General features: G+C 36.2%; 1 protein-coding gene across 1 annotated transcript; it reads left to right on the top strand.

Moving 5' to 3' along the window:
- Nucleotides 1-65141: 65141 nt before the first annotated feature.
- LOC129941352 (uncharacterized) lies at nucleotides 65142-66845 on the top strand. The gene has a single exon (XM_056049962.1). The coding sequence runs from the start codon at nucleotides 65142-65144 to the stop codon at nucleotides 66843-66845; it is 1704 nt and encodes a 567-aa protein (XP_055905937.1).
- Nucleotides 66846-72089: the final 5244 nt, after the last annotated feature.

Genomic DNA, 72089 nt, shown 5'->3' with positions numbered 1-72089 from the left:
TGAAATCATATTTTAGTCGTAAAATTTTGGAGGTGATACATTTTTTTTTCAGTTTTATTGACTTATACAAAAAAAAACCGTTATATTGATTTTTTTTTCAAAAACTATACCTGTTTGGTATCACGTAACAATATATTATATAAAATTTAATTCCAGTCTCTAGTGTTTTTGGTTCGTAAGATATTTAGGGTTAACCAAAATGTTCACCTTTTTTTCAAACTGCTATGGTAAAAAAACCACCTACGCAATTGTCTTGAGAGCCCTTTCTGCATCTTTCTGTCTTATTATCTGAATAACAAAATTTATTTGAAGTCGATATCTCTTCTGGTTCTTGAGGACGAAAAAAACGTCGCGAACGTACGGACGTAGAAACGTGCGTACACACGCACGCACAGACATCTTTCTAAAAATCTTTTATTTCGACTCTAGGGACCTTGAAACGTCGAGAAATGTCAAAATTTTCAATTTGACTAATCGGACCCATAATGAACAATGTTATCGAAGCCATAATTCTAAATGGCAAATGCCGAGGTGAAAATATATTATTACCGCAAATACCTATTATACCCACAGATGTGATTCCAAAGTGTCAATTTCCAATTAGATTGGCATTTGCAATGACTATCAATAAGTCTCAAGGCCAAACGATGTCTTCCTGCGGCTTAGATTTAAGCATATTATGTTTTTCACGCGGACAATTATACGTGGCATTCTATCGTCATATTTAGCAATCAATATATATAAAAATCAACGATTTGGCTAATAATGCTCTTGAATTATTCGTGGAAGTCCCCCCTGCGAGATAATTTGTTTGCTTTGTGTAGGAATTCTCTTCAATTCAAAACTAATAGTATTGCGTTACTGGATTCATTCTATTTTAAATTAGTTATTTTTTCTATATCAAAACAACATTTGTATTTTACTTCCTTAAACTTTGTTAATAAAAGTACTACTCTTAACTAAGGAAACTGAAGACTGTACCAAGATCCAAAAACGCAGCAAAAATTCATCAACTTTTGACCAACTGACGATCCAGGGGGGGTCATATGAGCCATAAAGCTTATACCAGTTAACTTGTATAAGTAAAGATTATAAGTAATAGTAATGGTTTGCTGTCAAAAACAACTAAAATTTTTGTTTTCACTTAATTTAGAATTTGAAAGAACTTTACTAATTCTTTAAATTATTTTCATAAAAATTGTTTCTAAGAAAAAGAGCAAATATTCAGGTTCTTAAGAATAAACCTTGAATCAGAGATCATCAATTTTATATTAAGTTGAACATGAACATTGAAGTGATTTTTACTTGCGACATATAGGAACTTTATGGTATGTTTTGCATTAGTAAATAATTTCGAACTGGAGCTTATAATCAAATATGACATTATGACGGTAGAGAAGTCGAAAAATGTGGGTACCCCGATTCCGTCCGTGTGTCTGTCTTTCCTGGCTCCTACAGTCCAAACAATTGTGTTGAAAGTAAGGTTTTCACCCGATTAGCATAGGACGTTTTTTTTTCATTTTATTAATACGAAAAATAACAGCAGTCCCCATATAACTTTTTTAGTTAAAAAATGTGATTTTTCATAAAAATTTCTCTAAATTTTGTGTTCTTTATTTGGCTTCTTTCTACAAAAAAAACATATTCTGGTATTGCTCCGGAATGGTACCCCTCATAAAACCTTTATTTCGTTTTTAAGTTTTCCGAGAAGTAATGGACCGATTTCATTTATCTTCTCTTTCTTGGTGATGATTTTGGATGATCAAAAACGTAATTTTTTTATGTTAAAACAAAATATTTATTTTGTTTACAAAACTCGATGGTCAACATTTTTTGAGGAAAATTAAAGCAAAATGTATATTTATAAGCACTTTATTTAGTGCTTACCAAAAATATTTTAAGACAAAAGTTAATCTAGATTTTTTGAAAAATAAATTTAAATTTTTGAAAAAAAACTTCTTTTGCAGGTACATTTTTAAATCTTAAAATATATGAAATATTTTTAAACAGACTTTTTGGAAGAAATTAGCAAGTTCTAGCGACTCAGTCGTCCATTTTATTTATTTATAAATTGGTTTTCTGTTGTATACAAAAGATCTTAAAAGATTTAAAAAAAAATAAATAAATCTTATTTTGAAGTGATTTTGCTTTGGATGCTCTAGAACTAATATTTAAACACGAATTTCAATAACATAAATATCCCAAAAACAGCAAAGGTGACACTTTTGTTAAACTAATGGCTGATTGAAAAATATAATAAACAGGTCATATTTTTTTATATAGAAGCTTTGAATCTCCTGAGATTTAAAGTAAAAAGAGATTCTGAAACAACAAACAAGTTAGCAGTGTGATAGTGATAGTAATAATAGACTCCTGAACATTGAGTTCGAAAAAACTTCGTCAAAAAAGCCGCACATTTCTTCATATCAGATTCTCTCTCATTTTATGGATTTTTTAATTTTTTAGCGTTCTTAACAGAAATAGAAATGGATACATAAACCGTATATTTTATTTTTGGAAAAAAGATACGTTTCAAAACAATTTCTTACATTTACTAAACATTAAAGAACATTTTTAAGCGGAGAGTAAAAACTCATCTAATGGTGTGATGTGTGGTGTTTTGATATTGCTGTCAGTCATTCCTCGACCAAGTCCTGCTGATCAAATAAACACCTGTTTGAAGTCATCAGTTCGTTAGAGATATGTACGAAAATTGACACTGACCATTTATATGCGTATTCACCCACATAATGATGCAACTGCCCATGAGTTTCCAAAACAATTGTTAGAAATTGGTGATGGCAAAATATCAGTTGAGAGAACCAACGGATTGATCACTTTACCGATCAATTTTTGTACAATTGCGCAATCTATAGTTGAGTTGATTTTATGTGAAAATTATTCTTTAGTACTTTGATTATATAATTGCGAAATATTAATCCACCAAAACTTTTTAATGGCACCAGATTGGCAGTGCAAAAGTTATTGCGAAATTTGATTGAAGCTACAATCTTAACTGGTAAATCAAAAGTGTTTGATACCGCGTATATCTATGATTCCAACTGATATGCCATTTGGATTCGAAAGATTACAATATCCTGTGCGTTTATCATTTGCGATGTCCATAAATAAGGTAAATAAGGCCCAAGGGCAAACACTTTACGTTTGTGGTGTCAATTTGGAGGAATCATGTTTTTCACATGGCTAACATTATGTTTCCTGTTCCAGAGTCGGTACCTTCAAATGTTTATTTATTCATGCTCAAAATGAAAAATATTGTTTATCCAAAAGTTTTGTACTAACCCATAGTAAGAGTACCCAATTCATTTTTATTGTTTAGTTTTTACTCTTTGCTGATAAATATAATATAAACAATATATCATTTGGGTCATTTGGACTTTTAAATAGCTAGCAATTTAAAACATTTGTTCATTTGAATAAATGAACTTAATAATCATTTTTTTCATTACTATGCCTTACACGTAGCATATAATTTTACAGTGCTCTATACCACTCTCACTTATATACCACCTCCTTATACACTTACATTAAGTTAGTTATTTATTTCTTGCAAAATATTCTCAAGAAATAATTTATATGACAGCACCACGCTTGTCGGGTCAGCTAATTTATTGTAAATTAGAAATTTAAAAAATTTAAAATTTTTTGAAAATTTGAAAATGAAAAATTATTTACTGAACTTCAACCTACAAAAAATTTAATTCTATGAAAAAACTACTACAATTAGGTTGTTATTTTGAGGATTGAAACCAATTAAATTTCAACCAATATGTTAAATTCCGTAGACTTAAAAATAAGATGCATAGTTTCAAAGTTCAAAATGTTCATCTAGCTGCATAGTTTGGTTTTGAAAAACTTCTAAGCCCAAAGAAATGTTTTAAGAGTTATAACTTTTCAAAACAATAATTTTATTTATATGTATGTACATGCATCACAAACTTTTCATTTGAAACATAACATAATTAACAACAAAAGAAAAAGTGTTGTATTCGTATATAAAAGACGAAAACCGACATTAGTTCGCGGATCTTTCAATAAAAGCAATGTGTGAACATATACAGAAAAACCATACTAATTAACCTCTGGGAATACCATACCGCCAATTAATTAAAAGAAGATATACACGTTTATAACATATGAACATGTATGTATTTGTATATGTATGATGGAAACAACGAACAAAACTTCATTGAAACTTTGAGGCTTTAATCATTCCCATCACAACCGCAATACATCGCGTCAGCTAGATATGGTCTCTATCTTCCTCACTTCTTCTTACACAAAACATTATAAAAGTAGTTACAAGCAGCTTTTTGGTCTGCTATATCTACATTTGCGATTTTATAAAGTGTATAGCTCTTCATAACGAACTTCCTCACTTTGGTATAGCTATAGTGTTAAGAGATGAGTTTCTTTATAAGTTCCTCGTGGTTCGAAAATAATGTCCCTTTTAACTTCGCGAATTGCTTAAAATTTCCAAAAATGTCCTATTAACTTTCCATAGAAATTTATTGTAATGGGTCCCATTTGCCAAATTGAAAATTTTGACATTTCTCGACGTTTTAAGGTCCCTGGAGTCGAAATAAAAGATTTAAAACAAAAAAATCTGTGCGTCATTCGTACGTCTATACGTTCGCTGCGTTTTTCTTCGTCCATAGCTCAAGAACCAGTAGAGATATCAACTTCAAATGAAGATAAAAGATACAGAAAGGGCTCTAAAGAAAAGTGCGTGGGCGGTTTTTTTTAACAGAGCAGTTTAAAAAAATGTCAAAATTTTGGTAAACCCTAAATATCTTACGAACCAAAAACGCTAGAGGCTTGATTTAAATTTTATATAATATATTGTAACGTAATTCCAAACAAGTTTATTTAAAAAAAACAAATCCAATTAAAGGTTTTTTTTATAAATTAAAAACACTGAAAAAAAAATTGCCACCTTTGAAATTTTATGAATACAAAATAATTTTATCTACAAAACAATTTTTTGCCACAAAAATAAAATTTTTAACATTTGGTAAAATTTTAAAAAAATCGAATTTACAGTTTTTTATACAAAAAATAAAAACTTAAAAGAAAATTTGATAAAAGTTCGTTAAAAATTGATTTTCGATTTAAATATCTTTTCGAACATTTGCGATTATGGCTTCCTACTAATTTCAACTTATAAGAAATATTGTTGTTAACATTCTATAAAGTTTGTTTACAAAATTCAAAAAAAGTTGAGATATTGGCTTAAAAATAATTTTATCTTTTACAAAATATTTTTGTCAACATTCAATAAAATTTTGAGAAAAATTTGAAGGGACATTTTTTTTTACAAAAAATAAAAATCTAACAAAAAAACAATACTAAAACTTGGTAATATTTTACTTCTGACTCAAATACCTTTTCAAAAATTAAAAATATTATTTTCAAACTTTTTTTTATTTCTTAGAAAATATTCTTTTCGATATTTAGTAGTTTTTTTTTATAAAATTCCAACAGTCCGTTAAAATCTACAAAAAATAGTACTCAAATTTGGTAAAAATTTATGTTCGGTTCTTGACATCTGTCAAATTAATTTAATTCATCTATTCATTATTAAAAATTTGTTTTCGAATACGAATCTATTTAACAAAACTAGACTTTCAAGCCAAACTATTTCTTTATATAAAAAATATTGTTGGTAATTGTAAAATTTTTAAGAATAACTCAACTAACAAGTTTTTTAACCCAACATGAAAACCTACAACCTTTTTTTGCAAGACAAATCGACAGACGGGATGGGAAGTTATCAGTGTGTGCTGCATTCCAGCCTCTTTTTTCTTTTGGCGTCAGTTTGTGCGAAAAATATTAAGAAGAGTGTTTTCTTCTTTATCAAGATCGTATGTGAACATGATTTCCTTATTTTTATATTATTTTATTATTGTTTATTATATTATATTATTATTGTTGAAAGTCTGCTTTCAGTGAAGTCAAGTGCTGTCGGTCTGGACAATATTAACCCCAAATTTTTAAAATAATCTTGCCAATTTTGCTGCCTTACATTACATACGCATTTAATACTATTTTGATATCTGGAGTTTTTCCGGACATTTGGAAGTCAGCAAAAATCATACCATTTTCTAAAAATGCTATGGAATCTGAATATAGACCTATCTCAATTCTACCCTGTTTGTCTAAAGCCTTTGAGAGAATTTTACAGCGACAAATCAACGCTTACCTTACAGCAAACTCATTGCTCACTCAAAAACAATCTGGTTTTCGGAAGCAGCACAGTTGTACAACAGCACTACTTTGCGTGACCGAAGAAATAAGACAAGCACTGGATAAGGGTGATGTAACTTTCTTAGTCTTTCTCGACTTTTCTAAGGCTTTTGACACTGTCAACCACGTAATTCTGTGTAAAAAACTTATGCAGCAGTTTAATTCTTCGGCAAGCTCTGCTAAGCTCGTTTATTCTTACTTGTCTAACAGAAAACAAGCAGTTCAAATTGGTGACTGTCTGTCTAGTTTTTTACCTATTTCTTCCGGTGTTCCTCAAGGGTCGATTTTGGGTCCTCTACTATTCTGTATCTATGTAAATGAACTTCCAGGTCTAATCAAAAACTGTTCCTGTCATCTGTACGCCGACGACTTTCAACTTTATTTCAGTTGTCCCCTGGGACTTATTGAGCATGCCGCCACTAATATCATTGAGGATCTTGATACAATTTCAAACTAAAAAATAAATAAATTGGGTGGCGCGACAGTCCGTTGAGAACCAAGGCCTAGTGACTTACAACTCTCAACCATTCCTGTGTGCGAGTAATGTTGTCAGGAATGGAGGGGACCTACAGTTTATATGCCGACTCCGAACGGCTAATTTTGAGAAAGCACTTTTTCATGACAATAGTTACTCTTGGAGAATTTGTCAATTCCTCGCAAGAGGCAGTACCCGCGAAAAGACTTTAGATGGCATATGCAGGGATCGAACCCAAGACCTCTAGCATGACAGTCCAACGCACTAACCATCATGCCACGGGTACCACACACAATTTCAAACTGGTCTCACTTAAATGGTCTTTTTTTGAGCCCTAAGAAATCTAAATGCATAGTAATCTCCAAAAAGATTCTTGTTCTCTCTTACTTTCCTTCGATTTTGTTAAGTAATGCCCCCATTGAATATGTTGAAACTGCCAAAAATCTTGGTGTTAATTTTAATCGCTCTTTAACTTGGGACAACCATATAAATGGAAATATAGGCAAGGTTTATGGTGCCCTACGTACTTTATGGGTAACCCAGGATTTTACACCAGTCAACACACGCATGCTGCTTGCCAAGACCTTGTTATTACCAATTTTAATTTATGGTTGTGAACTATATTGCTATTGTTGTTATAAAAGTAAACGTAAACTTAATGTCACTTTTTATAAATATTGTTCGCTATGTCTTTGGCTTACGAAGATATGATCGTGTATTTTGCTAACCTGCTGCTTGATATGACCTTTGATAACTACCTTAAACTTCGTAGTTCATTGCTATTCGCTGATGTACTGCTTACACACCAACCACAATACTGTTTTGACAAGATAAATTTCCCTACCTCTAGTAAATCTCGTCAATTGATTTATCCTCGCTTCATATGTTTAACATCCGAACGTCAATTCTTTATAAACTCAGTCCGACTCTGGAACTCTCTTCCTCGCGCTATTACGGAAATCCAAAACGCAACAAAAATTAAAAGGCTCTTAAAGATCATTTTTCACATAGCATTTAAATACTTGAATTATTTTTTGCAAATGTATATGTCTGATACTCTAACTTGTTCTTTTTTCTTTTTTCGCAATACTTAGCTTCAATCGTGTATTATAATATTGGATACTGAATTATTAGCTTGCTCTATCAATTTGTATTTGCTCCTTCATTTTTTCTTATTCTTGCTGGACTCGTAGCCAAGAAGTATTTTGTCAGGTAATTTCCAAATGAGCCGAATCTTCTACTTCCTCAAGTTATTATTAAGCGTTTGAATTGTTGTCCCTTCTTTATAGGGCCATGGAAAGGCTGATTCTTTTCAGCTTAGGAAATATTTTCAAAAACAAAAGCTCTTGAATAGTCGGAAGTACAGCTTTAGTATCAGTAGGTCCACTGGTGATCGCATAGTTCATCTCTACAAAGTGGAAAAAATCTTTACATTCTTTTGGAGAAAGAAAGATTATTGCAATTGATATTTCAAAAGCTGTACAACAGCACTACTTTGCGTAACCGAAAAAATAAGACAAGCGCTGGATAAGGGTGATGTAAATTTCTTAGTCTTGCTCGACTTTTCTAAGGCTTTTGATACTGCCAACCACGTAATTCTGTGTAAAAAACTTATGCAGCAGTTTAATTTTTCGGCAAGCTCTGCTAAGCTCGTTTATTCTTACTTGTCTAACAGAAAACAAGCAGTTCTAATTGGTGACTGACTGTCTAGTTTTTTACCTATTTCGTCCGGTGTTCCTCAAGGGTCGATTTTGAGTTCTCTACTATTCTGTATCTATGTAAATGAACTTCCAGTTCTAATCAAAAACTGTTCCTGTCATCTGTACTCCGACGACTTTCAACTTTATTTCAGTTGTCCCCTGGGACTTATTGAGCATGGCGCCACTTATATCAATGAGGAATTTGATACTATTTCAAACTGGTCTCACTTAAATGGTCTTTTTTTGAATTTTGCTACCCTGCTGCTTGATAACTACCTTAAACTTCGTAGTTTGTTGCTATTAGCTGATGTACTGTTTTGACAAGATAAATTTCCCTACCTCTAGTAGATCTCGTCAATTGATTTATCCTCGCTTCACATGTTTAACATCCGAACGTCAATTCTTTATAAACTCAGTCCGACTCTGGAACTCTCTTCCTCGCGCTATTACGGAAATCCAAAACGCAACAAAAATTAAAAAGGCTCTTAAAGATCATTTTTCACATAGCATTTAAATACTTGAATTATTTTTTGCAAATGTATATGTCTAATACTCTAACTTGTTCTTTTTTCTTTTTTCGCAATACTTAGCTTCAATCGTGTATTATAATATTAGATACTGAATTATTAGCTTGCTCTATCAATTTGTATTATTAGCTTGTATGTAACTATTTTATAACATATTGTATCTAACAGTTATTAAATATTCACGAATAAATTAAATGAAATGAATGAAATTTTTTGAAGCCCCTAACCATCTAACAACACTGTTTCTAGCTTACAGTTTATAGTTTTCCAAGCATCCACTCCTCGTTTTCGTACTTGATGATGTTCAGTTCAGTTTTGTTATGAGAAGAAACGAGTTATACTTACTTTGAAGAGCGCTAAGCAAATTCATCCTTGGAGAATTGCAATTTCCAACTTTTACCTTCAAATAAAACGAGTGCCAAGCCAAGTCCCTATGTGTACCTTGCTTCCTTTATGTTGGGCAGGTGTGGGATACTTAGTTCCGTGTAGGTTTCCACTTCTTGTAAACTTGCATTTTCCTGGTGCGCTCACTGATTCGCATAAAAACTATTATCAAACTTCTATGAGTTATTTTATTTTGCATATGAAATTTGTTTAGCTTGCGAGTTAGTGTTGTTCTGTTTGGAAGACACAAAAAAAAAACAGTAACTCAAGGCTGTTACTCTGCATGAACTTCCAAATGCATAACCTTCCCTTTTACAAACTATACAATGGAGAGAACTGCAACATCTTCTTATTTTTCTACTTATTAATGTTTTTTTTTGTTGAAGCTTTTTTCATATTTTGGGGCAAGGAGATTTATTGTCGGACACATTTCACCTGCGTAATTCCTATTTACTGCACCACCATTCCTACTATCGCAACAGAAACCCCCATGAACAAGGATACATTTTGTGCATTGCATCGCATCCTTGTTTTACTATTATTTCGCTAATAAACTCTCAAAATTAAGTGGAATGGAAAATACCAAATGCGATATATTGGTTTACCATTTTTGTGCAGGAGGAACTGTAAGTAATTTTGAACTAATCCTAGCTTCTTTATGCTATAAATTTATTGATGAAAAGGAGCAGGTGCATCAAATTTAGCATTGCAGAGTATGAGAGCAGAATACAGGAAAAAAGCGTCGATATTGCATTCAATTTAAGTATTTATTGTGATTAAGTATTTAATTTGTAATCGATAAATAATCCTGCTCTTAAGTTGGGAGTGGTTTAAGAATTATTTATTAATCTCATTACTCCATCGGGTTGTTGAATCCTAGATTTACAATCATCTCGGTGAAGATGATATGCCCAATATTATTTATCGAGAGGTTCTGTGTCTTTACACGAGCTACTGCTCCTTCATTTTTTCTTATTCTTGCTGGACTCGTAGCCAAGAAGTATTTTGTCAGGTAATTTTCAAATGAGCCGAATCTTCTACTTCCTCAAGTTATTATTAAGCGTTTGAATTGTTGTCCCTTCTTTATAGGGCCATGGAAAGGCTGATTCTTTTCAGCTTAGGAAATATTTTCAAAAACAAAAGCTCTTGAATAGTCGGAAGTACAGCTTTAGTAGCAGTAGGTCCACTGGTGATCGCAAAGTCCATCTCTACAAAGTGGAACAGATCTTTACATTCTTTTGGAGAAAGAAAGATTATTGCAATTGATATTTCAAAAGGATTCGATCCAGTCTGGAATGTTGCTTCCTTATAGAAAACGTGTACTTTTGGTTTCGATGAATGGAAATTAAGATGTGCCTTATATGGTTCTGTTTTGTACAAGCCATTTTATCATTTGTATAAATGATCTCTTATGAGCAGCTTCTACTTAAATTATTTTTTTTTGCTGAAGATATCACACTCACAACTTTTTATATTCCATCACCTCGCTCCTTTTGGGATGTGATATCCCGATAGTGAGCCAAACCATCCAGTCTAGTTAGTTGTCTATCGTTTCGTTCGACCGTTGGTAGTTGTCCTCTCCCACATTCGCGGAAGCCTGAACCGTGGTCTCTTCTAAGACCATGCAGATTGGAGCGTTGATATTCAATCGCTCTACATGACCCAGCCATCTAAGTCGTTACTCTCCTATTCCTCTTGCGGACGGGACCAAAAATCACCTGGACAATTTTTCTCTCGAAGCATTCTAAGATGTTCTTACTTTTTATAACAAGGTCAAAGCCTCAGCGCCATAAATGAGAACCGTGATGATGAGTGTCTTCAGTTGCTCAAGAGAGGACTTTATTTCTCAATAGAATTCTTACTCTAAAAAAGCAGTGATTTGCAAGAGTTTTTTTTTTCTTTTAAAGGCTGGTGTCGTTGTCTGAATTTAAAGCCGTGCCTAGCTTGGCAAAGTCCTTAACTACTTCAATTATTTCCAGAACGCTGTTAAAGAAGTCGTGTGGAATGTGCACCACCTTGTCTAAAACCTTTTTTGGCATCAAAAGCATCGGTGAGATCTTTTCCAATGCTTGATAGAGTAGCGTGCATTCTCTATCGTCACTCTGCACAAATGGAAAGGTTTTGACATAACTAGAATGTTCAAATCATAGACATGTGCAATGAAGAGGACATAAGCATCCACAGGGTTATCGTGGTGAACATCGGGTGCCCATTACCTCAACTGGAAATTGGGTTCCAGTGAAAAGTTGTTCGGGGTATGAAACGAGAGGGGGCGGGGGGGGGGTGTTTCCACTAAGACAACTCTCCTTTCGTCCAGACGCCAGCGGAAGAATTCTCAAGATGGACGGTGGCGTCTACAGTTTCAGTTAGGTTAAACTACACAGTGAACGCCTTATAGGGCTACTACGACATATTCCAAGTCCAGACCTGTAAGGAGCGGTTATGCCGGCTCTCGGACTTGGAGTTAAATCGAGGACCTGGTCCTTTAGGTTTAAAGTCGTGCGATATAGGGCAACTTCCTGACCACATAAAGAAAACCCATTTGCAAAGCACCAACAAGTCTCTGATACGAACTACTCATCGATTTTGCTTCGGGGCGAAACGTCATGGTAGACAGTTCGTGTTTTCCACACCTCAACATCCACAAAGGAACTTGGAGTTCTCCAGATCAATCTGTACCGTCAACCGGATTGACCATATTGCGATCGACGCTAGACACGCTTTTAGCCTCATAGATATCCGAACTTTCCGAGGAGCTTACATTGAAGCGGACCTCGTTGTAGCCAAGGTAGCACTTCGGGTTTCCAGACTAAAGGCAAAACAGGGAGATGCTAGGAGAAGATAAAATGTCAAACGGCTACAATCGCAACCGATCGTCAAATCCATCTCTGATCGAGTCACAAGTAACCTCTTTTGAATTTCTCTGCCGCTTATGCAATGTATCGAAAACCAGTGGTAACATTGCCCAGATGCAATGAAAGAAGCCGAATATGACGTGTTGGGTTTCAAGCAGCCTCTAACAAGAAACAAGAAACTGATTTGATGAGGAATGTTGGCAGGTAAATGCAATTAAACAATAGGCACACAAAGCTGGAGCTACACAGATGGACCAGAGCTGGTCACGAGCTCTATGACAGCATGAGAGCAGAAAGGAACACCGACTTGTCAAAAATACAAAGGGAACGAAAGTGAAAACATCATAGTGGAACCACAATCAAAGCTGGGGATATGGAAGAACTACTTCTGCAGGCTGTATAACGCCGATATAGAACCAAGTTCAACTGTCAGGCAGGATGATGTTTTTAGTATAGACAATGAAAGCCAGCAATCACGTCTTTCCGACTAAGACCAAGTATAGATTGCCTTCTCTAAGTTAAAGTCTAACAAAACCGCCCGATACTGAAAAAAGAACACCCTATAAACTGGTCCAACTATAGAGGACGTGGACTACTAAACATCGCTTACAAATTTTGTCTGCTGTAATATGTGACCTTCTAAAGCACTATACTGTAAAAGTCTGTCCAGTTACTCGTACATGTTGATAACATCGAATAAATTAGGTGGCGCAACAGTCCATGAAGAATTAGGGCCTAGTGACTTACAACTCTCAACCATTCCTGTGTGCTAGTAATGTTTTCAGAGATGGAAGCGACCTACAGGTTATATGCCGAATCCGAACGGCTAATTTGAGAAAGCACTTTTCATGACAAGAATTACTCTTGGAGGATTTGTCAATTAATCGCAAGAGGCAGTACCCGTGAAAAAAGTTAGGTGGCACAGGCAGGGATTGAACCCAAGACCCCTTGCATGGCAGTCCAACGCACTAACCATCACGCTACGGGTACATAACATTGACATAATCGAAAGAACTCAGCGTGATGTCAATGAAAGTATTAAAGCAGAGGCTGCGAAAATGGGTTTATTGGTTTATGAGGGCAAAACAAAGTACATCCTATAATCGAGAAAGGACCTACCATACCGACGACGTCTCGGTAAAAATGTCAGCAGTGACAGACGTAACTTTGAGATAGTTAAAGACTGCTTTAACCAGCGCTGAGATCAAAGGAATAATTACTCTTGCCTTTCGCTGTTTCTTTGGGCTAAGAAAGCAATAGAGTAGTAAGACCCTCTCCCAGAATTAAAGTGACTTATTTTAAAGATCCTGAAGAGAATTACACAAATTTAAGTATTTCAATTTTCCTTTAAAAAAATATAACACATCGTGGAATTGCTGAATGTCAATACAAATATAAACACAGAGTTATGTCTGGAGGTTAGCACACTGAAATCGTCAATAAAAAATGTCAATCTGTTGATTAAGGAGAACTAGAGGTTATCAATTAACAAGTACTGGGACCGCCAGATCAGGTCAGTTAATTCGAGTGACCCTAGTTTGTTCCCCAAAATTAACAAGATATTCAGGAAGAAAAACGATAATGACCTTCCGTGTCTTAAACTCCAAAGAACTGAAGAGAATAGAGACGTACTCATGACTGCGCAAATAGATCCAGAGGAAGCCATCTTTGACGATGACTTTTACATAATTGAAGATCCGAAGGAAAAAGTGGAGGTGGTGGGAGCTGCCTTCCAGCAAGTGTACAAGGTGAATGTTAGCATTCGCCCCAACGACCTGGAAAACAGAGCCCTACTTAATCACTTTTCCTTCGAAATGATATGACACAATGGCGATCTGAGAACCGCGGTTTCATGCGGTTCAATGACGATTCCTTGGCAAATGCCATAATCGCCGAGCAAACGGGACCAAGTCCCTTGTTAGTGACGAAGGTTGAGCTTCAGCTCATCTTCAATTCAATAAAAAATAAAAAGTCAGCAGGTGTCGATGGTATATCCAATGTTGTACTAAGACATTTACCGACGGAAGCAATTTACATTTACACCACACTCTTCAACAATGCACTGAATAATGCATATTATCCAGTGCATTGGAAGACTGCTGTGGTTTATCCTCTCCCGAAAAAGGGAAAGGACAACTCCAACCCGTCAAATCTTCGGTCGATAAGTCTTCTTCCGAGCATCAGCAAAGTTTTCGAAAAGATCATTAATAGGGCTCTGACTAAGTGGGCTGCGGACAACAAAATAATTCCGGATAATCAGTTCGGGTTCAAGGCGGGTCATGACACAATTCATGCTGCTTCTAAACTCGTTTCTGATATTCAATGGAATAAATCAAATTGGTTGATTTGGAAAAGGCCTTTGACACCGTATGGTTAGAGGGTCTTTACCTAAAATTGAGCAGGCTTGCCATTAGCAAGCCATTGTTGTATATACTTTATGATATGCTTAACGGTAGAAAGTTTGTTGTCAAAAGTGGCAATGTAACTTCTACCACAACATTCTCAATTAAAAATGGTCTTCAACAGGGAGCGGTGAATTCGTCGATTCTCTTCAGCATTTACACCAGCGATCTGATAGGTAGTCTTACAAAGGCAATTGTGTACGACGACGATCTAATTGCGTACAGAACGGCCCGAAAGGTTGAGGTTATTAGAATTCTCTTGCAGCGTGATTTCGACAAGATTCAGCGATATTGCGACGACTGGAAATGGAAACTGAAAATAAATGTCCAGAAGTCGGAGACAATTCTGTCTCGGACTCCGTTGGCTAGGCTACGAGGAATACGTGCAAGAATTGGTGCAAGATGATCATCGTTGATCTTCACGGGCAGCCATTAACGAGCAAAAGTGTAGTGAAGTACCTCGGTATCTGGTTAGATCAGTATTTATATTTCGACAGACATATAAATGCTGCTCTGACCAGGGCCAGAGGAGCCTTCGCTCTGACGAAACGGCTGTTTTTTAGCAGTCGGCTTGACCCCAGAGTGAAGGTAATTTGCTACATGGCCCTCATACGGCCAATGATCGTGTATGGTTGTCCTGTGTGGTTCAACGTTGCCCCTTCCCAGATGGAGAAGTTTCGGGTGTTCGAGCGGCAGTGTTTACGACGCTGTACCGGCTTATAGCGAACAGCCGAATCATCTTATGTGCATTACTATTCTAACGAGGTCCTATACAACCGGGCTCGAATCAACAGATTTGACAATTTCGTGATAAAACTCGTTCGAGGTCACATTGCAAGAGCTATGTCTTCGACCAACAATTTAATTTTAGGGGCGTTCTATCCGAACGACGAGTATTTTGAGAGTGCACGCTTGAGCGGCTTCATTCCACCAGAGGCATTCCTCTTTTTAGACAAATGCGGTCTGATACAGGATAGATTAGCAGTTCCGTTAATCTACCACGTCAGACGAAGAACCGTGGATAGGCGACTCCCGTACAGTCGGGACATCATGGCACAAGGCGGAGCAGAGCTCCTTCGGTTCAGTAGGGCTGTGTCCGAACGGGACCGAACTGATAGGGTGAAGCAGGAGAACCAGTTTTGGTGGCTTCAATCGGCACTTGATAGTGGGTAGTCGGGATGGGGTTTAAGCCTTGGCCGCCTTACATACTTGTTTTATAGTTTTAGGGTTTAGTTTTAAGTAGAATAGGCATGGTGGCACAAAAAAAATACAAAAAAAAAATAAAAAAATAAAAAAAAAACAAAAAAAAAAATTTAAAAAAAAAACAAAACAAAAAAAAAACATTTAATTTAAAAAACAAACAAAATTAAAAAAAAAAAAAAAAAAAACATACAAAAAAGACAGTAAAATATAAAAACAAAAAAAGTTAGATTTGCTGCTGTGGTTGTTATAGTTTTAAGTAGTTTATAGGTAGAATAGGTAGTTTAAGTTAGTTTTAAGTTTTATATTAGGGACCTTATTTAAGTAGTTTTTAAGCAAAAATAAAAAGGATATATATTTTTTTTTTTTTTTAAATTTTCTAATTAATACAAAAATAAATAAAATTGAATTGAAGTTAAAATAGATCTTAGGGCCGAAAGGCATTAGTAGTAAGTGTTATAGTTTAACTTCCGTATGGGACCATTAAGTTAGTTGTAAGTTATGGATAATTAGGCTAGTTTTATGAATTTTTGTCTAGCTTTAAGATAGGTTTAAGAATGAATTAATAAAAATGAATTTAAAAAAAAAAAAAAAAACAGAGTTATATCTTAAATTATGAAAATAAAAATTATTGCATATTATAGACTACAGATTTAAATTAAAAGATATGATTTATGTATAAGTTTATAGTCGCCCTTGTTGTCTCGAAATTTTAGGCGTTTGCTTGTGAACTACTCATTTCTGCTTTTTTTAAACTTTGTTTTAATATTTTGTTTCCATTCAAGTGAAAAAAAAATAATCGTTAAAATGTAAAAATTAAAATTGAAATAAAAGTTCGATATAGTCATAAATAAAAACATACAAAATAACAATGAAGTAAAACAACAAATAAAGAATAAATAAATCCATGCGAGTATGTGAAGCGACGTCAGGGCACTGCACCGCCCGCCGGGAATCGACGAAAAGAAAGACTTACAAAAGAGGGACATCCTCGTACCTGCCAAGCCAACCAATACGTAAAATTGAAATTCATGAATAATATTTTCTTTTAAGCAGTTTCTGTCTGTCCAATCCATATCCCCAAACCAAAAGCCTATAGATCCCACAGAATTGCACCAGGAAAACTACACACATACATTATATACATATATACATATACATTATATATTTCACAGATATTGTATATACAAAAACAACTTTTTGAAAAGTAAAAACAAATGATAAAATAAGCAGATACTTACAACAAAACACAAAATGTGAACTCAATAAAATAATCAACAGCGTTGCAAGAGCTTGCTGAATTTGTAACTTCTTTCAATATAGTTTTTTCTCAAAAAGAAAACATTTCCGATTTTGTAAGCCTAACATTCGAAAAGTCAATAATATAACTTTTTTTGTAAATATACGTATTTATTCCTGCCAAATAAAATATTAGCCTAATTTGCATGACGAAATTCCATAGAATTTAAAAGAATGTAATTTTAAGTGAATGTAATCTTCAGAGAAATGATTGAATTCAATCAAAAGATTGGTTTCGTTGACTACTGTTTTGAATCATTTAAAAGATTTTAATAATTTGTGTAATTAATGATTTTAAGATGTCCAAATGGTAGATATGTGCAATAGTGCATTCAAGAGGACACAAGCGTCCTCAGGTTTTCTCAAAAACCCACCTCTGGCTATCAACTTCTTCTCTCACCTCCCCGTGGTGAACTTCGGGTGCCTGAACTGGAGATTGTGTTCTAACCCAAATGGAAAGTTGTTGGGGTCAGCAAACGAGAGAGGGGGAAGAGTTTTTTCCACTTGGGCAACTCTCCTTATCCAGCCGGCAGCGGGCAAATTTTCGAGATGGAATCAAAGGTGGCATCTGCAGTCCCAGTGAGGTTGAGCTACTTAGTGAACACCTTATAGCGCTTCTACGACATATTCGGAGCCCAGGCCAATGAGAAGCGGTTCATCCGTGTTGGAGCTATACAATGGATCTGGCCCTTCAGGTTGGGGGTTGTGCCGTCGGGGTGACTTCCTGACCACGTAAAGAATACCTTAGTTGCGAAGCTCCAACAAACCTCGGATATGGACGGATTTACCGTTGACAACCCAAGCAAACGATATAAGGACAACGACCTTCAGATCTGTATGAAGAATGTTAGGGTACTTAAAAGACCACGGAAGCCATCCAAGACGGGTGATAGGATGGGCAGGGTAAACGCAAACCAAAAGACTGCAATGCATACTACGGCGACTGCTACCCAGAACCACGACAGCATCTATTTAGGTGTGGATTTGTTGTTCAAACTAGACTAAGCCAAAAAGTCTTGAGTTTCAACAGTGTGAGCGAGCGCATCACGACATCGCAAGGGACTTCTGATCGAGTCTCTAATAACCTCTGAAGGAATCCTATGCTGCCTGCATTAAGCATTGCCTTGCAGCCATCAAAGTTTCCGCCTCTGATGACTACTGTCGGCAAGCGCACGCAGCGAAACAGCAGGCATACAAAACGGCACTGAGCAAAAGGACTAGAGCTACACGCGACCTCTACGAGCAGAAGAGGAGACAGAAACACCGGCTTCTTAGATGGTAAAAAAGGGAGCATGAGAAGCGCACGATCAAGGAAATAGAGGTATGTTATAACAGGAAAGAGGTGCGTACATTTTACCAAAAGGTAAAAAAAACCTCCCAAGTGTACCAGCCACGAACCGAAGCCTGTAAGTACCATCAGGGGAACATCGTAGTAGAACCGCAGTCTGTGTTGAGAATTTCGAAAGACCACTTCTCCAAATTATATAACGGCGATGACGAACAGAATTCTGCTGTGATAAGATAGAACAACTCAACCTGGGTGACGCAGATCAATAATTCCGCCTATCCGACCTTGACGAAGTGAAGATAGCCATATCTAAACTTAAGTCAAACAAAGCTGCTGGAGCTGACAAAGCTGCTGGAGCTGACAGCATCGCTTCCGAACTATTTAAAGCACTATGCGACGACTTGGCAGGGAGCATGTACCAACTCATCTGTAAAATATATGTAAGAAAGGAGACCCTCTAAACTGTGCCAACTACAGAGGCATCAGTCTCCTTAACATTGCGTATAAGATCCTCTCTGCCGTATTATGTGAACGTCTGAAGCCATTCGTCAACAACCTGATTGGTCCTTATCAGTGTGGCTTCAGACCAGGAAAGTCTACTATCGACCCAATATTCACACTACGGCAGATCTTGGAAAAAACAAAGGAGCTTCAAATCGATACCCACCATCTTTTATCGATTTTAAAGCCGCGTATGACAGTATCCCTAGGGAAGAGCTCTACAGAGAAATGTCTAGTTTTGGCATCCCTGCCAAACTTATCCGTTTGTGCAGAATGACAGTGGAGAATGCACGCTGCTCTATCAAGGTCGGAAAAGATCTTACCGATGCATTTGATGTCAAAAAAGCTTTTAGACAAGGCGATGCACTGTCATGCGACTTCTTCAACATCGTTCTGGAAAGAATTGTGCAAAACTCAACCGGCAACACTAGAGGCACAATATTCCAAAGGTCCATCTTATTAATCGGATACGCAGATGATATTGACATAATTGAAAGATCAAAGCGTGATGTCAGTTGAGTGCTTTGTGTGACCATGGACAGCTATAACTTTGAGGTAGTTAAGGACTTTGTCTACCTAGGCACCGCTATTAATACAGACAACGACACCAGCGCTGAAATTGAACGAAGAATAACTTTTGCAAATCGCTCCTTCTTTGGACTTATTGATTGAGAATTGAATTGAATTGAGAAGTAAAGTCCTCTCTCGAGCATCTAAAATCACCATCTATAAGACACTCATCATCTCGGTTATCATTTATGACGCTAAGGCCTTGACCCTGTCAAAGAAAGATGAGAGCGTCTTAGGATGTTTCGAGAGAAAAATTCTTCGGGTGATTTTTTGCCTCTTACGCATAGATGGATAATGGAGGAGAAAATATAACGACAAACTGTACGGGCTGTACAGCGACACTCACCTAGTTAACAGAATTAAAGTCCAACGGCTTAGATGGCTAGGTCATGTAGAGCGAATGGACATCAACGCTCCAGCCCGGATAGTCTTCAAATATAATCCCGAGGGTACGGCCGCCCCGGCGCAGTAGAAAAAGACCGCGACTCATATGGCGCACGCAGGTGGGTGAAGACCTCAACAAACTAGGCGTAGCTGGCTGGAGACATTCGCGATTCAATCTTTCAATTCTAATATGACTCAAATGTATAAGTGATTAACGTTTAGATTTGCTATTTCCAACAAACCAAAATTATTAGTTTTAAAGTGAAATTTATGCATACAATCTTTATAACTAGGCCTTCATCTTCATATGACGAAATCCGTAACGCAATGCTGTATGATATTTTCTACTTCAAACGTATTTGGCAGTAGTATTTTTTCAGGATTTGATTCTGATAAGATGGATTTCGTGAAAGAGCTGAGTACAATCACAAAAGATTGCATTCACAAATGATTGCATTCTTTCAAAACGAAAAATATCATAATTGAAAGAATTAAAATTGATTTTCCGAACACGAAATGTCCTTTAGATAATTTTTAACACAATTATTTTAAAAAACCAATACTTGGTATGAAATCGAATAAATACTCACGTAGGAAGGTCCCATAGGTATAAAAGTTAAAATTAAAAGGACATTATTATTCATTCGATTGAGGAAAGTGCGGGCATAAGTGATTCGGAGTTATCGTTTAATCTTCGTGTATATACCCTACACATAGTACAACTTACATATATATACCTTCCATTATCTATATATACCTGCACTGAATTGCATATATGTGTATGTACAGTATAGGGAGGTGCGATATTATTTCTGCTCGCTTAAATGAATTAAGGAAAAAATTTACATTATTTTGCATTCGTTCACTTTTGTGAAAACAACCATTTAACACAGAATTAATGGTTTTCTTTTTTTTTTTAGACTTATCTTTCTCTTATCTCTTATATGGGGATGGGGGATTGTATGAATAAAAAAGAACTGTCTGCCTCTTTTTGAAGCTTCAATAGTGGTTATCTTTTTTATTTCATCTTAACAATGGAAAATAACCTTCCAGCAGTAAAGGTAAAATGTAAACAAACAAAAGTTTATATACGGGTGTGTAAAGTCAACAAAAGATTCTTGATGGCAGAATTGGATTAATTTATTTTGGACAGCAATAATTATTATACTGTCTTTTGACAGTTACTGTTGGTTTTCTATTCTTACAAAGTATGAATTTAAGAGAAGAATAAAATTGAAGATATTTGCTGAAATTAAAAACAATAATATGGTTTTGTAACAACTTTTTAAATTAAGGATTCAGGAATGTAGGAAAGGGTTTGAAAGTCAGTGTTTATCAAGTTTGTATTCGTGAATACTGCAGTGACAGGGAAAGCAAGAGAGTTTTAAGCCATATTCTCGTAGTACCCAAAAGAACTTATCACTTTACTCTCAGATAAAATATAGGTACAAAGGGTGAGGCCGGAACATTATGACCATTTAAGGAGTTAGTAGGCATAGTCAAATTTACTTTTAGAAATTCTTCTTTTAATACTGTCTATAAGGCTAAAATAAGTTGCTAAAGAACCAGTCCAGGAATCGGAGTTACACGATATTCAAGTTATTAAGTACAGACAAAGACAAATGTCTCTAAGGATACTATAGCACAACTTTTCATCTAGCTCGATATCTCTGATTCCGCACTTCAAGTTCATTGAGGTCACTTTCCACTTCTGAGCGCCACCTGACCCGCCGTCTTCTTCTACGGCCCTGTCCTTTGGTGTGGATTCAAAGACTTTCCGGGCCAGAACATTGGTTTCCATGAGCTCTACGTAACGCAGTCATCTCATTCGTTGCGCTTTTACCCTTCTGGTTAAGTTTAAGTCGTTGTACAGCCCGTACAGCTTTTTGTTCCATTTTCTACTCCAAAATCGCTTTCTATTAATACGGGACCGTAGATCACGTAAAGAAAATTTCAGTCAGACCGACCAAAGTCTTATATAGCAACACTTTTGTTCCTCAAAAGAGGGCTATAGCTTTCATATAGCGGTTAGCAACAGTAATTATTCTTTTGATCTCAGCGCTAGTGTTGGAAGACTTTTTATGTCTTTTAATGTCATTGTCGATGTTCAAATGGTAGACATGTGCATTCAAGGTTTTTCTCAAAATCCACTTCTATCTATCAACTCCTACTCTCACCTCCTGGTGGTGAACATCGGGTGATTAGTACCTAAACTGGAGATTGGGTTCCAACCCCAGTGGAAAGTTGTAGGGGGCGGCAAACGAGAGGGGGGGAGAGGTGTTTCCATTAAGGCACCTCTCTTTATCCGAGATGGAATCAACGGTGGCGTCTACGGTTCCAGTAAGGTTGAACTACTAAGTGAACACCTTATAGGGCTTCTACGACTTATACGGAGCCCAGGCCTATAATAAGCGGTTTATCCGGCTCCCCGTCCTTGGAGTTATACTAATGATCTGGCCCTCCAGGTTAGGGGTTGTGCCGTCGTAATCCCCCACAGAAGAGAAGGATGAAAACACCAAAGACTTGTTCTCCGAGCTATTAGACAAAACATATGAGCAGTGTTCTAGCTACGATATTAAAATTGTCCTGGACTATTTTAATATAGACAGGGAAGACATCTTTGATGGAATAATCGGAAAGAACAGCCTGCACGACAACACTTCTCACAACGGATTCAGGCTCATAGATTTAGCTGCGTGGCGAAACTTCGTGGTAGCCAGTACGCGTTTTCCACACCTCAACATCCACAAAGGAACTTGGACTTCTCCAGATCTATCTACCGTCAACCAGATTAAACAAATTGCGATAGACAAACGCCAAACACGCTTTCAGCATCATGGATGCTTGAACTTTCTAGCTAACATCGACTCGGACCACTACCTCGTTGTAGTCAAGGTAGCACCTCGGGTTTCCAAACTCAAGGCAAAACAGGGAGGTGCTGGGAGAAGATACAAAGTTTAACGGCTATAATTGCAAGATATCGCCAAATCATCACAACAAACCTTTCTCGAAGTTCTCTGCTGCAAACATAATGTATAGAGAACCACTAGCAGCATTGCCAGATGCAATCAGAGAAGCCACCTCTGGCGTGCTGGGATTCAAGCAGCCACCAACAAGGAGCCCTGGTTTGATAAGGAATGTCGACAAGGTAAATGCAGCCAAACAACAAGCACGCAAAGCGAAGCTGTTAAGAAGTACAAGAGCTGATCATGAGCTTTATGAGTAGAAGAGGCGAAAGCAACACCTACTTTTCAGAATGAAAAAGAGAGGGCATGAAAAGCATGCGGTGTTGAGAGGTTTAAGAGCAGAAATAAAAGTTTTATGAACAGGTGAAACGAAATTGACAGAGGTACATAAACCTAGAACCGAAGGCTGCACAAACGTAAGTGGAAAATGACAGTGGAACCGCAGTCAATGCTGAGGATTTGGAAGGACCACTTCTGCAGACTGTATAACGGCGACGACGAACCGATTTCCGCTGTCAGGCAGGATGATCCATTCAACATAGACGACGATAGCCAACAATCCCGTCCTCCCGACTTAGACGAAGTAAAGATTGCCATATTTAAGCTGGAGTCTAATAAAACCGCTGGAGCGGATGGCTTGAATGCCGAGGTCTTCAAAGCAGCTAAAGATAATTTCTTTAGCAGCATGCAATAACTTATCTGTAAGATATGGTCGGAAGAAAGCATGGCCGTTGAATGTAACCTCAGTATTGTTTGCCCGATCCTGAAAAAGGAGACCCTCTAAACTGCACCAACTATAAAGGAATCAGTCTACTTAACATCGCCTACAAAATCTTCTCTACCGTAATATGTGAATGTCTAAAGCCCATCGTCAACAACCAGAGAGGTCCTTATCAGTGGTTTCTTAGACCAGGTCGACCAAATTTTCACATTAAGGAAGATTCTGGAAAAAACTCAAGAACACCAAATCAACACCCACCATCTTCATCGATTTCAAGGCCGCATATGACAGCATCTACAGGGACGATCTGTATAGAGCCATGTCTAGTCATGGCATCCCTGCCAAACTCGTCCGTTTGTGCAGGATGACCATGGAGAATTCACTCTGCTCCGTTAAGGTTGGACACAACTTAACAGCACATTTCGATGTCAAAAAACGCTTTAGACAAGGTGATGCACTGTCATGCGGTTTTTTAACATCGTGCTTAAAAGAATATTTCAGAGCTCACACGTCAACAATAGAGGTACTAACTTTCCAAAATCGGTCCTATTACTAGCATATGCTGATGACATGGACATAATCGGAAGAACTCAGCGTGATGTCAATGGGGCTTTTGTGAGTATTGAGGCAGATGCGGCAAAAATGGGTTTAACGGTTAGTGAGGGCAAAACAAAGAACATGCTGTCATGTCGTCAAGAAAGGACACACAACACCGACGTCTTGGTCAAAACGTCACCATCGACAGACGTACCTTTAGGTAGTCAAGGACTTCGTCTACCCAGGCTCCGCTGTAAACGCAGAGAACAACACCAGCGCTTAAATCAAACTAAGAATAACTCTACTTGCTAACTGCTGTTTCTTTTGGCTAAAAAGAAATTGAGTGGAGATGTCCTCTCTCGAAACACCAAAGTGTCGCAATATAAGAACCTTGTCATTCCCGTCCTGCTATACGGTATGCAGAAGCATGCAGTATGACAAAAGCGGATGAAAGCACCTTGCGTCGTTTTGAGAGAAAAGTTGTTCGTTTGATCTACGGTCCAGTATGCATAAAAAGGGAGTCAAGGAGAAGATGGCCTTACAGGCCAAAGGGTAGAAGTCCAACGACTAAGATGGCTGGGTCATGTAGAGCGCATGAAAACTAATGCTCCAGCGCGGAAGGTCTTCAAATCCACACCCACAAACAACGTAGTAGAGGAAGACCACCAATCAGGTGGCGCGCGTAAGTGGAAAGTGACCTCACCTAACTTGGAGCACGAAACCGGATACATCTAGATAGGGACCGAGCTAGATGGAGACGTTTGTTGGGTGATGCCCTAGTTTACACAGGACTGTAGCGCTACCTTAAGAAAGCAAATAATGTCATTTTCATCTCTATATTCCATTTATTGAACGTTTTTTTTTTTTTTTAATGGTGCTTCTATTGTCTAGATATGAGCTCTGAACTATCCCTAAAGGACGATATTATATAAAACATGAGACAGCGCATCTCTTTTTATAAATTTTTTTTTGACATTGAAAGGTTCGTTTAAGTTGCTTCCAACCTTTATGACAGCCAAACTTCATTTCTTCTCCCGATCCACTACGTTTTCGCCCGCACGCATTTCATACTTGCAATTTTTCCTTCTAGTAGGTTAGGGTTAGGTTAAAGTGGGTGCAGATTTAGAATCCACACACTTACGACAAAAGAAAGGGTCATTGTGACACCACATAAATTAATAGAATTATTACTTACAAGTCGAACCATTTAGAGCTTTTTATAAAGCGAAGAAGATATTTGATATCCTTTTTAGCTAGTTCACTGGGATTATCAAAAGAGTATTCTCCCAGATGAAGTTTGCGTCTAAGTGAAAGAGCAGGGCAAGTGCAGAGTAGGTGAGAGATTGTTTCCTCTTCTTCCTCGACCCTACAGCTCCTGCAGAAGTCATTTGAGGCTACACCAAGTCGTATTGCGTGTATGCCTATAAGACAGTGTCCCGTAAGGACACCTATTAGGGAGCTAATATGAAGTCTGCTTTGAGATAACAAATATTTAGAGCGCTATAGGTCCTGTGAAGACCATATGAGTTTTGTGGCTGCGCACTTTGGTAAATTGTGCCACCTAGAGTATGTTATCGTAAAAGCTGCTTCTTTTAGCAGAAGTTTACATGTAGCTATCGGTATAAATATCTTCTCTCTTTCAGGTGAAATAGGTATGACGGTTCTATTTTTAGCGAGTTCATCGGCTCTACAATTTCCTGTGATGTCTCTGTGGCCCGGCACCCAACAGAGGTGAATGTAAAATTGCTGCACCATCTTCATAAGAGACGATCGACAATCGAGGGCCGTTTGAGATTTGGTTGAGAGACACCGTCAAGAGATTTAATAGAAGCCTGACTGTCAGAGAAGATGCAGGTATCAGAAGTTAATATCAAGTTTACTCTTAGCCAGGAGAGAACCTCTTTGATCGCTAACATTTCCGCTTGGAAGACGCTTCAATGGTTAGGGAGGCGGAATGAGATGCTTGGATTAAGCTTTTTTGAGTACACACCACTACCAACTCCCTCATTTGTCTTGGACCCATCTGTATAAACATTGATGCTTTTGTCATCCAGTAGTTTTTTGTCCTCCCATTTATCTCTGGATGGAATGGATATCTGGAAGTTTTTTCCAAATAGGAATAGTGTAGTCTATATACTTTGGTATAGAACCAAAGAGATTCAAAATGGTGGAGTGAGGATTTATACTAAGTCCGCAGTGATCAGTCCATCTAGTGAGCATATTGAGTGCGTTTTGGAGGAGGTCTTCCAGTGTATTAGGATGTACTCATGTGACGACGATAGCAACATCAACGGCATATGCAACCATTCTGTAGCCTTCCCTCTCAAGGGATATTAGTAGTTCGTTAACCACTATGTTCGACAGGAGAGGGGACAGAGTGGTGTGCCTCTATCGACAGACCTTTTAGTAAAAAAAAAGCCCTCAATATCCAGGAAGGCCACTTTAGTATATTCCTTTTGCTCTAGGGAGCATTCGATAGTTCTTACCAGAATGTGCAAGGCTGTTTCTACCGATTTCCGTTTGCAATTAGCATGCTGAGATATCGATAGTCTCTTGTCAATGCTATTACGTACATGGATATCAATCAATCGTTCCAGAGTTTTGAGAATGAATGATGATAGGCTAATAGGTCTTAGATCTTAAGGGTTGACATGCATTTGCCCGTCTTGGGAATGAAACCTACCCTTACTTCTCTCCATCGCTGAGGTATATAGACTAGATCTAGACAACTTTTGAAGATTATCTCATTGGAAACTATTCAGAACTTATGTCAATTTTTCTTTTGTATGAAAACGTTGAGGTAAAATTAAGTTAATACCCGACTGGGTTTGTCGAGAGCATCTTCCTTATCCTTGATGCCCCTTAGGACTCTTCTATTGAGCTACAGAAGGATTTCCATGAGCATCTTTTCGCTATTCTCATTTTCTTGTTTATATTTTAAAATTTTAAATTTGTTTATATTTTAAGATTAAAAAGCCTTCTACAACCTTTCCTGAGTATTTCTAGTTCAGTAGCCCACCAATATGGTTTCTTCTTTCACCGCTCTGTAGTGAGAAGGCAGTCAGTTTCCATGGCTTTATTGAGGGTTTCTGTAAGCTCATCGACTTTATTGATCGAATTCAAGAGCGCATAAGGGCGTACCAGAAAGATCTGGTTTAATCAGATTTGTTAGAGTAGCCTTATATTTTTTCCAATCCGGTTTCCTTTTCTCCTCTTCTGATCATATAGCTCGTGAGCCTTCAGTTTGGCTACATTTGCCTGGTGACATTAATTATAAAATTAAGCCTTGATGCGGATTGTTATGAGGTCCTTATTGATGACGCCATTTTGATTGTCAATTGTAAACCCGTACATATCCGAAGTTTATGTTCAAAACTATTTTTTTTTCTTTTATCACGCCTTGAACCTGAAGTATCGTGTCCTTGATTTAAACTTCAGGGATAGTGCAGGTATAACAAGTCTATACAGGCCTGAGCGCCGTATATATGGTAAAACCCTTAAAAGGTGTTTACTATGTATTTAGTTCAACCTAACTGAAACTGTAGACGCCACCTTTCCTTCCAACTCGGTCTGGATGAAAGTTTTTCCACTCAAGATTGAATATCTTTTGAATAAATGTTTATCCAAAATAAAGAATAATTCAACACATTTCATCAAGAAGCTGGAAGTCTCTATAATAACTAACCACATATTTCCTCTAACAATTTCAAAATCTTTTAAAGGCATTTCTAAGTAGTTACATACTTTTAAATTGTATTAACTGTAAAATTCACCCAAGGCATACCGCCCTACATTATTTAATTTCTCTTGTCGCAAATCCTTAAAGACAAACTTAACGTAGAATACACCTTCTTGAGGAAAGACAAGATAATAATATGGCCCTTAAAAGAAAACTTGAAGTTCGTGGTGGAAATGTTGTTCAACTTGTTTTCCTTCAAACGACTTGATTGACATTATCTCATTCCCAAAAAGACTCATGTCACTCACTAAATCCAATTTCCCCTCTCTCTGTCCCTGGATGTTTAAAATGTGTCAGGTTAACAAACAAACAAAAAAAAATTCTATTTGGTGTTTCTGTTTATTTTTGTCCTTCCACCAAAGTATCAATCAGATCAGAGCTTGAAGGAAGCGTCATCTGAAAATACCAAAAACAAAACTGCTAAGAAATACTTTTTAAAGGAGCAACAATGTTTAGCAGCACACCAGATGTTCACATTTTGCAACTTTTTGCGTAGGTTTACAAAACATAAGTTAAATTTACAAACTCGTCGAGATATTAATAAAATCCTGTTTTATAAAATTTTACAACCTTACACTCTGACTTTTCCCTAAGTTCCAATCGCTCTCTCTTCAAATCCAGGCTCATAAACAACCTCATCCCTCCTCCTCCAAAAAAAAGAAGGAAAATAGTATAAAATGAGTTTTCAAGTTGAGGTTGATTCTGAAGTTGAGGTTGCGGGGTTAAAAACAAAAAAGACGGAAATCCATTAGCCCCTTCTCTGTTGGGCAAAAAGCTCTCATTGAATCTACTAACCAACCCTCCAACTCCCCACCTACACAGAGTTTGTAATTCCCAAATAATACAAAGCCAAGTTGGTTTTGGTTCTGGTTCTGGGTTTTTCTCTGTTGAATGCGGAACTAAAGTGGTATGGGTAAGGTATAGGAACTCCTAAAGCAAACGAAGCATCCAGTACCTACCTACCATTCATTGTAACTGATGTAGCAGCATATTAATGTCCTGACCAAATGGCAATGGCAATGTACCACAAATTTCAAATGGAGAGCAACATCGGAAATGGAAAGTTTTGCAAATAGTTATACTTGCCGCCTATACGAGTATATACCGTAATGTTGACTCTCTGTGTGCTCTGTGCAGCCATTAAAAAGTGACATTTGTAAATTTTCTTTGGCAAACTCAATAAAAGTCCTTTTTGCTCTCCTTTTTGCCTTCATTCCCCTATCAGCCCATCGCATTCAGAGTTATAGTGTGCCTCGTTCTTGTTGAACTCGTATACTTCTCGGAAAAATCTAATGTTTCGAACGGCAACAAAATGAGAGAAAAATAAATTTTGAATCCTTTCTTTCACCATCATCATCATCATCATCCAGAGTGCTTAACCAAACATCAGATAAATTATATTTTAACCCAACATTAAAGCATACACACAAGTCCACACATCTACCCACCTTCCTAGCTCTAGCTATATAAGTTCCATGGCAAACAAAAAAGAAACGGATGTTTTAAATCGTCCTGGCTAATGGACTTGATGTGTTTGCATTGAATTAGCGATTAAATTATAAAGAAAGGGCTTGAGTTGAGTGTAGCTTATTCAAATACAAAAATTTCGATTCGGAAATAAAAGAGGGTTGGAAAATCGTTTTCGTTTTGGATGGAATATTTCTCATACTATGACACACGCAAACAAAAATTAAACACACGGAATTGAAATTATAATCCTTTGTTATTTTGTATTTTAAAGGTACTTCGAAAGAATGGAATTTTAAGCTTTGTTGCTCTACGTTAAATTTTATTCGTTTCTGTTTTGTTATTAATCTGAACTTATCTTCTTCTTTAGAATTTTTGTCCAGCTTTCAAGTTTAAGAATAATAGCACCATGGTAGGGTTTTGCAGAAATGGCTTTCCAACATGATGTTATATCCTGATATCCGGGCAGCTGTCACTTAAGAAATTCTCATACTCTGAAAATTTAGAAACCTCAACAAGGAAATGTTAAAATTCAATACAAAAATTGGGAAGATTCTCAAAAGTGAAGAACATTGAAATTTTAGCACATATCAAAAAATATTTAACCAAATTTAGTGATATTGCTGAGGAAACTCTTCCCGACAAACTTAGTGCTGCAATGTTGTTAAGTATCCTACCAGGGCGTTAAAATGCACTTATAACTTAATGTGAATCTTCTAGATATTACATCAAATGGAAATTTAATAGATGCTTACTTACTTACTTAATGTGGCGCTACAGTTTGGGGAGGAACTGGGCCTCAACCAACATGCGTCTACAGCCAGCTCGGTCCCCAGTCAGCTGTCTTTAGTTTCGCACTCCTAGTTGGTTAAGGTCTTCACGCAGCTGCGTACGCCATTTGAGTCGCGGTCTTACTCTACTGCGCCATCCCTCGTGATTGGATTCGAAGACCTTCCGGGCTGGAGCGTTGATGTCCATCCGCTCTACATGACCCAGCCATCTAAGCCGTTGGATTCTAATTCTGTTAACTAGGCCAGTGTCGCGGTACATCCCGTACAGTTCGTCGTTATATCTTCTTCTCAATTCTCCATCCATGCGTACAGGGCATAAAATCACCCGAAGTATTTTTCTCTCGAAGCATCCTAAGACGCTCTCATCTTTCTTGGACAGCTTGATAAATGTCTTATAGATGGTGATTTCAGATGTTCGAGAGAGAACTTTACTTCTCAATTGCCTTCTAAGTCCAAAGAAGCAGCGATTGGCAAGAGTTATTCTTCGTTTGATTTCAGCGCTGGTGTCGTTGTCGGTATTAATAGCGGTGCCTAGGTAGACAAAGTCCTTAACTTCCTCGAAGTTATAGTTGTCCATGGTGAAGTTTTGTGCCAGAGTCGTTGTTCAATGTCCTTTTTAAATGACAGCATATATTTGGTCTTACCCTCATTGACCTCTTAACCTATTTTCCTCGCTTCCGTCGCAATGCTCAAAAACGCTCCACTGACATCACGCTTGGATCTTCCAATTATGTCAATATCAACTGCGTTTCCGAGTAATTGGATGGACCCTTGGAAGATTGTGCCTCTAGTGTTGACGGTTGAGTTTTGCACAATTCTTTCCAGAACGATGTTGAAGAAGCCGCATGACAGTGAACATGAATATAAAACATGTTGTTTACGAAACCTTGTCGTTTACAAAAATGTATGGAAAAACTTGAGTTTTCGATGTAGGTTTTCGGCGAAAACCGATAATTTCTCGAAAACCGGGTTTTGGGTTTGGTGTGAAAAGCCTATAAGGAGTTGGTGGATATCGATTTGAAGTTCCTGGGTTTTTTCGAAGATCTGTCGTAGTGTGAATATTTGTCGATAGTGGACGTTCCTGGTCTGAAGCCACACTGATAAGGACCTAAAGGTTGTTGACGAGGTTGAGTGGTTCCATCTCCTTTACAGCGGTATTCGGTTCGTCATCGCCGTTATATAATTTGGAGAAGTGGTCTTTCCATATTCTCAACATCGACTGCGGTTCTACTACAATGTTCCCTGATCGTCTTTAAAGGCTTCGGTTCGTGGCTGGTACCCTTGGGAGGTTTTTTTACCATTTGGTAAAATTTACGAACCTCATTCCTGTTGTGACATCCCTCTATCTCCTTGATCCCGCGTTTCTCATGCTCTCTTTTTTCATCGAAAAAGCTGGTGTTACAATCTACTCTTCTGGTCGTAGAGCTTGCGAGCACCTCTGGTCCTTCTGTGCAGCTCCGTTATGTATGCTTGTTGTTTCGCTGCGTGCGCTTGCTGGCATTCGTCGTCAAACCAGGGGTTTCACTGTGGTGGCCGTGTGAAACCTAGCACTTCAGAGGCCACATCTGCAAGGCAATGCTTAATGCAGGAAGCATAGGACTCCTTAAGAGGTAACTAGAGACTCGATGGGAGAAGGACATGGCAGTCTTTTGTCGAAACTTCTCACAGTATTTCTTGTTTAGGCCTGGACCGGGATATCCGTAGCCGTACCTTGGCTACAACGAGGTAGTGCTCCGAATCAATGTTGGCCCTCGGAATGTTCGGACATCCTGAGAAGTGTCGTGCGTCGATCGTAACGTGGCCATTCTGGTTGACAGTGGATTGATCAGGAGATTTCCATGTCCCCTTGTGCATATTTAGATGTGTGAACTGCGTATTAGCTACCAGAACGTCTCGCCCCGCAGCGAAATCGATCAGTCTGAATCCGTTGTCGGAGGTGGTGTTGTGCAGGCTGTATAGCCCCATTGTGCCAAGATATTATCTTCAGCTTGGCGTTAAATTCTCTTAAGATAATTTTAATATCAAAGCCAGGGCACTGCTCATAAGACTTGTCCAAGATCTCGAAGAATATGTCTTTGGTGTCTTCATCTTTCTCCTATGTTGGCAAATTTAGCCTTGATGAGAATTGTCGTGATGCGCTCGCTCACACTGTTGAAACTCGAGACTTTTTGTTGAGTCTAGTTAAAACAACAATAGGAGACAAGATAAGGAGAGGTGCCTTATAGAAAATCTCTACCTCTCTCGTTTACTGCCCCCAACAACTTTCCATTGGGGTTACAACACAATCTCCAGTTGAAGTTCTAGGTACCCGATGCTCACCTCGGGAAGGTGAGAGAAGCAGTTTAGAGGCAGAGGTGGGTTTTGAGAAAAACCTGTGGACGCTTGTGTCCTTTTGAATGCACATGTCTACCATTTGAACATCGAAGATGATAAGAGTCTTATAAAGGGACAATTAGGTTGGTCAAAGAATATGTCACTACAATATAGCTTTTCTAGCACCGAGAAACAGCGGTTTGATCTCTGCGCTAGTGTTGTTTCCTGCATTCATAGTAGACTTTAGGTAAACGAATGTCGTTAACTACCTCAAAAGTTACGTCTGTCGATGGTATTATTTTGACCAAGACGTAGCGTCATCGGTGTAAAACCTATGTTTGTTTCAATACTCACAAATGCCATATTGACATCCCGCTGGGTTTTTCCAATTATTTCAATTTCATCAGCATATACGAGTAATTGGACAGACTTCTGAAAGATGGAACATACCTCTATTGTTGACGTGGGTGCTCCGAACTATTTTTTCAAGGACTATGTTATCGAAATCATTTGACATTGTATAAGTAACGTCAAATGGATTTACTCTAATGATGATAAATGTTTGATTCCGTGTAATGCCTTAACTGATTTTGAAGTAGAAACGATAGATTCTATGCTGACTATGAGTTTTGTTCAGTTCAATGGAATCCGTAATAGTATTGGCCGTATTTTAGACTTAGTATATACATATGAAGACTTAATTTTAACTGTAACTGAAGCTACTTTTTTATTGTCAAATAATAGTATTCATCATAAAGCGTTGCTCATCTCTTTTGATATTTCTTTTTTAAATTGTTATTCTGAAGATTCTAATCAATATGATTGTATTTATGATTTTTTGAAAGCAGATTATAACTATATGAATTATTATTTATCCTTGATTGATTGGGAATTAAGTTTATCGGGATCATCTGATTTAAATGATATGTTTGCCTTGTTTATGAATATAATAGAAGACGTTTTCTCTAAGTGTGTACCTCTCAAAAGAGTGGTGAGCTCAAATAAGCCTGTATGGTTTAATAAAAGATTGGCCAACTTAAAAGGTGAAATGAAACGAATGTATAAGAAAAGTTTAATTAATTCTTCACATCATGTAACATTTTGCCGACTGAGAAAAGAATATGAATTTTTAAAAAGATTTCTTTATCGCCAACATATTTTATCTGTAGAATCCAAAATTAAGAAGAATCCTAAGGCTTTTTGGACTTTTCTGAATATATATAATCTAGTAATCCCGTTTCATATAATCTTTAATCTTTCGCTGTCTACAGGTGTATTTTTGGATTGCTGGAAGTACTCATTTGTCACCCCAATTCATAAGTCTGGTCCTAAGCAAAATATTGAAAATTATAGGCCAATTGCGAAACTACAATTGGTCCCTAAAGTCTTCGAAGCTATAGTCAAGCGAAAACTCTATTCTGTCACTCGGTCTCTTATATCCGAAGATCAACATGGGTTTGTAAGTGGTAGGTCTACGGTAACAAATTTGGCAATTTTTACCAACTTCTGTCTTCACAGTATGGAACGACGCCTTCAAGTGGATGCTATCTACACAGACTTTGCTAAGGCCTTTGATCGTGTTCAGTTTCATATTTTAGAGCGTAAATTATTGGGCTTGGGTTTCCATGCTACTTTACTGAGTTGGGTAATGAGTTACTTAAAAAACCGTAAGCAATATGTGAAATTAGGTTCGCATTTTTCGAAAACGATTTTCAATCATTCGGGTGTTCCACAAGGAAGCCATCTAGGTCCTCTTTTGTTTCTTTTATTTATCAATGATTTGCCTAATTTTATTTTAAATTCAAGTGGATTACTTTTTGCGGATGATTTTAAGATTTTTAGACAAATTAAAACTGTGTCTGATTGTACTCAACTTCAACTGGATATTGACAGGCTTACAAATTGGTGTGATATAAATTGCTTGTATTTAAATATTCGTAAATGTTCGGTAATGTCATTTACTCGAGCTAGAAATCCAATTTTGTTTGCATATAACATCTCTAACAGTGATCTTAATCGCGTTACGGTGCAAAAGGATTTGGGGGTTATTTTTAACTCTCAGTTGAGTTTCGCTTTGCATATGGACTTTTTGATCTCAAAATCGAATGCTATGCTTGGTTTTATATTTAGAAATTCTAAGGAATTTAGCGACCCTTACACGTTAAAGACTCTGTTCGTATCCTTAGTTCGGTCGAATCTTGAATATTGCTGTACAATATGGTCACCCTACTACAACAAAGGATCATTACGGCTGGAACGTATTCAAAAAAGATTTACAAAATTTGCTTTGCGTAGAACTTACTTGCATTCTGATATGCCTAGCTATAATATAAGATGCCAATTAATTCAATTAAAGCCACTCCAAAACAGACGAGATTATTATTTCGCAATGTTTGCCAGGGACATTCTGTGTAACCACATTGATAGCCCTAAGTTGCTGTCTTTATTTAATATCTATGCTCCTGCGCGTTTCCTACGACCTAGAGAAAACGACTTCTTTTATATCCCAAGACATAATACTAATTACGGTTTGAATAATCCTATATGCAATGCTGCTTCCTGTTTCAATCAATTTGAGGATTTATTAGATTTCCATTTAAGTCGAAATGAATGTAAGACTCTGCTTGTAAATAATATATAATTAATTAGATTTAAGTTTAGCTTATAAGATATTCTATGAAAGTCAAATGTACTTGTTAGAGTGTTGTAAAATTAACAAACCCGAATTATATTACGATAATACTAAATTTTAATTTAGGTTGGCGGAACAATGATCCGCAAATTAAACAAAACAAAACACAAGAAAACAAAACGAAATTATTTATAATAACAATTGGTAGGTAGCCGGCGCGCACGAGTGGATACCTACTTATTGAAAACAATTGACAAATGTCAAATACCAAAAAGGTTGGTTTGTTAATTTAACAACCGACAGCAAAAACAGTGCTGTCACCCAGTAGCTCAGTTTGGGGGTGGGTTTGGAAAAGGTGGATTTTATTAATCGAACTCGATTAATAAAATCGAAATTAATTATTAAATTAATAAAATGTACTACACAGGGGCGTAGCAAAAAAATAATTAAAATGGGCGCCAGGAAGTATTATGGTACTTACCATCACCAGTTAATATAAATAATAATAAAAAGCGAAAATTTACTTCCCAAAAAAATAAAATAAACTTCAAGATTAATTCTTCACCTAGAAAGGTTAAGATATTTTATTTTGTATCTGGGAAACCTTTATAAATATAGGGATAAAACCCAGAATTTTTTCAAAAAAAAATTTGTACAATTTAAAATGAAAGAACAAAAGAAAATAGAACAATTGGTTGTGTACAAAGGACACAAAGAAAAGGTCACCTTGGGAACAAAAGAACAAAGGTCGCGGGTCCCGCAATCTCGGGAGACAAAGAAATCGGCCGAAAGTCTAACGGATTAAATTTTGGCTTTAAATAGCCAACCACAAATTAAAAGTAAAAAATCGAAAAAGCACAAACTCACTCAACCAAAAAAATTATACTTAGCTTCCTTAGTTTACAAAAATCGATCCTGCCTCTCCTTTTTTTTTTTTTTCAGTCACGCTTTCCTCAAATTTTTATGTTTTCCCTTATTCAATTTTAATTAGTTATATCCAAACACAACAAAATTACACGATTCTTCTTATTTTTTTTTCTCTTCCAAAAATTTTTCACTCCTCTTTATTTTAAACCTCACTCTTCTTAGCTTCTCTAAAAAGTGCCATATTCATGGCGAACTTTCCTCATCCAATAGCCACGACAAGTTTGCCATCCTACTCTGACCTTTTGTTATGATCTGGTTTTCTCTTTCGGTCTAACTGCGACACCCGGCTTTTTCGCTGGGGTGCATGCCGATTCAAAAACCAGTCAAACCTTTGTGGTCTCTTTCACATTGGTCTTTCACATTGGTGATTTGAACACCAACCTTGGCTTAATGAACGAGTTCAGTTCAATTGGTCTAAAAAGTAAACGAAAAATTTTTGAAAGTTCGCGAATAAAATTCCCCAGCCCAAACCGGCCCAGTTTAATAACTTGAGGAAAGCGTTTTCAACCAAGATTAAGAGGCAGAGTCCGATAGTTTGAAATTTAGACTATAAACCCTTAGACTTTCGAGCAGACAATTTTAGGGAAAGGGAAAAAACACATCGCAAGGTGACCTTACTTAGTATTCCGACACTTTACGTTGGGCATTAAGCCATACTAATTTTAGGTTGGTGTGCCAATTATACCAAGGATGCATACTTTCGTTGTTTTCCTTGTGTGAACCACCTGTCACACACTCAATAGGCCGTAACCGTGACTCATCCGTCACACAATTGTGTATTTTGTGACTGCCCGTCACAAATTTCTAAGTGAATATGTGGACCCTCTGTCACACAACCGCATTAAAATTGAAACCTATTTTGTTTGCTTTTCCAAAATACAATAAGAGCAGGTCACTGACTGATGGAAAGTAGGATTCTACTGAACTCTTAAAATATTTTGGAGCCGCAAGGACGGAAGGAAGGTTAAAAAAGGAAAAAGGATATGAGATAGGCTAGTGAAACTTGTTGTGGTAAATTTTACCGCAACAAATCCCACCCTTACCTCCTAGGAAATGTGCTTACAGTTTTGTAACACATTTTCTAAAGGTTGCCAAGGAATTGGAAACAAGATAAAGGATTTTCCATCAAAAAAATCAAATGAAAAAATGTTACATAAAAAATGATTCACAATAACAACAAAAAAATAAGCTACTTTACTTATCAATCCTCGGATGCATCGGTATACGGTTTCAAATCTTTAACGTGCCATGTTCCGCGTTCTTTACCTTTACTATCTTTTAACATGTATGTCCAAGGTGACACACGCTTTTTAACTTCAAACGGACCGACAAACTTCGGTGCTAATTTGGCAGCATAATAATTCGCGGCATCCGACAACGAAAAGTTTCTACGCCATACAAGATCGCCGGGGTGATATTGAACATCACGCCGTCGGAGATTGTAGGCCTGAGCAGCTCTCTTGGATGCTACTTCCAGTTTTTTCCCAATATCTAACCTAAGTTCCTTGAAACGTTCAGCGATCTCACCCAGATCCTGAACATTTCCCGAACCATCTTCAACTAATGGTACTTCTCGACCTGAAGTTACCATATCCCTACCGAAGTTCGCATAATACGGCGAAACTCCCAAAACCTCGTGTTGCGAAGTGCGTATAGCACACGCCACCTTACTCAACTGTGAATCCCACATTCTGTGGTTTTCAGCGACGTAAGCCCTCAACGTCGTCTTAATTATTTGATTTATTCTTTCCGCAGGATTCGCCTGCGGATGATAGTGGGCTGTGAATTTTAATTGTGACCCGTACGCCTGGCAAAGCGTTTCCAGTTCCTTAGATCGAAACTGGGGACCGTTGTCACACACGATCACTTTTGGTACGCCAAATAAGAGGAAAACGTTATCTTCTAGTTCCCTAACTATGGCCTTTGCAGTGGCCGATCTTAAAGCGAACAGAAGTGGAAACTTGGTAAAATAATCTACCACCGTCAGGATATAAATAAAACCCCTACTCGATTTAGGAAGCGGACCTACCAAATCAACACAAATCATTTCCCACGGTGCCTTAATTCCTACCCTCTCAGTCATCAATCCAGCTGGTTTCTCATTCACCGGTTTTACCTGTTGGCAAACTTTACAGTTCCTAACGTATTTGGTTATATCGGCCCTCATCTTTGGCCAGTAAAACTTTGCTCCAATTCGAGAAAAAGTTTTCCTCACTCCCATATGTCCCGCTAGAGGGCCATCATGGTATTCCTGTAAAATCCCTAACCTTTCGTTTTTCCCTAAGACTCTCTTCCATTCCTGGTTGTTTTCATGCACTATCACATGATTTGCCTTCACCAGTTTGAACAACTGACCTTGTTCAACTCTCCAGGCCGGATACCTAAGCGGATTAGAATTGATTGCTAAGATCATTTTTCTAATCCAAGGGTCTAAATCCTCGTCTGAGATACCACCCAACTGCGGCACTCCCCGAGAGAGCATATCTGGAACTACATGCTCCTTGCCCTTGCGATGAATGATCTCGAAATCAAATTGTTGGAGCCTTATTGCCCAACGAGCTAACCTACCCTGTGGATCTTTAAGATTGTTTAGCCATACCAATGAATAGTGATCGGTCACAACCGTAAACCGAACACCTTCGATATACGGCCGCAACTTTTAATAGCCCACAATACAGCTAAACATTCTTTCTCCGTCGTAGAGTAATTCCTTTCATTTCTATTTAAAGACCTACTAAGGTAACAGACAACCTTTTCTCCCTCCTCAAAGTTCTGTGAAAGAACTGCACCGATACCGAAATCTGACGCGTCTGTTTGAACGACAAAAGGTCGTTTAAAATCTGGGCAAGTGAGTATAGGTGCTGTCACCAAACACTCTTTTGCCTTTCTAAAACTATCCTCGCATTCTTGAGTCCAAGTGAACTTCCTATTCTTTCTTAACAAATCCGATAACGGCCTAAGTAATTCAGCGAAATTTGGTACAAAACGACGGTACCAGGAAACTGTCCCTATAAAACTCCTAACCTCTTTAACATTCCTCGGTGCTGGAATCCTAACCATACTTTCCACTTTCTCTGGATCTACGTGTAAACCATTTCGATCCACTATGTACCCTAAAAATTTAAGTGACGGCATGCAAAAGTTGCACTTTTCCCTACTAACCTTTAATCCGGCTTCACTTAACCTTTTCATCACCTCATTTAGAATTTCAAGATGTTTTTCGAAATTTTCTGTAATGATGATGATGTCGTCTAAATAGACGAAAACGTATGGTTCGAGGTCGGCACCCAAAACTGTGTCTGCCAAGTCGCAGGCGAATTGTGAAGACCGAAAGGCATTCTCCTAAACTGAAAAAGACCCCTACCAGGTACCGTGAAGGCAGTATATGGCTTTGATTCCTCTTCCATAGGAATCTGCCAATATGCTGATTTAATGTCTAGCGAAGACAAGAACCTAGCCCCTCGAAGCCTATCTAAAATTGAATTAATGTATGGAAGTGGATAAGCATCCCTATCTGTATGTTTATTCAGCTTCCTATAGTCCACACAGAACCTATAGGAGCCGTCTTTCTTTTTGACTAAAAGTATTGGAGATGACCAAGCACTTGTCGATCTCTCAATAACTCCTGCTTCTAACATCTCATTTAGTTCCCTATCGATGTGTTCCTGCATTGCCGGAGAAACCGGATAATAACGTTGCTTAATCGGTTCCGCCGACGTCCTTATCTTATGTTCAACCATAGTTGTGCAACCTAAACCATCAGGCATTTTACTAAAAGATTGAGTTATCAGATCTTCTAGACTCTTAATTTCCCTATCATCTAACTCCGAACGTTCTGTAATAGAACAAATCGAAACCGGCTGTTCCGAAAAATTCCAAACGCGTGATCTCAAATCCGGGACGATACCCGCAAGTGCCCAAAAATCTGCACCAAGAATCACTGTTTGTGGAAGAGTTGGTATGACGATACAATCAACTAAGATTGCCCTATCCTCAACAACTATTGGAAGAGAGACAGTCCCTAACACTCCTACACCTGTTCCATCTGCTAAACGAACGCAGTGAACACCATCTGTTTTTAAAGAAAGACCTAAGTTTTGGAGAATGTTCCAAGCATCCCTACCTATTATGGTTCTAGAAGCTCCTGAATCTAATAACCCTAAAAATCTAGTACCATAAATGCTAATACCTAAGAATGGTCTCCTATCACTACCGTTTGCCTCCAAAGTAAAACCTAGATGAATTTGATCTGCCGGCTGGTTCTCAGCAGGCAACCTATTCAATTCCTGCGGACTTCCCGCCCTGCTGGCGCAAGAGCCCGTTGCCCGTTTCCCGAGCAGCGACGACAATTTTGTCTCTTCACCCCTAACTGCCCACAACCAAAACAACGCCTAGGAGCGGAACACCTATTTGCAAAATGGCCTGATCCATTGCAATTATAGCACCTCAGCGAAGAGTTTTGATTAACAGAACTGGCCTGATTTTTGGTTTGGTCGTTCCCCACAACAACCGAAACCGTTGGAGTTTCTACGCCTACATATGCTAGATCCGGTTCTAGCAGATTCCTATTATCCCTAACACTAGGTGGTGGAAGATACGATTCCACATTTGCCCTAACTGCTTCTAAGTTCCTACCTAGTGCGACCAAATCGGACACACAACTTGGTTTAGCCAAACCAAGCTGAGTTTGGTAGAAAGGTGTCAAGTTCCTTTGAATCATTGACAACTTCCTACTTTCCGAAATTGGTTCAGTTAACCTACCAAACAAATTTTGCATTGTCGCCACATAGACTCCGATGGATTCATCTTTGCCTTGTGTGCGACGCCTAATCTCATCCAACAGTTGATCATCATAGTTCGGTGGCAAGAACTCCAACTTCATCTCTCGAATGAGTTCCGACCACGAACTAACTGATGGTCTAACTGCCCTGAACCAAATTAAAGCTTTCCCTACGAAAAGCTCAACGGCTGCCTTAAAAAGTTGGGATTCCGAAACCCCCCTAGCAGAACGAATCTCTTCAACCCTTTCTAAAAACGCGTTCACTGAAGCACCACAGCGCTCCCCAGTGAATTTCACGTCCCACTTGTTTATATTGAAAAACTTATCCGAGCTAACCTGATTTTCACTATCTCTAATTCTATCCCTATTCGAATCTGCCACTCCTAAATTCTTCGAGCTACCGGCAGCCGTACTGCTCGACATACTTTGCTGAGGTTCAGCTGAACGCTGCTTTTCAACCTCACTAACTCTACCACTCGATTTTCCTTTTTGTTTACTATCTTTATTTTCTTCCTCATCATTACTTTCATCTTCTTCCTCTTCCTCGTCTTCCTCATACCCTTCTAACTCAGCCATGGCCATTACCAATTTATTTTTAAGAACCTGTTTTCCTTTCTCCTGATTCTCATTCTCTGGAATGCTCCTATCCATCCTACGTAATCCCCATTCAACCTTTGTAATTATTTTTAAATACTCCTTTGAAGTTTCCGACTTCGGCGGAGTTTCTAGCAACTTCCCTATCTCTATCAATTTTTTCTCTACCGCCAACGAATCCTGTTCATACGTAAACGGATAAGCGGGATGAATAAAAGAATTCCTACGCTCTAACTTTAATGCTACCCTGAGCGCTTTGCGCATCTCCTCGACTGTCCCTACAGTTAAACCTCGAAATTCTATTTCATAGGTTATCTCGTCCTGAGATAACCTATTAACCTGACTCACGTCCATATTAAGAAAAATACCACAAACTAATCTATATTAAAAAACTAAACGAAAAGAAAGAAAGAAAACAAAAATTGAACCCGAATCTCGTTGTCAACGAAAGTAAAAAAAAGAATATTTACTAAAAAAAATAAGTAAGCACAAAACGAAAATTAAATTGCTTCCTATTGTAATAATATTTAAAATATTCAAAAGTATTAGAAAAAGTACTATTAAAATACGACAGCACTGATTCGATACAACACTACTAAAAATTAATATAAATTGCGCTGACAGATTATTCAATGTGTCTGAACGAGACAACACTATAATCACTCGCAATTTATAAAATGGTGGCCAAAATAATTTTCTCACCAAATAATTTGTATATATGACGATTAAAGAAGTAATCAATTAAAACACGAATAAAAATAAAATTCTTACTTCTTTCTCTCCTATGAAACAAAACCCCTCCGCCGCAAATCCGAACCAACGAACACTTGGTGATACCGCAGGTATTTCTGTAGGTATTCCTGTTTATATTTGTTGCGATTTTATATTCAATTTTACCTGAGGAAAAAGAAAATAACACAAAGTAAATTTCTGTTCAAATAAAACAAAGGAACGAAACTTTCCTAATTACAACACAAAACAAATCCCGATAATTATATTGTATAGTGCACTTGCAAGCACTTTTTTTTGTTGACAAAAGCGAAAGCGAAAGCCCCACGTTGGGCGCCAATTGTTGTAAAATTAACAAACCCGAATAATATTAAACAAAACAAAACACAAGAAAACAAAACGAAATTATATATAATAACAATTGGTAGGTAGCCGGCGCGCACGAGTGGATACCTACTTATTGAAAACAATTGACAAATGTCAAATACCAAAAAGGTTGGTTTGTTAATTTAACAACCGACAGCAAAAACAGTGCTGTCACCCAGTAGCTCAGTTTGGGGGTGGGTTTGGAAAAGGTGGATTTTATTAATCGAACTCGATTAATAAAATCGAAATTAATTATTAAATTAATAAAATGTACTACACAGGGGCGTAGCAAAAAATAATTAAAATGGGCGCCAGGAAGTATTATGGTACTTACCATCACCAGTTAATATAAATAATAATAAAAAGCGAAAATTTACTTCCCAAAAAAATAAAATAAACTTCAAGATTAATTCTTCACCTAGAAAGGTTAAGATATTTTATTTTGTATCTGGGAAACCTTTATAAATATAGGGATAAAACCCAGAATTTTTTCAAAAAAAAAAATTTGTATAATTTAAAATGAAAGAACAAAAGAAAATAGAACAATTGGTTGTGTACAAAGGACACAAAGAAAAGGTCACCTTGGGAAAGTTCCCAAAGAACAACAGAACAAAGGTCGCGGGTCCCGCAATCTCGGGAGACAAAGAAATCGACCGAAAGTCTATAGGATTAAATTTTGGCTTTAAATAGCCAACCACAAATTAAAAGTAAAAAATCGAAAAAGCACAAACTCACTCAACCAAAAAAATTATACTTAGCTTCCTTAGTTTACAAAAATCGATCCTGCCTCTCCTTTTTTTTTTCAGTCACGCTTTCCTCAAATTTTTATGTTTTCCCTTATTCAATTTTAATTAGTTATATCCAAACACAACAAAATTACACGATTCTTCTTATTTTTTTTTTCTCTTCCAAAAATTTTTCACTCCTCTTTATTTTAAACCTCACTCTTCTTAGCTTCTCTAAAAAGTGCCATATTCATGGCGAACTTTCCTCATCCAATAGCCACGACAAGTTTGCCATCCTACTCTGACCTTTTGTTATGATCTGGTTTTCTCTTTCGGTCTAACTGCGACACCCGGCCGGTCTCTTTCACATTGGTGATTTGAACACCAACCTTGGCTTAATGAACGAGTTCAGTTCAATTGGTCTAAAAAGTAAACGAAAAATTTTTGAAAGTTCGCGAATAAAATTCCCCAGCCCAAACCGGCCCAGTTTAATAACTTGAGGAAAGCGTTTTCAACCAAGATTAAGAGGCAGAGTCCGATAGTTTGAAATTTAGACTATAAACCCTTAGACTTTCGAGCAGACAATTTTAGGGAAAGGGAAAAACACATCGCAAGGTGACCTTACTCAGTATTCCGACACTTTACGTTGGGCATTAAGCCATACTAATTTTAGGTTGGTGTGCCAATTATACCAAGGATGCATACTTTCGTTGTTTTCCTTGTGTGAACCACCTGTCACACACTCAATAGGCCGTAACCGTGACTCATCCGTCACACAATTGTGTATTTTGTGACTGCCCGTCACAAATTTCTAAGTGAATATGTGGACCCTCTGTCACACAACCGCATTAAAATTGAAACCTATTTTGTTTGCTTTTCCAAAATACAATAAGAGCAGGTCACTGACTGATGGAAAGTATGATTCTACTGTACTCTTAAAATATTTTGGAGCCGCAAGGACGGAAGGAAGGTTAAAAAAGGAAAAAGGATATGAGATAGGCTAGTGAAACTTGTTGTGGTAAATTTTACCGCAACAATCTATCTTTGGTCTTTTCAAACGGGGAAATGTTCGTCGCCCACAACATAATCATCACGAAGATCTGGATTCTTCAAAGAAAAAAAAACGTAACTAAGTGCGCAATGCAACGAAATATTGTCTCTAATACATCATACTCATAATCATATCCACTAGCACCAATCAACGAATCAAGTCTAGAGGGAATGAATTATGTTAAGATTATTTATATATTAATGTGCGACTGATGAAATTTCGCGGGTTGGATAATTTATCATATTAATCATTACACATTAAAGAACAGATGACGCCTGAGAATATTTACTCATAAAAAATTATTGTAGAAGATATTGGATTCAAAACTATAATTAATCTTATTTTATCTTTAACACATTAAAAAAAAACGGATGCAGTGTTTGAAAAAAATAATAAAAACAAATGTACACAACTAACTCAACTTTGTTTTTCCTTAAAATTTAAATAAGGTGGAATGTATGAGTTTAATTTTTTATTTGACTAATTTTGGCGATTTATAACAAAAAATAAAGAAATAAATAATTATTAATAATAAAATAAAAATAGTTTAAATAACAATAATAAAATTAAAGTAATAAATGTGTATTTACATATACCTAGTTTTCAGACTTAATGCCGCATTCATATTCCAAAATTGTGTCCTACATCAGGTAGTGAGAAAAGTATTTTTCCTCAGCTCCTATGGCTTTTCACACACTTTTCGCCAATCTTCAGGCGGGTTTTTTGAAAATACCTACTTCCTTTGCTAATTTTTGCACATCTAATATCTTGAATGTTGTATTTCGTGAGCCTACTCTTGCATTGACATTTGCCCAAATATTTTCAATAGGATTGAGATCTGGATAATTGGGTGGTAAACGTAAAACCTCATGTCCCATGGATTGTGTGTAGCTCGTTGTCGTTTTATTACCTCATACTATTCTAGCTTTAACATCTCAATGGTATGTGAAATTTTGTTTTCGGTTAGCCATTGTATCATCTCAGATTTATTTCAAGAAGAAGTAATTTGTTTTTCTCATTATTTATTGCCGTTCGAGGTGTTGTCCATTTATATAACTGAAGGTTCTTCCTGAACTACACTGTGATAATTTATGTTCGTCTTTTTAATTTATTAGTCTCTTGTTTTTAATGTTAATTTATTAAATAGTTTAAATATTTTTCTTTCATTTTCCTTTTTCAAACGAAATAAAAATAAGATTTAAAAAACAAAACCAACAAAACAATGTAAAATACAACAACTAAACAACATGTACATTTTAATTTAGACAAATTGTATACAATAATAAATAAAATTTGTTTTTTCATAATGTTAAATAAAGATCATAATAAAAACCCCTGAAGAAGTCGTGAGTAGCAACGAAACGTTGATTAAAAGATGGAATAAAGTTTTTTATTTGCATTTAAAATCAATTGACCAAAATAGTTTGCATTACCAAACATAAATCTACAAATATTCAATACAAAATTGGTCACATAAAACATACATTTATTCCTCCAAGTTGTTTAAACTTGTTCTTGGATGCATTTGCAGAAATTTCCGAAGTTCATGTCGTTTTGATAAGATAAGAAATATGAATTTGGAGAACGAACAAATTAAAATCATCGCGGAAGTACTCGTAGCTTACATAGCCTATTGTGGGTATGTTCAGCTCAATGAGCAAGTAGAAGACAATCTGAGAGACGTTGGTGGGTGGGTGGTGGTAAATCAGCGGAGAGATGAGGAAGGATTCTATGCTCTGAACTTTAACCAAATTAAGGATAAAGACCCAGAGCACTTCTTTAAAACAACAAAGATGTCTCCTAACGCATTTCAGATACCTCGCGCTCTTATTGGACCACATCAGGAGAGGGCTAGTTGGAGAAAACCATAACTCATAACTTTGTTGTAAGTTGTTCAAATAAAAATGTTTATTTCTTTGCTTACAACACTTTTCTCCAAGGTATTTGTCACAAGAAGTACCAAAGCAATTCAACAAATAATTTTTAGTACCGGGTTTTTCAATTTAAGTATTAAAGGCATAACAAAATTACTTAAAACGCTTTTATCCCGATACAGCATTTATCTGCGATAGCCAGACTCAAGCACCTAAAATTTAATAATAGTTTGAAAAATACATTACCTTATTTATATATGATTTGTAGGCAATCCAGGGGTTATTTATACAGTTAGCATAAATTAAGTTTAAATAGAGTGCGAGCGTTTGAAAACCAGGAAAGAATTAAAGAGGAGATACCTTTGCACATTGGAATTAAAATTTTGAATATGAAAATAGAAAGGGAAAACAAAGTTGGGTAAAGCATCCTAAATTCTCGATGTGAGGTTAAAACAAGAATCTATACTATACAGTACGTCTGAAATTAAGCTCAAACATAAATTCATAAGCAAGTATTACGAGAGTGGTCGAAATGCAGACGACTAGTTACACAGAAGAAAAAAATAATTTTAAGCAGTCAATAATATTTGCAATAAAAATATTTCTTAAATGAAAATTCTTCCAAAGTTTCTAAAAAAACTTTTTTTGTCACCCTCATGATGGGCTAATATATTTAGTTGTATTGAAATAAAAAAAATAAAATCGGCTAATAAAGAGTTTTTAAATAATGGCGGGAAGATGTTAAAATGGTATAAAACAAGCTGTGTGTGAGGTATTAAAAAAAAAATAATTTTATTTAAAAGGCGCATATATGCCATTTAATGACATCATTCAAATGCCCGCCTCAGTGGCACGGATCCGATTGGTCCCATTTTCAATGACTGCATTTTTATTCATTGTTAGGACATCGGTTGTTTACGGTTTATTTGCATAGACCTGCGACTTCGAGAAACCCCTCGTGGATGGTTGTTGTCCCATATACGACAATTTTGCTTGTTAACAGACATTCATCTAAAATGCGTATCGCAACTAAACATCGGCCAAAGTTAGGTTCCTATTCCAAACGATTCAAAACCCAGACAGCGAACAAACGGCGTTCTCTATGGTCATGAACTTTGAGCTCTTGGGTCAGTTGGATCTTGTATGGGCTTAGGCCCATAGCTCTTGTGCACGGCTGGCGCTGCGCTGCGAGGAATAGACTGCCTCGGGTTCTGATGTACACTTTCACGAACCGCGCCAAAATCTACAATTGAATATAAAAAAACGCTTTAGTTACTTGTTCTAGACAAATTTATTGTGCTTCGCACTGCTGGACTTCATAATTACTGGATTGATGGAGGGAAACATGTCTTGAAAAAAATTAACGTATCCCATTTTCCCATTCCAGTGAATCATATTGTATTGATTTTTTTAAACAACACTACTTTATTTCGACTTTTTCATAGAAAAACTTTTGTTCTATTAAGAATTATAACCTTGTTTAAATGTCCATAACGTATTAGGACTTTAAATCTTTAATTTCTTTTTAATTTCACATAGGAAGTTATTGTAATTGGTCCGATTTGTCAAATTGAAAATTTTGACATTTCTCGACGTTTCAAGGTCACTAGAGTCGAAATAAAAGATTTTTAGAAAGATGTCTGTGCGTGCGTGTGTACGTTTTTTTCGTCGTCCATAGCTCAAGAACCAGAAGAGATATCGATTTAAAATAAATTGTGTTATACAGAAACTCAAGAAACTTGCGTGGGCCGTTTTTTTACCAAAAAAAAAATCAAATGGGGTGGCGCAACAGTCCGTTGTGAACCAGGGCCTAGTGACTTACAACTCTCAACCATTCCTGTGTGCGAGTACTGTTGTCAGGAATGGAAGGGACCTACAATTTAAGGCCGAATCCGAACGGCTAGTTTGAGAAAGCACTTTTTCATGACAAGAGTTACTCTTGAAGGAATTGTCAATTCCTCGCAAGAGGCAGTACCCGCGAAAATTATTTTTTTTTTTTTAATTATGGTGGCACAGGCAGGGATTGAACCCAAGACCTCTTGCATGACAGTCCAACGCACTAACCATCATGCTACGGGTACTACTTTTTTTACCATAGCAGTTTAAAAAAAGGTGAACATTTTGGTTAACCCTAAATATCTAAAGAACCAAAAAGGCTAGAGACTTAAAATAAATTTTATATAATACATATATTAGAACGTGATACCAAAAAAATATTTTTTGAAAAAAAAAACAATTTTGTTCAAAAAAATAACGTTTTTAACATCTTGTAAAATCTATAAAAAATAAAATATTCTATAAAAAATAAAAACCTAAAAAAACGTTACTTGAAATTGGTAAAAAATTTAATTTCGATTAAAATATCTTTTTAAAAATTTGAGATTATGGCTTCAACTTATTTTATCTTATAAAAAATATTGTTTCCAGAATTCTGAACAATTTTTAGAAAAGTCGAATTAATAGTTTTTTTTTACAAAAAATTAATAAAAGTTGGTAAAAATTGATTTTCGACTCAAAAATCTTTTCAAAACTTTGAGGTATTGGTCTTTAACTTCTTTTATCTTTTAAAAAATATTGTTGTCAACACTCAGTAAAATTTTTGAAAACATTAAAAGCAAACAATATTAAAACTTGGTAAAAATGTACTTACGATTCAAAAAGCTTTTAAAAATTAAAAATATTGTCTTCAAACTTGCTTTATTTCACTGAAAATATTGTTTTTAATATTCACTAGTTTTTTTTTTTTATAAAAATCCAACAGTCCGTTTATTCATAAAAATATAAAATCAACAAATCTAAAATCTAAAATAGTACGCAAATTTTGTAAAAATTGAAGTTCGGTTCTTGATACATCTCAAATTAATTTCATTCATCCAATTTGTAAAAATTTAAGAAATTGGTAAAAAATATATTGTTGGTAATCTTAAATTTTTAAAGAATAATTCAACTAACAACTTTTGTAACAAAACCCAAAAACCTACAAACCTTTTAAGACAGACAAATCGACAGACAAGATGCGAAGTTATCAGTGTGGGTTGCATCCCAGCCTCCTTTTTTTTTTGTTTTCGAACTAACCAGCCAACATTTGTTTTTACTTCCAACATCTATAAATTATTTATTTATAAATAATTTTCAATATAAAATAGTCTTAAGGGTTTATTTGAATACCCAACGAAGCGATATAACTTTCAAAAAAATAGACCTTAACTCGTTAAGAAGAATTCTCGCGTATAATATTCCTGTAGGCCGATAAAATGATATTTTTGTCTTTTATCAACAACGGCGGTGCAAACAGTAACAACTGAGAGGAAATTAGCCTCCTGCCTTAAACAAATCCTTCCAACCACCATACCACCGCGTACCACAACTTTAGTTCTGAATCACCCTTAATGGCGTCTTAAGTACAACAGACAAAGACAACCCCTAAAGCCTCAGAAATACCTTAAAATGATTCACCTCTAAATTATTATTCCAATCAAAAAAGTTAATCCTCAAAATTTTGAGTCATTATATCAAATATAATATTTTTTTTTGTAGTAGATATTCTGTCAGCAGCCTGGCTCTAGACCCAACCTAAATAAAAGCTGTTAAGAATTTTATATAGCAACAGAGATATCTCTATTATGATAATAATAATTTATATTATTATCGTATCGCCTTCGCGTCGTCGTTATAGACTTCTTTTAAGTTCCAGCTCTGCACAGTACAATATAATACTTAAATGTCTGTCTTCAAGACGTCATGAAAGTTGTCATGGACGTGAAATGGAACTTTGATTGTCTTTGTCATTAAACTAAATATCTTAAATACAGCATAAAGAGAAAAACAAAAAGCTCACAAAGGGAAGAATGCAGAAGAGAAGAGTATAAAAAGTACATATTCCCTTGACGGACTCACTGTTGTTTGTTTCTCTTCAAAGACATTTTTGAAAATTGTAATTCCACATGAAAAGTCACAGGGTCATAGGGTCACAACCACAAGCATTTATACAAAGGATTGACAGAAGAAAAAAAAAAAAACAAAAACAATAATTACAGTCCAGGAAAATTAGATGACGATATGGTCTTACTTAGAAAATTTTTCTTTGAAGTTGAGTTGTACTGTAGCTTCGTTTTTACAAATTTAATAATGCCTTAGAAGTCTTCTTATTTTGAACAAAACAATTTAGTGGGTTGAACCACGCTTATTCGAGTTTAGTGCATTAAAATCATTATTTTGACAACAATTGAAAATATTGTCTTCAAACTAACTTTATCTTTCAAAAATGACTTTGTTACAGTTGGTAACATTTTTAAAAAACATACAAAATTTTGTTTTTAACATAAGGAAATTCTCTTAGAAAGAGATAATAATAATAAGGTGTTCTTCAAGGTTTTTTCATTTGTCCCCTTCTACAAATCTCTTTCCCAGTGCATGGACAACAGCATTTGCACAACCTGTGAGTAAAATAGCCGAATCCTCGTCCCAACTATCGTCCAAAAGCACTCACTGCTCTTCTTTTAGGGTCATGGAAACGATTGTTAATTATCACCGATAAGAGGAACAAATCTTTACATCGTTTTGAAGAAAGTAAAGATTTTACAGAGTTCTTATCGAAAATGCGTGTTTTTGGTAGTAGTAAATCTCTTCTTTGTTGGGTTATAAATTACTTTCAGACCGTTGAATTCAAATAGTATCGATTCAAATCTGATATTTATAACATAAATACTATTGTGCCCAACGCTCTTCCTTATTTTTAAAAATCATATTTTATCTAAAACTTCTAACCAAATTAATTGTTTCGATGATGACAGTACACTTTTTATTTTAGTTTATAGATTCTCATCTTTGTTTTTCTAATCAAGGGCAGCGTATGAAAAGCTTATTTATTTCTGATATTGACTGCATTTTCCTTCCAATGGGGAAAAATCAAAAATGGAATTTAATGTTTACAACTCCCCAATGCCCCAATCTTTGGTTGGTACTTCCATGAAGGAGACTGAACAACTATCAGTTGTAGGTCTGTGCATCACAAACCACTTGTTGTAAAGTGATCACATATTCGACATTGCCAAGTGTTTAGCTTTTTTAAGACCATGAAGAAAGATTTGTACCCCTTCTGATATGGACATAATTAACAAAGCTTTTATTTGTGCATAACTCGAGTATAATTCTCATATTTAGACTAGTGCCCCAAAAACGTACTCTTCTGGATAGAATCGAAAAGAGAGCTCTTAAAACTAAACGTTTCCTTCTCTTGAAACACCGCCGCAGGTTCTCATGTCTATCACTCTTTTGTCGTTATTTTTATAAACAAGGCTTTAGTGAAATAGCAAGTTGCATTCCTCCCCTTAAACAATTCAACCGTAATACCCGTACTGCAAGGAATGCCAATATGTACCAATACACACATATTTATAGTCTGTAAGAAGAAATTAAGAATATCAAAATGGTATAAATAAGCAGGGTTTTTCCTGACAGTCAGTTCAGTTCCATCTTGACACTCCTACGTATAGCAGAAAATTTCCCCCCACCAGTTGTAAGGGATCCGATGCTCAAATTAATAAATAAAATACTTGTTTAAAATTTTAATCTAGCGTATTATTTTAAAATCTTTTAAAAAAAATCCCGGAGGATTTACAAAACAAAATTCACACGGTATAAAAATAGAAAAAATTGTAACATTGGTAAACAAATATTTTCGAAAAAAAACCTTTCTAATCATATGCAAAATAGTGTTACTAACTTTTAGTTAATTTTTCAGAAAAATCCATTTGACAACTTTTTTTACAAAAACCGAAAATATTTAAAAAAAAAATTGAATTAAGAATATTGAGATCAAAGAAAGATAATTGAAATCAAAGTGTCTTATCTTATACAAAATAAATATCTTGTAAAACTTCTAGAAATTCAACTGCACGAATCTTATATATAAAAATGAATTGCAAAATGTGTTGGTTACCGCATAACTAAACAATGCCTGAACCAATGTGTCCAATTTTTTTTTTAAATGTTCGTTGAAGTTCAAGGATGGTTTTTACGGCGAGAAAAATTCCAATAATTGCCGGAAAAACCATAAAAACAGCCCTTTTCTTTTTTCCATACAAATTTTGGCTTAAAGAGTTTGTCTTCAAGTCAAATTAAAAAAAAAAAAGTTTGTATGTCGATTTGCTGTTGTTTTTCGTGGATCTTCTGTTACCTTATCTACTGAGTTTGCTTTTGTCAACTGATTAACGGCTGAAACAAATCCGTATGTCGTGTTCTGTACAGAGTGTTACTCGTAGTGTGGGTCTAGTAAGTGTTTAGTGACAAATTAATTTATATTTGATATGCCTCCTTTAAGACGAAGCAATTTAGGTAGAAGAACCCGAACTGCTACAAAACAAGCTATAATTATCGATCTAATCGTACTGCACAAGAACGTCAAGACCAAATTGAACGTGAAAGAATTTTAATACCGTGAAACGCGAGCGCGAAATTCAACTAATGATCGCTCAAGTTTGGGTCGAGCTGCTTTCAGTTACGATGTGTCAACTGACTACAGTACCCACCAATGTGTTGTTATTGGTTCTATGAACTTTAAGCATAATGGTTAAGTCAAATTGACATGATTGGATCCACCACCAGAGCCATTGTACTCATTAGTTTCAGGAATAGGAACAGATTAAATACACTTTTTGACAGATATCCAACACCATGACAAATGTTTAAGTTAAGATGTTTATTGTTGGATATTAGTTAAAACTAAATATTTAATTTTTAAGATCAAATATTATTTAAGTTATGATCATTGACAATCCATAAATTTATTTTAATAAATTTGATATAAAATCATGAAAATGAAAATAAATATAAACCAGCATAGGTGTTCATATATGCGTTTTGCCCCAATGTAATGGTTGGGCTCATCAGAAGATGACCATTACACCTTGTCTTGACTCATATTTTCTCGAATAAATCGAGATTCCATGTAATCCGAGAAAATATGCGTCAAGACAAGTTGTAATGGTCATCTTATGATGAGCCCAACCATTACATTGGGTGAATTATGTAGTTTCTACAAGTCTTCATAGAAAATAAATTGTAGCTATTTTTATTGCCTTGCTTATGGGACTTTTGAAGAAGAAATATTTGACTGTTAACAGCATTGATTTCAATTGAGGACATGTGCCGGATAATGTCAATCAAACTATTAATTCAATTAGGCCAGATCGCGACCAATCGTCAAATGCCTGATGCTTTTAACCAAGAGTGGCATCGCGAAAAACTCTCTTTGAAAGAATTAATACAAACAGATATTCCACTGTTGAATGAACAACAAAAGTATACATCTTATGAAAGTAACAAGTGATGAAACTGGAGGGATTTACTTCTTAGATGCACCTGGTGGTATAGGAAAAACTTTTTTGATTTCATTAATATGAGCAACAATTCGCTCACAATATAAAATTGCACTCGATTCGTCAGAAATCGCAGAAACTTTGCTTGAAGGTGGTCGAACAGCCCATTCAGCACTAAAATTGCCATTGAATATGAAAAGCACTGAAAATCCGACATGCAACACTTTGAAGAACTCTGCAATGGCAAAGGTTTTGCAGCAATGTAAATTGATTGTTTGGGATAAAACATAACAAATCTTTGGATGCTTTAGACGGAACCTCAAAAGATCTACGAAGCAATAATAACAGATTTGGTGGTGCAATGATTTTACTAGTAGATGGTTTTCGTAAAACTTTGCCAGTGATTTTACAATCAACGCCGCAGATGAAATCAATGCATGTCTAAAGGCCTCTAATTCGTGGAAATATGTCAAAGTGCTTAATTTAAGCAAGAATGTGCATGTCGAGTTGCAAAATGAACAACATGTTCTTTAAACAGTTCATTGACATTGGTATTGGCAAATTTCCTATAGACGTGTTTAGTGGCTTTTTTTTTTTATAATAAGCGCACACTCAAGGGGATATATTACCCTTATTATGTAGACACAGTGTGAGCACTAGGAAAGGGAGAGAGGGGTTGAAAGGAGTGTGGCAAGGCATTCCACATTCGCATAGTACGGCTAAAAAACGAATCTCTGTACTTGACAGTACGACCGAAGATGGGCTCGAGGATATATTGATGAGCATTCCTAGAAGCGCGAGTATTACGGTTAAACTGTTTAACGGGAGGAATGCAGCTGGCTATTTCTCTAGAACATAAACCATTAAAATAACGGTAAAAGAGGGTGAGACAAGAAACATTTCGACGATGTTCAAGTGACTTAAATGATCTTATGATGGTAATATCACCAATCAATCTTAATGCTCCACGTTCAATACTATCCAAGAGGCTTAAGTAGGTTGCAGGAGCACCAGCCCAGATTTGGGAGTTATACTCAAGTTATGGACGTATATAAGTCTTGTAAATAACAGCCAGATCAGAGGAGGAGAAAAACTTCTTGCATCGCTTAGAAAACCCAAACATCTTGCGGCATTTTAGGCGACATCGCGTATGTGATCGTTCCACAAAAGATGGTTGGTGATACACATACCAAGAATATCGAGATGTTCAATTTCCTCGATGCAAGTGCCATTTATGGATAATGGCAGGGGGGGGTATATTTCGCTTTAACGATACAAGACAGCATTGCGTTTTCGAAGCATTAAATTCCACACGGTTTCTTATTCCCCATTGTATAATGCTGTTTAGGTCGGAATTTAATGAGCTTATCAAATTTTGTCGTTGCAGTTCCACATCCGAAGAAGAGGGATGTGAGTCTGAAAACGAATATGAAAAGCTAAGAGTACTATCGTCACCGAAACAATGTATTGGATTAGATGTTGCAGACAGGAGATCATTAGTAAAAATGAGAAAGAGTGTTGGAGATAGAACATAGCCCTGGGGCACACCAGCATTTATTTTGTGGTTTTCAGACTTGAATCCATCCAATACTATTTGTATTGAACGATCCGAAAGGTAATTACTAATGCAATGAAGCAAGGATTCATAAAAATTGAATGCACGCATTTTCGATAAGAGAGCCTGATGCCAAACCCTATCAAATGCTTTTGAAATATCTAGTGCAATAATCTTACTTTCTCCAAAACTATGTAAAGATTTGTTCCACCGTTCGGTGAGATGAACCATGAGATCACCAGTGGACCTGTTGCAACGAAAGCCATACTGTCGGTCATTAAGAAGCTTCCGTTCTTCAAGATATTTCTTGAGCTGATAATTAATCAGCGTTTCCATGACCTTGGAAAGAAGGGACGTAAGTGCAATCGGTCGATAATTAGACGGTGAGGAAGATTCGCCTTTTTTAGGAATAGGCTGGACAAATGCGGTTTTCCATCCGCTCGGAACGAGACCTGAGGAGTAGCACAGATGAAAAAGCTTACGCAGTGGTTTTGCCAGCGATGAAGAACACCTCTTCAGAACAATAGCGGGGATACCATGCGGACCAGCAGATTTGTGTATGTTAAGATCTTTTAGGACTCTCGCTACAGTACGAGTGCCAAAAAAGATTTGCCCCATAGAATCATTAACTCGCTCAAGTACAGGCGGAGTCATAACACTCACTGGCAGTGTTGAATTGGCGGCGAACTGCCTAGCAAAGAGATTTGCTTTCTCTAAAGAGCTAACCATTCATACCATTCAAATGTTGAAACTAGAATAGTATGAGGTAATAAAACGGCACCGCGCTACACACAACCCATGGGAAATGAGGTTCTGCGTTTACCACCCAATTATCCAGATCTCAAGAGTAGGCTCACGAAATACAACATTCAAGGTATTAGATGTTCAAAAATTAGCAGAGGACGTATTTTCAAAAAACCCGCCTAAAGATTGACGAAAAGTGTGTGAAAAAGCCATAAGAGCTGAGTAAGAATACTTTTTTCACTACCTGATGTAGGACACAATTTAATTTAAATAATTAATCCAGGTGACGATTCTTCAACCGAATATGAATGCGGCATTAGGTCTGAAAACTAAGTATGTGTAAATACACATTTATTATTTCAATTATATTATTGTTATTTATACTATTTTAGCTAATTATTTATTTATTTATTTTTATTATAAGTTCGCTGAAATTAGTCAAATACAAAATTAAACTCATACTTCCATCTTGTTCCTATTTAAAAGAAAAACAAATCTGAGTAAGTTGTGTATTGAAAATGATGGACTATAGTTTTTATAATTTTTTTCATCACTGTATCGGTTTTTTTTTATAATGTGTTGACGATAAAATAACAATAATTATAATTTTTATACCGATATCCTCTACAATAATTCTCTGTGGGTAAATATTCTCAGGCGTCATCTGTTCTTTAATGTGTTAATATGATAAATTATCCAACGCGCGAAATTTCATCAGTCGCACATTAATAAATAAATAATCTTAACATAATTCATTCCCTCTCGACTTGATTCGTTGATTGGTGCTAGAGGATATGATTATAATTATGATTAATTAGAGACAATATTTCGTTGCATTGCGCCCTTAGTTACGTTTTCTTTCAAGAACCACATTTTCGTGATGGTTATGTTGTGGGCGGCGAACATTTCCCTGTTTGAAAAGACCAAAGATAGATTTGTGGAATTCTTAAGGGTGTTTAAAAAATTCTTGTGTAAAAACCATTAAATTGAGAAAATATTAATTCAGGTTTATAAATAAATATTATTTATTAGTCCAATTACATTCCATTTCACTTAGTTACCAACTTCATCTAACTTATCTTCTGGTACTTAAAGATTTCCTCATATTTGACTGTTGAATCAGTTCTTTTATATCAATTTTATTTAATATTACGTCTTTTGGAGATTTCTGCTTTAATGTATTATGAATTTTTGATGTAAGTAAAACAAAAATATTACTTCAAAAAGTTCAATATTAGAAACAGAAAAATGTATGAAATATGAAACTAAAGCTGAAATGGCTCGAAATGGATAAGTACAGGATTTTGACACATTTTGTAGCTTATCTTAGAAAATAAATTAATTCAAAGACATTTTTTTAGGATCGATCCTTTCACATTACAGACAAAGTCCGAGCGTTAGGAAAATATTGAAGGGTCTAAGAGGATATACCTTAAAGTTCTGAACATCAAAATTGACAACGGTAACTTTTAGCATCTGCCAATTATGACATCGATCAGTTTTGACATCTGTTACTTCTGACATCTGTTACTTTTGACGTGTCTTTTTTGACATCGGTCACTTTTGACATCTTTCACTTTTGAGATTTGTCACATTTGAGCTTCTGAGCACAGTGTGAGTGACAGTGGTTTGGTAATTTATTTGTTTGATTTCAGAAATATAAACTGAAATCAAACAAATAAATTACCAAACCACATAAAATAAATAAATAAATAAGTAAATATATAAATAAATAAATAAATAAATAAATAAATAAATAAATAAATAAAAAAATAAATTAATTAATTAATTTATTAATTAGTTAATTAATTATTTAACTAATGAATCATTTAATTAATTAAATAATTATTTAACAAATTAATAAAATAAATAAATTCTTGAACTTTACAAAGAAAATATTATCATATTAAAAAATAAACTATTTGAAATTTAGAATTTCCAAAAGCTCATATAATATTTTAAAATAAGATCATATTCTCCTTTATCTTTTTCAATTTCTTCCCTCTCACTTTTTCTATTTAAGGTAATTTTGCTCACATTTTTTAATAAATTTCTTATAAGGTAAGAAATCATTTTTTTTTTAATTTCAAATTTAACGTTTTCACTCCCGAAACTTTTTGGCAATGAAATTTCTGAGGTCGATGGTTATATTTATAGAAAATTTTGAACTTCAAGGCCTACTACAATTTTCAATTTTAAAATAATGGACAGTGGATTCAGCAAAGTGTTTTAAATCTTTAAACATGTCACTTTTCAAAGCTGTCAATTTTGTCAAAAACCGCTATTGACATCTGTCACTTTTAACGTCTGTCTTTTTGACATCTGTCACTTTTGACATCTGTCACTTTTGACATATGTCACTTTTGACATCTGTCTTTTTTGATATCTGTCACTTTTGACATCTGTCACTTTTGACATCTGTCACTTTTGGCATCTGTTGATTTTGACCTCATACGCTGCCGTTGAAGTTCCACATTTAAAGAACAAGGGTTTGAATCTAAAAACGAATATGAAAAGCGGGAATAATTGGATTAGAAGTGGAAGACAATAGATCGTTTATGAATATAACGAAGGGAGTCGGAGACAAAATAGAACCCAATGGGAAACCAGCATTTATTTTATGAATTTCCGATTTGAAACTGTTCGAAAGGTAGTTCCTAATCCAACAAGAAAGAAATCCATCAATACCAAAGGACACGCATTTTCGATAAGAGAGCTTGATGCCAAACTTTATCACATGGCTTTGAAATATCAAGTGCAATAATCTTTACTTTCTTCAAAACGATGTAAAGATTTGTTCCACTGTGCGCTGAGATTAACCATGAATACAACACTCTCAAGAACAGGAGGACTCATGACATTATCCGGTAGCTGCAATTAAATTAGCTTTATCAATCGAGCTTAAATTGGGAGTGTCATTGTGGACTAGCGTTCAAACATTCCACAAAGAATTAAATTTGTAAACATATCTGTGCTGGAATCCATGTCACTATCGAGCAAGCATAGTGACTAGTTAAAGTTTTTGAAGAATTTATTGAGTCTGTCCCAGTGGTTCTCATATTGCTGAACGGTTCTCATAGGAGTTTTTTCTTTAACTGCGTTTTTTGACATGAGAAATTTTGCAGATAGCAGACAATGGTTTGATGTGCCTAAAGACGGTAATACACTGATTGTTTATTTATAAGGGTCAGAGGTAAGAAACAAGCTTAGGGTGTTGGCGGATTGGCCTGCAATGTCAGGGATTCGAGTTGGCTCATTGACAAGCTGAGTAAATTAATTTAACTCATCAAAGACCGTAACATACCTTCCTTCGGGGTATTGATTGGTCAGAATAGCGAAGCCAAGAAGAATTGTGTACATTGAAATCGCCCGCAATGACGATTATAATGGACGAGGATAATGGCCCGCAATTCTGTCAATGGAGTCAGACAGAGCATCAAATTCGTTAAAAGTTGAATTTCTGTCCAGATTTAGACTTCGATAAGGAAAACAGATTAAATTGACATGAACGGCAGAAATAGATGTGCAGTGTCAATAGGGAATGTATTTGGTTCGCTTTCCGCAGGTGCAGGAGAACGGTGGGTTTAAAGATCAATTCGGGAAAAACTAAATGGATGAGCATTAGACCTTTTCCATCCTTTTAAGTCGATATTTTTGGACAACCAGTAGACTTCCAAAACCTTGAGATTAGCGTCTCTATTTGTGGCGAAACTGAGTCGGGCCGTTTCAGAATCACAAAGACTGCGTTTTAAGTGCTTTAGAATATTTAAAATCAAATATTTAGCGTTAAAACTAAGTTGCGACTATTCCGCTGCAATGTTATGCGATTTGATTTATAAGTTTTTCTGAAAATTGTGACTAGAAATTAGGGCGTTCTAAATAATCTTTATTACGTTTTAAAACATGCCTTCCTTTTGATTAAATTAAGAAACCATACGCATTGTTTTTCATTGAAGTCTGGTAAGATATTTAACAATTTAAATTAACCTAAAGCAATACATCATAAACAGATCCATACAAAAAATATTGATTTGGGAAAGCAAGAACACTCGACACCTAAATCAAATGAAAATGTCGAAAGACTGAGAATTATTGAAAGTATTTCACTTGAGACAAACAATCAATCAAATATTATGTTAAATCATTAAAAAGAAATGATGGCGACAATCTTTTTCTTGTATATATTGTTGTGTTTATAGGTATACTTGCTTTAATAGAACTTGTGTGTTTAGTTTTTATGTATACATAGTTTTTTAACAACGACGCTACAAAAATAAAGCGACAGGGACAGCGAACGAGAATAGTGTTGCCGGTGAGGCTACAGTTGCTGAAAGCCCAAATGTGTCTTTCACACGTCGTTGGGCATCTCTATGACGTCGTTGGGCATCTCTATGACGTCGTTGTGGCGTATTTTGCCATACAAAAAAAATTGGCTTATACATCCTTAAAATGTCAAGAAGCCAACGACGCGACGATTGATTAACTTTGTCGTGAAATTGCACCAGTATTGGGTTCATTTCTGTTTGAAAACCGTCAAAAATTGGGTTCAGCGTCTGGACTTCTGCAAGCGGTCCCATGGTGGCCATGCATGTCACCAGTCAAGAGGTTATTTATACTGTTACCATGAATTAAGTTTAAATAGAGTGCGAGCTTTAGAAAAACCTCCTCACTAACGTCGTTTTCAAAAAGGTCGGACCAATTACGCCGCCGGCCCAAAATCCACACCAAACGGTAACTTTTTTATAGATACATTATCACCTGGTGAACCTTGCGTGAGTTTTTGTAGTCCCATATACGGCAATTTTACTTTTTAACACAGCCATTCATCCAAAAATGAGCATCGTAAGTAAAGATCGGCCAAAGTTGGGGTCCTACTCCAAACGATTCAAAGCCCAGTCAGCGAACAAACGGCGTTGACTATGATCATTAACTTTGAGCTCTTGGGTCAGTTCGATCTTGTACGGGTGTAAGCCCATGTAACGATGCAAAATTCGCCACGTTAAAGTCAGGCAAAAGCCGAGTTCTTGGGCGGCGCTGCGAGGAATAGACTGCCTCTGCTTCTGCTGTACACTTTCGCGGACCGCGGCGATGTTCTCTATCTTCTCAAATTTGGCATCCAAACGTTGAAGAGTCGAATTCGAAGGGCCACCACGCTAATCGTAAAACGGACGCAATGCGCGCAAAGTTTGCGTTAACGAACACTCATTTTGATAATAAAGTTTTATGATGATTTAGCATGTAAGCAACTGAATAATAAAACAAAATATTTGACGGATGTCACCAAAACAAAATGGCTGCCACAGGGCGCCAAAATCTACAATTGAAAATTAAAAAACCCTTTAGTTATTGGTTCTAGGAAAATATATTGTGCTTCGCACTGCTGAACTTCATAAATACTGGATAGAGAGGGGGAACCCTGTCTTGAAAATAAAATGCACGACTGGGTCGCACGAACTTGCTCCTGTAGGCTAACAGTATGTTTAAAAAAGTACTTATATAAGATTTAAAAATATACCTGTAAAATAAGTTTGTCTTCAAAGATGTACAATTGTACATAATGAAAACCATAGTACTCTAATGAGCAGAAACTTTTAGGGCGACCAGATGCAGAGTCGTTGGCGTGGCGTTAGTATCGAAAGTGGAGAAATTCAGCGGGAGCGAGAGAAAAATATTATTTCCATTCCCATAAGCAGACAGCAGAAAAAGGGAGATAATTAATTTTCGACCCAAAAAGTCTAAGCAATTTCCTTCATTATATTTTATATAAAAAACAAAATGGCTTAATATTGTATCTAATAAGGGTATGAGACAAACTTTTGCATGCTTACGTCAGCTGTTTAGGATCTTTTACCGATATTTGTTTTTATTTGCATTCATAAGTCTGCTTTTACTTATCTTTGTATATGAAAAATGGTTTGTATTATGTATAAAGCTACGATGCGATTCATATAGATTCAACTTGTTCCTTCAAAGCTTTTTTCCTTTAGATAGCTTTATTGTAATTTTATATTAGAAGAACCTGGATGGAAAATAAATAAGAAAAGAAAGAGGCAGACCATGAATGTTTAAATGTAAAGCGATCGCCAATTGGTTGTGTAGTTAGGTAGCAGGTCGATGTCTAAAACGAATAAAAAATAGTTCATTGGCGTTCTTAGCTTTATGCAGATAGATAGATAAGGATATGTTTATGATGATAATGAAGGAATGTTATTGGTAGCTAAAAGGTATATACTACATTCCTTATTTACTACAAGTATTCAGCGCAAACATGGAATTTGTACGTTCAGTTTATTAATTTTGTTAAAGTTTAAAAAAATAACCACGATAGGACCAGGTATACAAGAAATTGCTATTCATGTGTTGTTTACAGCCAGGCTTTTGTGCGTTTTGGATTTTAGTTATGAAGTGACACGTAAGCAGTAGTTGTAGAAGTTGTACGTAATACCTTTATAAATAGGTCAATGTGTATACGTTGAAAAAGTGATTCTAATAGAAAATACATATACTCTTTCTGGCCCGTTTCTTTAACTTTTACTAAGTATTTATTCTTTTATATAGGCGAAGGCAAGTAAATCATGTGTGAAAGAACCTTATTCGTAAAGAATAATATTTTAAAATCACATATACAAAGTTACAAAGATATTACTTCTTGATAGACACTTTAAAATAGATTGTTGATTAAATATATCATATGAAAGCTAGGAATGTAATTACAGTTTTGTCAAAATAATGCGCTCTTTCGGGCTCATGCACACTTAAAATAATTTAAAAAATAATATTTTAAGATTCAAAATTTTACCTGAAAAATAAGTTTGTCTTCAAAAATTTAAATGCCATTTTACAAATAAAAAAACCGTTGATTTTTCAAATTTTTATTTTGAAAATCGTTAGAGCGGTTTTTTTTTAAATTAATTTTTTATATATAAAATTTTTCAATTTTGTTCTAAAAATATTTTTGGTACGTAGTTGTTTAGAGATTGTAATTATACGGTATACGTTTAAATTTTGTAAAAAAATGTTGAAACGTTTTTGACATATCGAATTTTGAAAAAATAAAATTCAATATTTTTTTAAAAATCCAAACAATTAAAAATTGCACTTTTGATAATCAAATATTGTTAAAGCAATATAAGCGCTTATTCAGAAAAATTTTGAAATCGGTTCATAAATTGGTGAGAAAATTAAAAAACAAAATAACGGTTCTATGAGCGGTACCTTTCCTGAGCAATACAAAAATTTGATTTTCTTATTAAAAGAAGCAAAGTTTAAAAATAAAATTTTAGAGAAAATTTAAAGAAAATCTATCGCTTTGTTTTTGAGAAAATTCGAATTTTCGTTTTTTGACCAAAAAAATTTTATGGTGGCCACTGTTAGTTTTGATCTTAAAAAAAAATGAAAAAAACGCCTAACGCGAATCTGCTCAAAACCTTAACTTCCAAGTTTGAACTCAATCGACCGAATGGTTTAGGCTGTAGGAGCGTGGACAGACAGACAAAACCGACCGGACGGAATCGCGGGACCCACTTTTTTCGACTTGTCTACCATCGTAATATCATGTTTGATTAAAATCTCGAGTTCGAAATTTTGCACGAATGCAAAACTTGCCATATATGTAGTTCCTATATGTCGCAAGTAAAAATGAACGTGTTCCATTTTCCCATTCCATTCATATTGTATTGATTCTTTTTAAACAACACTTTATTTCGACTTTTAAATAAAAATACAAAAAAATAAAAGATTTGTAGAAAGATGTCTGTGCGAGCGTGTGTACGTACGTTCGTGCGTCCGTACGTCCATGCGTTCGCGAAGCTTTTTTCGTTGTCCATAGCACAAGAACCAGAAGAGATATCGACTTCAAATGAATTTTGTTATACAGATAAAAGGACGGTTTTTTTGGTTAACCCTAAATATCTTACGAACCAAAAACGATAGAGACTTGAATTAAATTTTATATAATATATTGGAACGTGATACCAAGAAAAATATTTTTTTTTATTTTATCTAAAATACTCTTTTGTTAAACTTTTTTAACATCTCATAAAATCGAATTGACAATTTTATAATAAATAAAACCTAAAAAATATACGTCACTCAAAGTTGGTAAAAAAATTGAATTTCAACTAAAATACCTTTTCAAAAATTTGGGATTATGGCTTTCAACTTATTTTATCTTATATGAACTATTGTTTCCAAAATTCTGAACAATTTTTAGAAAACTCGAATTGAAAGTTTTTTTTTTACAAAAAATAAAAACCTAAACAAAAAAATTAATAAAAGTTGGTAAACATTGATTTTCGACTCAAAAATCTTTTCAAAACTTTGAGGCTTTTAACTTCTTTTATCTTTTAAAAAATATTTTTGTCAACACTCAGTAAAATTTTTGAAAACATTGCAAGCAAACAATATTAAAACTTTGTTGTAAAATTAACAAATCCGAATTATTATTACTATTCTAAATTATTATTAAATGATCCGCAAACTAAACAAAACAAAACTACAAGAAAACAAAACGAAACTATTTAAAATAACAATATGTGAGGGAGCAGGACATGCACGCACAACGATTCTTATGGTGGGAAAAGGAGGACCAATTAGATCTGCCTAGCTGTTACGTCATGAGTGCCTTAACATTCGGGATGAATTGTGCTCCCTGCATAGCGCATTACATTCGCAACAAAAACGCCGACAAGTTTCAACAACTTCACCCTCGAGCAGTGGAAGCCATCAAAAACTACCACTACGTAGATGATTTCATCGATAGCGTGGACACTGAGGAAGCCCTGTGCTTGGCAAATGATGTTAAGACAATTCACTTGTCTGCTGGCTTTAATATCTGCAACTGGGCGTCCAACTCTTCTTGGGTAGTTGATGAGCTGACCAGCAACGGCTCTCCTGTACAAGCTCATAAGACTTTAGGGTCCACTGAGAAAGTCCTTGGTATGTACTGGGATCCTTATAACGATGTCTTTGAATATATTTTTAGATTCGTTCGACTGAAGCGTGATGTGTTGGATGAGAATGTAAGACCGACAAAACGAGAGACCTTGCAAGTTCTCATGTCCATATTCGACCCTCTTGGTTTCGTCACCTGCTTTACCATTGGGTTGAAAATCCTTCTCCAAGAAGTCTGGCGTTCCGGTATTGATTGGGATGGTGAGCTTTCTGAAGATCTGTACTATAAGTGGCTTCAATGGAAATCTTTGATACCATCAATAAAAGCTATTGAAATTCCCCGCTGCTACACAGCAGTATGCTACTTGCGAGTGCAACGTGGGAACGAAGTCTCCGTCGCCCTAGTAGCTTCAAAATCAAAAGTCGCCCGCTGTTTTAGGCATAAGACTGTCTATTAAGGTGCAAGCAGTTCGTCGTCTACCTATTACTTCCAGATTTTGGTGGTCAGACTCAAAAACGGTTTTGGAGTGTCTTCGAATGGACCCCAGGAAATTTCAACAGTTTGTTATGTTCCGTGTGGTCGAGATACTGGAGCATTCGAACGCCAAGGAGTGGAAATGGGTGCCCTCAAAACTGAACACAGCCGACCTGGCCACAAAGGTATCGTTGCAGATCAATAGCGAATTGTGGTTCACCGGACCGAAGTTTTTGGCCTATGGAGTTGAAGATTGGCCAACATGTGATGACCTTGGACCCGCCGATACAACAGAAGTTAGACATCATTTGCTTCACGCTACAGCTTCAAATGTACGAACTTCAGTTTCAATAAGCATAAACGTGGAATACTTTTCTGATTGGAGACGACTATACCGAGCGTTGGCTATTTTCAAGCTATACATAGAAAAGCTAAAAGCTGTTGTCCGAAATAAACCCATTCCAAACCAAGGGTCTTATGAAAATCTTCAAGACGCTAAGGTACAACTCTACAAATGCCCACAGATGAGTTTATTCAGCATATCGAACTTAGAACGGGGTAAGATTATTAACAGGAATTCAAAATTAATATCTTTGAACGTTTACCTAGATGGTTCTGGCATTCTAAGGATACGTAGTAAGGCTGAGAATCTTAATAATCAACCAGATGCTATTGTCTTACCAAAGAATCATCACGTGACGTTCCTGATTGTTTGTTCCTGGCATGAAAACCACCACCACGTATCACACGAAACGACCATTTACAACATCAGAGGGATGTTTTACATTCCACAACTGTGTGTACTATACAAATCCGTGCGGAAGAAGTGCCAAAGGTGCAAAAATTACTATGCTATGCCTGCAGTTCCACAGATGGCCACCTTACCAGCTGCAAGGTTAGCAGTGTTCGAGCGCCCTTTAACATTTGTTGGCATTGATTATTTTGGGCCCATTTCCATAATAATTGGACGAAGACGCGAGAAAAGATGGGGTGTAATATTTACGTGCCTCACCGTTCGTGCCGTGCACATAGAGGTGGCACACAGCTTAGACACCAGCTCATGCATTATGTGCATACGGAACTTCATATCACGCCGTGCAATGCCTCGAGAAATCTATACCGATAACGGCACAAATTTCAAGGCCACTAAAAAAATTGTATGCGATGAATACAAAAACATCAACTACTCAACTGTTGCTTCCAAATACGATGGACTTAGATGGAAGTTCAACCCACCAGCAGCACCTCACATGGGAGGGGCCTGGGAAAGGCTTGTCCGATCCATCAAAACTATATTGTATAGTATGGCTCCAAGGAACTTCAACGATGAAACACTTAGATGCGCGCTATGGGAGGTGGAATTCTTAATCAATTCCCGTCCACTCACATTTGAGTCACTTGAGTCCTGCGACGACGAAGCCATCACCCCAAACTATCTTTTACTAGGCTCAACAACTGGGTACAAGTCTATTTGCGAAGACGACATAGACTTGCGACAGCGTTGGCATCAAACCCAGTTGTTTTCTGATAGATTTTGGCAGAGATGGGTAAAAGACTACACACCTATGCTTGAACGACGAGGTAAGTGGTTTGAAAAACAGCCTCCTTTAGCCCCTGGTGACGTGGTTGTCATCGTAGACGAAAACCTATCCCGAAACAGCTGGCCAAAGGGTATCATTGAAAGCGTAGTAACCGCGAAAGACGGTCAAGTCCGAAGAGCTATGGTGAGAACTCAAACGGGAATGCTAGAACGACAAACAAGCAAGATTGCCGTCCTAGACGTCGATAAAGGCTAAAGTAAGCTAACTCCAACGAAGCTGCTTACGAGGGGGAGATTGTTATCGCCGTTTATAATATTTAAAACTATTTGTGTTGCTACTCAGCTTATGATTTGTCGACGGCTTAGTGGGATATGTTGGGTTTGTGGGGTTGTGAAAATCTTCAAACCATCAATATGTTTTATTATTATTTTTCTAATTTTCATAACTAATATTTTGTAGCTTTAAGTTGAATCACCCTGTACATTTTATATATTTTGCTAAGCCGCTTTCAACATAAAGAAATTGCGGTAAGAAGTCAGTCGATAAATCACGGGTTGGTTACCAACAAAAATAATTTTAAAGCGCCATAAAAAACTTTGAGGGGTTAAAAAAATTCTTGTGTATTTAAACAGGTTATAAATAAATGCAATATATAAGACCATTTACATTTCATCTAACTTATCTTGTGGTACTTAAAGCTATCCTCATATTTGAGGTTGAATCAGTTTTTTTATAAATTTTATTTAACATTACCTCTTTTGGAGATTTCTGATTTAATGCATTATGAATTTTTGATGTAAGTGAAACAGTATTATTTTAAGAAGATCAATATTAGAAACACAAAAATTTGTAAAATATGAAACTATAGCTGAAATAGCTCAAAATGAATAAGGATCGGATTTTGAAACATTTTTTAACTAAGCTTAGAAAATAAATTAATTCAAGAGCCGATAGTCTAGCTGCTAGTGCTCTTAAATGTACTATTTGTAATATATTTTAATATGTTACTGATAAAAATAAATAAATAAATTAATTCAAAGACATTTTTTTTAGGAGCGATACTTTTGCATTACCGACAAAGACCTAGCGTTAGGAAAATAGTGAAGGGTCTAAGAGGATTTACCTTAAAGTTCTGAATACCAAAATTGACATCTGTGACTTTTGGCATCTGCCAATTATGACATCGGTCAATTTTGACATCTGTCACTTTTGACATCTGTGACTTTTGACGTCTGTCTTTTTTGACATCTGTCACTTTTGACATCTGTCACTTTTGAGCTACTGAGCGCAGTGTGAGTGACAGTGGTTTGGTAATTTATTTGTTTGATTTCAGAAATATAAACTGAAATCAAACAAATAAATTACCAAACCACATAAAATAAATAAATAAATAAATAAATAAATAAAAAAATAAATAAATTAATTAATTTATTAATTAGTTAATTAATTATTTAACTAATGAATAATTTAATTAATTAAATAATTAATTAATAAATTAATAAAATAAATACATTTTTTAACTTTACAAAGAAAATATTATCATATTAAAAAATAAACTATTTGAAATTTAGAATTTCCAAAAGCTCATATAATATTTTAAAATAAGATCATATTCTCCTTTATCTTTTTCAATTTCTTCCCTCTCACTTTTTCTATTTAAGGTAATTTTGCTCACATTTTTTAATAAATTTCTTATAAGGTAAGAAATCATTTTTTTTTTTAATTTTAAATTTAACGTTTTCACTCCCGAAACTTTTTGGCAATGAAATTTCTGAGGTCGATGGTTATATTTATAGAAAATTTTGAACTTCAAGGCCTACTACAATTTTCAATTTTAAAATAATGGACAGTGGATTCAGCAAAGTGTTTTAAATCTTTAAACATGTCACTTTTCAAAGCTGTCAATTTTGTCAAAAACCGCTATTGACATCTGTCACTTTTAACGTCTGTCTTTTTGACATCTGTCACATTTGACATCTGTCACTTTTGACATCTGTCACTTTTGGCATCTGTTGATTTTGACCTCATACGCTGCCGTTGAAGTTCCACATTTAAAGAACAAGGGTTTTAATCTAAAAACGAATATGAAAAGCGGGAATAATTGGATTAGAAGTGGAAGACAATAGATCGTTTATGAATATAACGAAGGGAGTCGGAGACAAAATAGAACCCTATGGGAAACCAGCATTTATTTTATGAATTTCCGATTTGAAACTGTTCGAAAGGTAGTTCCTAATCCAACAAGAAAGAAATCCATCAATACCAAAGGACACGCATTTTCGATAAGAGAGCTTGATGCCAAACTTTATCACATGGCTTTGAAATATCAAGTGCAATAATCTTTACTTTCTTCAAAACGATGTAAAGATTTGTTCCACTCTGCGCTGAGATTAACCATGAATACAACACTCTCAAGAACAGGAGGACTCATGACATTATCCGGTAGCTGCAATTAAATTAGCTTTATCAATCGAGCTTAAATTGGGAGTGTCATTGTGGACTAGCGTTCAAACATTCCACAAAGAATTAAATTTGTAAACATATCTGTGCTGGAATCCATGTCACTATCGAGCAAGCATAGTGACTAGTTAAAGTTTCTGAAGAATTTATTGAGTCTGTCCCAGTGGTTCTCATATTGCTGAACGGTTCTCATAGGAGTTTTTTCTTTAACTGCGTTTTTTGACATGAGAAATTTTGCAGATAGCAGACAATGGTTTGATGTGCCTAAAGACGGTAATACACTGATTGTTTATTTATAAGGGTCAGAGGTAAGAAACAAGCTTAGGGTGTTGGCGGATTGGCCTGCAATGTCATCAGGGATTCGAGTTGGCTCATTGACAAGCTGAGTAAATTAATTTAACTCATCAAAGACCGTAACATACCTTCCTTCGGGTATTGATTGGTCAGAATAGCGAAGCCAAGAAGAATTGTGTACATTGAAATCGCCCGCAATGACGATTATAATGGACGAGGATAATGGCCCGCAATTCTGTCAATGGAGTCAGACAGAGCATCAAATTCGTTAAAAGTTCGAAAAATAAGCTTTTTTGCGTTTTAAAACATGCCTTCCTTTTGATTAAATTAAGAAACCATACGCATTGTTTTTCATTGAAGACTGATAAGTTATTTAACAATTCAAATGAACCTAAAGCAATACATCATAAATAGATCCATACAAAAAATATTGATTTGGGAAAACAAGAACACTCGACACCTAAATCCCATGAAAATGTCGAAAGACTGAGGATTATTGAAAGCATTTCACTTGAGACAAAGAATCAATCACATATTGTGTTAAATCATTAGGAAGAAATGAAGACGACAATCTTTTTCTTGCAGTTATTGTTTTCATAGGTATACTTGCTTTAATAGAATTTATGTGTTTATATTATATATTATACAGGGTTTTTAACCGGGACGCTAGAAGGGTAGAACGACAGGGACAGTAGACGACGCCATATTTCTTGCCGCTCTTTTGAAATTTCTTTGTAGTAAGGTTTGCCATTTCATGCTGGAAAGCTATACGAGCCAACAACGAGTTAAAATGATTAAAATATACTATCGAAATTCGGAGACAGTGGCCTCAACGATAGAAGCGCTATGTCCAATTTATATTTTTCATAATCGTCCAAGCAGATCAACAATTAAGCGTATAGTGTAAACAAATTTGAATTCACAGGCACAGTACAAAATGTTCTTGTGACAGTAAAACAGAGAAGTGCCCGTAGTGTCAAGAATATTGCTTCAGTTGCAGAAAGCCCAAATGTGTCTCTAACACGTCATTCTCAAGCATTAAGCATCTCTGTGACGTCATTGTGGCGAATTTTGCGAAAAGATCTTGGTCATATCCTTAAAAGATTAAATTGACGCAAGAACTGAAGCTACTTGACCACCAGAAGCGTTATTATGTTCGTTGATTATTGAGCTGAGCAACAACTTGAAAATTATCCGGATTTTCTTCGAAAAATCATCTTTAGCAATGAGGCTCATTTCTGGCTGAAGAGCCAGACAAAATATGCGGTATTAGTCAGGCCGCAATCCACACTTACTCCATGAGTCATCATTGCATCAAAACTACGTTTTGGTGTAGTTTATGAACCGGTGGCGTTATTTTGCCGTACTTCTTCCGTGATGTTCAAGCCCGGCATGTTATTGTGAATAGCTACCCTTCAATGGTAACCAAATATTTTTGGACCAAATTGGATGATATGGACTTGGAGGACATGTGGTTCCAAAAGGACGGCGTTACAAGCCACACAACTAATGTCACAATCAATTTATTGGAAACCCAGTTTTGAGAACGTGTTATCTCATGAAATGGTCCAGTCTGTTGGCCGCCTGGATCGTTCGATTGATGAACTTCGTCGTGAAATTGCAGCAGTATAGGCTGATTTATGCTTGAAAACCCTCAAGAATAGAGTTCAGCGTCTAGACTTCTGCAAGCGTGCCCGTGGTGGCCATGCAAAAAGAAATCAAATTCCATACATAATAGCATTGAACGTATTTTAATAGGAATAAAGAATTTTATTCGATGTTCAAATGGTAGACATGTGCATTCAAGAGGACACAAGCGTCCACAGGTTTTTTCTTAAAACCAACCTCTGTCTATCAACTCCTACTCTCACCTCCACGTGGTGAACATCGGGTGCCTAGTACCTCAACTGGAGATTGGGTTCCAACCCCAGTGGAAAGTTGTTGGGGGCAGCAAACGAGAGAGGTGGGGAGAGGTGTTTCCACTAAGGCACCTCTCCTTATCCAGACGGCAGCGGAGGAATTCCCGAGATGGAATCAACGGTGGCGTCTACAGTTCCAGTAAGGTTGAACTACTTAGTAAACACCTCATAGGGCTTCTTCGACTTATTCGGAGCCCAGGCCTGTAAGGAGCGGTTTTATCCGGCTCCCCATCCTTGGAGTTATACTTAGGATCTGGCCCTCCAGGTTGGGGGTTGTGCGTCGGGGTGACTTCCTGGCCACGTAAAAGCTTTCAAAGTTGCGAAGCACCAACAAGCCTCGGATACGGACGGATTTACTGTTGACAACCAACGCAAACGAATAAAGGACAACGAACTTCGGATATGCACGTGGAATGTTAGGTCCCTTAACAGACCACGTGCGGCCGAAGAATTAGCGGAGGCCCTAGAACGATATAAAGCAGATATCACCGCCATCCAGGAAATACGATGGGATGGGCCGGGCAAAAAGAGGATGAAAAACTGCGATATTTACTATGGTGACTGCTACCACGAAAACCAACAGCGCTTATTTGGATGCGGATTCGTCATTGGAGCCAGACTTAGGCAAGAAGTCTTGAGCTATAGGTGCATCAATGAGCGCCTCATGACTATACGCATCAAGGCTAAATTCGGCAACATTAGCCTGATATGCGCCAACACCAAAGATATGTTCTTCGAGCTCTTAGACAAAACATATGAGCAGTGCCCTAGCTACGATATTAAAATAGTCCTGGGCGATTTTAATGCCAAGCTAGGAAGGGAAGAC

This window comes from Eupeodes corollae, chromosome 1 (assembly GCF_945859685.1).
Source record: "Eupeodes corollae chromosome 1, idEupCoro1.1, whole genome shotgun sequence".
Lineage (NCBI taxonomy): Eukaryota > Metazoa > Arthropoda > Insecta > Diptera > Syrphidae > Eupeodes > Eupeodes corollae.
Note: the sequence above shows the minus strand (reverse complement) of the source record. Positions and strands in the feature narration are given on the sequence as shown.

Bases quoted from the DNA above. Each gene is read 5' to 3' on its own strand.
- LOC129941352 (XM_056049962.1), top strand. From the start codon at position 65,142: ATGTTCCGTGTGGTCGAGATACTGGAGCATTCGAACGCCAAGGAGTGG.